General features: G+C 32.1%; 4 protein-coding genes and 1 long non-coding RNA gene across 6 annotated transcripts; 4 read left to right on the top strand and 1 right to left on the bottom strand.

The window, feature by feature from the left end:
- Positions 1-21,174: 21,174 nt before the first annotated feature.
- LOC131599473 (uncharacterized) lies at positions 21,175-22,073 on the top strand. The gene is made up of 2 exons (XM_058871811.1): positions 21,175-21,610; positions 21,719-22,073. Exons 1-2 carry the CDS (start codon positions 21,520-21,522, stop codon positions 21,967-21,969), a joined length of 342 nt encoding a protein of 113 aa, XP_058727794.1. The 5' UTR covers positions 21,175-21,519; the 3' UTR covers positions 21,970-22,073.
- A 1,689-nt stretch (positions 22,074-23,762) lies between these two features.
- On the bottom strand, positions 23,763-25,806 carry LOC131599472 (uncharacterized). Its single transcript, XM_058871810.1, has 7 exons — positions 25,442-25,806; positions 25,019-25,045; positions 24,811-24,931; positions 24,562-24,718; positions 24,432-24,470; positions 24,300-24,339; positions 23,763-24,199 (listed from the first exon to the last, which is right to left on the bottom strand). Exons 1-6 carry the CDS (start codon positions 25,450-25,452, stop codon positions 24,332-24,334), a joined length of 363 nt encoding a protein of 120 aa, XP_058727793.1. The 5' UTR covers positions 25,453-25,806; the 3' UTR covers positions 23,763-24,199; positions 24,300-24,331.
- Positions 25,807-33,595: 7,789 nt separating this feature from the next.
- LOC131599471 (uncharacterized) lies at positions 33,596-35,061 on the top strand. 2 transcript variants are annotated; one of them, XM_058871808.1, is made up of 3 exons: positions 33,596-34,019; positions 34,454-34,579; positions 34,691-35,061. In XM_058871808.1, exons 2-3 carry the CDS (start codon positions 34,489-34,491, stop codon positions 34,951-34,953), a joined length of 354 nt encoding a protein of 117 aa, XP_058727791.1. In that variant the 5' UTR covers positions 33,596-34,019; positions 34,454-34,488; the 3' UTR covers positions 34,954-35,061. The 2 variants fall into 2 exon arrangements, with proteins under 2 accessions (XP_058727791.1, XP_058727792.1); XM_058871809.1 differs by lacking the exon at positions 33,596-34,019 and adding an exon at positions 34,070-34,361.
- A 14,664-nt stretch (positions 35,062-49,725) lies between these two features.
- Positions 49,726-50,402, top strand: LOC131599470 (uncharacterized). Its single transcript, XM_058871807.1, has 2 exons — positions 49,726-49,920; positions 50,032-50,402. The coding sequence occupies exons 1-2, from the start codon at positions 49,830-49,832 to the stop codon at positions 50,292-50,294; spliced, it is 354 nt and encodes a 117-aa protein (XP_058727790.1). The 5' UTR covers positions 49,726-49,829; the 3' UTR covers positions 50,295-50,402.
- A 13,243-nt stretch (positions 50,403-63,645) lies between these two features.
- LOC131599469 (uncharacterized) lies at positions 63,646-64,763 on the top strand. Its single transcript, XR_009282792.1, has 3 exons — positions 63,646-63,747; positions 63,839-63,926; positions 64,280-64,763. It is a non-coding gene; the product is annotated as an uncharacterized LOC131599469 (long non-coding RNA).
- The last annotated feature ends 7,326 nt before the right edge of the window (positions 64,764-72,089 follow it).

Raw genomic sequence — 72,089 nt, 5'->3', positions numbered from 1 at the left:
CCTTTGTACTATTCTAGGTATCTCTTGCTCAATTTGATCTCCTTGTCCTAAAGGTTCGGCCCCCCTCGTGTTCGACCCTTGAGCGGTCGAAAGGTTTGGTTGTGGAGGCGCTCCAAAGAAATCTGCAATTCTGGCCATCTGTCCAGCCAATATTTCATAACTTTGATTCGTGTTATTTATCATGGGAGTAAAAACAGTTCCCATCTGTTGAGTAAGGGCATTCACCATTTCATGATTACTTTCGTCTATTTGTTGTCGAATTGACAACATTGACGTGGTACTCAAAGATGGTAAAGTCTGGTGATTATATCCCATGCTTATGGGTCGACCTCCCAGACTTGATGTGTTTGTATCCATCATGGTGTCAGAATATAATGAAGGATTTGTGTGCAAACCTTGCATCATAGACGTGGGCATTCCAAACTGAGGATTAAATCCTGGTGGAGGTAGCATTCCGTGAAACGGCGGTCGTAATGGATTAAATGGTGACCGTACATTCGTTGGTGATGATACCAATATTGCTGCCGTCGATCCACCAGTATTTGTTGCTCCAACTGGGGACGAATCTGCGGCATTTTGTGGTGTTCCTCCAGTCAGAACACCTCCTTGATTTCCAGAAAGATCAGAATTATTTGTATTAACTTCAGCCATGTTAGTTAATTTCCGACCACTTCTTAATATCATTCATAACTAAAGAAAAATAAAGAACAATCGATGGGTCCCACCAGGTGTGCCAATTTGTTTACCCAGAAAACTAGTAAACAAGCGCTAGTTTCCTTTTTAAAGGTTACTTTGCGGAGTCAACTAGAATACTCCAGGACTGATTGCTTTATTTTGTTATATTATGTGTATCTGATTTATATTAAATGTAAATAGTGACTTTAACGTAAAAGTAAACACTGAAATTAAAGGCTTTAAAGTAAACCAAAGCAATAAAAAGGCAGTAAATGTGCACTGAAAGATAAAATGTAATGTAAAATGATTGCATTAATTGAACTGGTACGCATACGTACATTCCAAAGTTGCACTCGTTACTCATTGCGCAGAGATTTGAGTTTACTTGTGTTTATGTAGAAAATGCAGACCTCTAACTATTCCTATGAAACTTGCTTAAATAGAAAATAAAATAACTACTACTAACGGTCGACTGATTATCAGTCAACACGTGTCTTCGACATGCAAGGTCTTCAATTGTGAGACTTCCACGCGTCCTGTGAGAACTGCTAGAAAACTGCCTGGAACTGCTTCTTAACTTCTACTGCCTCTCGACCTCCAATTTAGTTTCTGCAGCCAAACATCCTTAAGTCTTCGCATCCTTTTGGTCTGGTCCAACGCTGAAACCTCAGACGATCTTCCTAGTCGAACGGCTTCGACTTCTAAGCGTTATTCAGTCGAATCGCTTCGACCCAAATGGTAATGTAGATATTAACTTGAGGCCCAATACCAATTTAGGGCCTTTTTACCAAATTGAGGCCCAATTGCCAATTTTGGGCCTTAGTTGCCCACTTATTAGTAAGTCGAAATCCTAGGGTAACAACAACTTAATTGAGAAATAGACACTATTAAGTCACAACTCACAATGCATGTCAATAAAAGAATTCATCATAGGCCTCAGATAATCATGCTCATGCATATTTAGAAAAGATTCCAAGCACTATTAACTAATCATCATAATTCATAAGCATCAGATAACTAAGATGCAGATCCAAAAGAATTCATCACATACCTCAGATAATAACTATTAACTAATCATCATAATTCATAAGCATCAAATAACAAAGATGCAGATCCAAAAGAATTCATCACAGGCCCCGGATAATAGCTTATCATCATAATTCTTAAGCATCAGATAACAAAGATGCAGATCTAACAGAACTCATCACAGGCCTCAGATAATAGCTAATCATCATAATTCTTAAGCATCAGATAACATAGAAGCAGATCCAACATAGTTCATCATATGCCTCAGATAATAATCATGCATATCAAGATCAAAATTCATCATAGGCTAAAATATTCATACCTTGGATCAAGGACTACACCAATAGAGATCAATGTATTAGGCTCTGACCAATACTTGTCATATTTCAACTTTATTTCATTAGAAAACGCCTGCAGCTGAGGATTATTTGAGATATTTGAAGGGTTATCAAGTAGAACCTTCACTTTGTAAAGCTCAAACAAAAATAGATTAGCAGTAGGGTAAGATGTGCCACTAATAATTGATGTGCCACTAAGAAGAATATTGATATAGAAAAATTGCAAAAAGAAGAAGAATTTTCTCACATGGTTGGAGCTAGTCTGACGGTTTAGTTGAGCACGGTTTTAATTTGCTCGATTGCAGGTTGTATGGAGCTGATGCTGAGACGTTGAAGGTAGTAGCTCTCAGTGTTGTTATCTCGGGTTGATGAAGCTTCGAATTCTCACTGAATTGATGTGCTTTGCCGAATTGTAGGTTGTAGAAGCTTTTGAAATGAAGGAAGTATGAGAAGCGGTTGATTGATAGTCCCGATTCAATTATTCTGAATGATATCAACGGTGGTGCCATCGGTTGTTAAAGACCCTAAATGTTTGAGAAAATATGATTGAGTGTCTTACATGTTAAAGAATAGGCCGTTGTGTCTTTCAGTTATTTTCTTTTTAATTTATCATATTATGTTTTGAACCTTACGTTAAATTCTATTTGGGAATTGTTGTTGATCCATGTTAATGTCAAATATGACATTTATTTTAATGTTTTAATTTGTTTTATGAGTATGTGAAATTTGTTTGGATAAACTTATGTGTTATCCTTTTTTGTTAAAAGAATGATCAATCAATTGAATTTAGTTTATTCTCTTTGATTAATTATTTATTTAATATTGCATAAAGTGACTTGACTTTTTTAATAAAAAAATTTTTAAAGATGTATGTTACAAACTATTGCACGAATCATATAGGCACAATAAATAAATTGGGCTTTGTTGATTCATGAAATTTAACACATATTTATGGTTTACAATAAAAATATAGAAGTAAATATATAAGTTTTTTAGAGAGTAATACTTATAAAAAATTGGACCGACCCAATCAAATTTAAGAATAAGAATATAATTATAATAATTAAAAATGACTGATCAAAAATAAAATTATAAATTAATAAAAAAAATTAATAATAATTATTTTGTCTTTGATCAATCTATTTTTTAATATATTAGAGTTTTATCACAAATAAAAACACATATTGGACACACATATATGCTAAATATTAAAACATAAAATGATTAAGTAATATTAAGTTATGACCAAATTGATAAAGAGTTATTCTTTCTTTTTTCTGAGTATGACCAAATCTATTTTAGTTGAGAGCTTTTCCTATCTAAAACTTACTCCCTCCACATTTATTTTCCAAATTATAAAAGAAAAACATAAACATTTAACATTTTGAAAAATATATTTTGCTTATTCTCATAAAAAGAAATACAAACTGCATTTAATTTATTCTCTCTTAGTCTCTTATCTATAATTAATAACCAATAAACATTGTTTTTACATCTTCCTTTGCAACTTATTTCAAAGAAAATAAAAAAAAAAAAACATTCTTCAAAGGATTATGTTTTAACTTTTTTTTAATAATTATAACTTTTTTATTTTCCCTTATAATTTAGGACAATGGAGTACTCTTTTTTAAGCAATGTGATGTGATTGTACCTAATCAAATGTTTAGAATCATCTAGAGATCCAATGGCAATTGAGATTATACTTTTTGATATAATAAAAACAAAATTTTATTATTATTAATCGTGGTACTGTGATATAATCTTGGTAGTTTTACATTTATGATTTCCATATATTTGAATGCATTTTGAAAATATATTTTAATAATATATTTTAATAATATATTTTAATAAATATTTTTATATACAAAAATTTACTATCGTTTCAGATATTTTAATAAACGATACCTAAACATAAATAATATTTGTCTACGGGAAAAAAAAATTTATTGATCTAAATATTTTTCTATATGAAAAATGGTACTTATGATCCAAAAATTTTAATTCAAAAATGATATACGGGAAAAAATCTATTATTGATTTAAATATTTTTATATAAAAAATTTTACTATTGATTCAGATATTTTAGTAAACGAACCTAAACATAAATAATATTTGTCTACGGGAAATTTTTTTTTATTGATCTAAATATTTTTCTATATGAAAAATGGTACTTATGATTCAAAAATTTTAATTCAAAAATGATATCCGGGAAAAAGTCTATTATTGATTGAAATATTTTTATATAAAAAAATTTAATATTGATTTAGATATTTTTGTAAATGATACTGAACATAAATAATATTTAAATACGGGAAAAATCTATTATTGATCTAAATATTTTTATATACGAAAAATGGAATTTATGATCCAAAAAAAATTTATTCAAAAATGATATACGGGAAAAAATCTATTATTGATCTAAAAAAATTTTATACGTAAATTTACTATTCATTCAAATATTTTTATAAATGATACCTAAACAAAAATGATATACGGGAAAAAATATATTATTGATCTAAATATTTTTTATACGTAAATTTACAATTCATTCAAATATTTTTATAAATGATACCTAAAAAATCTATTATTGATCTAAATATTTTTATATCTGAACATTTATTATTGATCCAGATATATTTATTAACGATACCTAAACATAAATAATATTGTATACGGGAAAAAAATCTATAATTGACCTAAATATTTTTCTATATGAAAAATAGTATTTATGATCCAAAAAAATTTAATTCAAAAATGGTATATGGGAAAAAATCTATTAATGATCTAAATATTTTTATATACAAAAATTTACTATTGATTCAGATATTTTAATAAACGATACCTAAACATAAATAATAATTGTCTACGGGAAAAAAAAATTTATTTATCTAAATATTTTTCTATATGAAAAATGGTACTTATGATCCAAAAATTTTAATTCAAAAATGATATACGGGAAAAAGTCTATTATTGATTTAAATATTTTTATATAAAAAAATTTACTATTGATTCAGATATTTTAGTAAACGAACCTAAACATAAATAATATTTGTCTACGAGAATTTTTTTTTTATTAATCTAAATATTTTTCTATATGAAAAATGGTACTTATGATCCAAAAATTTTAATTCAAAAATGATATACGGGAAAAAGTCTATTATTGATTTAAATATTTTTATATAAAAAAATTTACTATTGATTTAGATATTTTTGTAAATGATACTGAACATAAATAATATTTAAATACGGGAAAAATCTATTATTGATCTAAATATTTTTATATACGAAAAATGGAATTTATGATCCAAAGAAAATTTATTCAAAAATGATATACGGGAAAAAATCTTTTATTGATCTAAATATTTTTTATACGTAAATTTACTATTCATTCAAATATTTTTATAAATGATACCTAAACAAAAATAATATTTGTATATGGAAAAAAATTATTATTGATCTAAATATTTTTATATACGAAAAATGATATTTAGATCCATAAAAAGTTTATTCAAAAATGGTATATGAGATAAAATCTATTATTGATCTAAATATTTTTATATACAAAAATTTACAATTTATCCAAATATTTTTGTAAATGATACATAAACATAAATAATATTTGAATACGGGAAAAAATATATTCTTGTCTACATATTTATATATAAGAAAGATGATATTTATGATTTAAATATTTATGATCCAAGAATAATATAAGAGGAAAAAAAATTATTATTGATCTAATTTTGATATACGAAAAATTTATTGTTGATCTAAATATTTTTTCATTTTAAATATTCTATTTAAAATAAATATATTATGTAAATAAATGCGCGTATCAGACCAGAACCCGTGCGTATGCACGGGTTTGTTACTAGTTGAGATTATACTTTTTGATATAATAAAAAAAATTTATTATTATTAATCGTGGTACTGTGATATAATCTTGGTAGTTTTACATTTATGATTTCCATATATTTGAATGCATTTTAAAAATATATTTTAGTGAAAATGATATTGTGATATCAATATACATGTTGGTTGATAATGCTAGTAAGTAATTAATATAGTAATTACTATAATGTTGGACATGAATTGTATACTATAATAATATTGTCACTTTTAAAATTTTCAAAGAAGTTAAACATTCTAAGGTAAATGTCAGCAAATCAATAATATATAACTGTGTTATGTATGATATTTAAAATTTAAATAACTAAATAAAGCAAAAAAAGGGAAATAGGTTGGCTACGAATTGTATACTATAATAATATTGCACTAAATTAATAATAATTGTGTCATTATGTATAGTATTTAAAATTAAAATAAATAAATAAAGTAAATTGTTTAACAATTATATCTTTTCCAGCCAATTTTTTTTCATGGTCAATTATATGTTGTGTTAGAGGATAGGATCAGTGTTTTAAAAATCAGACCGGACATTAAACTGGTGAGGGTATTGGGTCACTGGTTTATTGGTCGAACCACTGAGTTACTGGTCGAACCGCATGACTAAACCGGATAACTCGGTTCAATAGAACAGTCGTTATGACAAAGTTATATAGGTATAAAACATGTCAAACCAGATGATTTAGTCTCCATAAAATATAATTAGCACTTAAATTTTTTGAAAATATCATATCATAAATAAATCAACAAATTCATAATTTAAATTCAAATTTTAAACATAGATATCACACATAATAAAATAGTACAAAATTATAAAATAGAACTGCAAACAAACTTTAACCGCAACATAATCTACTTAAATAATATATAATTAAATAATTTATAACCAAAATAATTTCATTGTCTACTAAATTTAATTTAAAGGAAGAAAAATTGTTTAAATGTTGGGATCTCCTCCTTCAATATTAAAACCATATGCAACAAAGTCAACTGTCCGCAACATCTTTATTTTTATTTTTTATTTAGGTTCTTTTATTTTTATTTTTATTTTTCATTTAAATAATCAAAATGGCGTCATTTTAATTTTTTAAATAATTTGTTTTGTTAAAATACAATTAAACCACTGGTTCATAAAAACTGTCGGTTTTTCCGAATTTAGCGGTTTACACCAGTTTTGACCGATTTAATGACATATATGATATTAAGTTGCAAAGTTTTACGAGAGAAGAAATAGTCACTAACACTCAATTTACAGTTGTTGAATTTGATACTATGCTCTTCTCTTCCCTTGATTTGAGATGAACCAAGTATGCCAAACTCTTCGAACAAACCTCCAGGTACCGCTACTTGTTTGCACGCACGTTGCGTTCCACAAACCTTTCACTCGGCTGATTTCGATTGCAAGACGTTTGACCCCAAGTCTTTCTTCTTAATCCTCTTGTTACTGTTACTTGATTGAGCAAAGACTTGTTCAAATACCCCCAAATCCTTAAGATCTTAGAGGACAAAACTCCAATGATTTTATTCAAGAAAAAACCCACAAATGTTCAACCCAAATCTGAATCTGAATCTTCAATTTGAACGTTATCAACACAGCTCTACACTTTGATCAAAAAAAATTGTTATGTGTAATTGTTAATGAATACATTAGAGGATGAAGATGACGAGCACAATGTGTATATCTTTCACTTTTTCTTGTTGTGTCCAAATGATAAAAACTTATCAATATATGTGAGTTACCCAATAGTCAATACCAAACAGCATAGCTGAAAACTTGGTGAAAAACAACAAGCGGTCGACCTATGCAAAAGGCCTAGTCGACGCGAGCGAACCCGAGCTTGATAGGTTGATGTTTGAAACAACAATGCGTCGACCACAACAGGGCATGCGTCGACGCAAACTGCAAATACCCAACTTCTAGTATGAGTTTCCAGAAGGGTCGACGCGAGTTGTCTTGGTGCAATGATCTTCTACAATCTGTGAGTCGACCTAACTGAAGCGCTAGTCGATGCAAGCAAAGAAAACTTCCAAAAATGCTTATTTTCAAGGATTTTCATGCCATGCCACCCATTCTACTAGCAAGTTTGTCCATGGAGCCAACCCAGATCAAGAGGTTTTGACATCATTAATACAAGGATAAAGGTACCTTACTCTCACATACTCCTCCTTTTGATGATGACAAAACCTAAGCAACTTTTCTGCTCAATTCATCGAGTATCCTCCCCATGAGTTTATGCATTCCATAGAATACAAAATCTGCAATCTCTTGCTCACTTAATTCTTTATATTCTCTTCTCCCCCTTTGACAACATCAAAAAGAGAAAAGCATAAGGTCAAGAGTAACACAAACATATCAAATAGCATAATTATTATCTACTTTGCAACCTAAAACACCAACAACCATTCACATAAAATGAAGCTAATGCAAAACATATAATAGTAAAATAAAATAGCAAACATTATTAAGTTCATTACATAACCGATGTTCAGAAATAAAAGCAACGAACACAAAGTAAGTTGTTAACAATAATAAATAACCAACACATAACAAAAATAATATGCATAATAATCACAATAATAGTTTTCCTTAATATGCATAATGTTTTTTTAAGAGATATGAGGATGAAACACATATTATTACGAAGAAAACTTACCTACAATTCTTTAGGTGTAGTTTATACTATTTGTCAATGAAAATATGATAAGTGTAACTTAACACCATTTAAGAAGTGAAAATAGGTGAAAATTATATATGGGTAAAAGGAAATTGTACACTTGTTATATTTTCATTGAAAAATAATATAAACCACACCTAAGAAATTGTATCTAAGTATTCTCCTTTTATTTTAAAAATTAATTGATTGCTAGTTAGTTCATTAGAAATTTAAATAGTTTTTGTGAATTGTTTTTTAATCAAGGTGAATTATTTTAAATGGTGGTTTAAAGAATATGGTTTATATAAAAAGCTGATTGATATAATTTTCTCTTCATCTTTTTATTGCTTTTTTTTTTGGTTCAAGACCATTATGGATTTATAAAAGATTTTTTCTGTTTAGATTTAATTTGAACTTCATAAAAGTTCTTAAAAAACATGACATCTACATTGAAAGTTCAACAATCATCCCTATTTTTATTAAGTCAAAACTATTAAGTATTTATGTTTTTGTTTTTGTTATACATCCATCATCTTCAAACTTCTTACTATATTTTCAAAATTGCTCGGATAAAAAAACTATGAAACATTAAAATACATTCATCAATAATAAAAAATATATATGTTAAATAAGAATTATAAAATTTTTATAAACAATGAATTCATTTTAATGTTTTGATTTTTTATATAAGTAAAAGACATGTATTATAATAAAAATGTCTTTCCCAAAACTCGAGGTTAGATACAATACACAACTCCCAAACAGGGCCGGTCCTTTGAATTTAGGTGCCTTGGGCGAATCAAATGAGTGGTGCCCCTATACTTTTTTTTTTAACAATAAATACATAAGGATAAAAAAAATAATTAGATAAAAATACATTTTTATTTGACATTATGCAAAAAGAATACAAGTATGGATCTTTGAATCATTGTTTATACTACATGAAAACATAAACCACTATAAAGAGACTTCTTCTTCTTTTTCTCCCTCTTCTTGATCCGATCTTTTTTCCTATAAAAAAATGGACCAAACTTTTAAAATTCTTTAAATATCATCCTCTAGCATTTTTTGTTGCAAAATCATTAATAATTTATTCATAATCAAGGTTCTTCAAAAATATTTTCAATTAAAATCAACGCAAGACTATTTAAATCTATCTCGAGGTATAGTATATCTCAAATAAGATTTTAATAAATTTTAATTTAGAAAAACTTCTTTCAGCAGATGTAACACTCATAGAAATAGACAATATTATTCTATAAGCTATGCATGCAATAGAAAAACAATTAAAAGTCTTTAAAAAAATCAGTATCATATAGCTTGATTTTGATTCAGTTGTTAAAACTTCTAGAATAACTTTCAATTCGTCATGTTTTAAACAAGTTTCTAGATGTTTATAACATGCTTTCAACTCCCTATCAGATAATGATCTAAGTCTTTCAATACTAAACAAGAATCAAAAATATTTGTATATGTGCTATACTGCTAAAATCTTTTATCAAGTGAGTCAATTGTTTGATCTACAATATATAAGAAATAGTGATTTCGAAAAGACTCTTCAGCAGACTCTAGATTCAGTTGTATGGGTTTAGATGAATTTTCATCAGTGTTGTTTTCTACGAATTTGACGTTTTTGAATAAACACACATTCAATCTCCATTTCATTCTCAATCTTTTCAGTACTAGCCTTAACATTTACAAATCCAGATTCTCTTTTAATATATATAGATGTTAAAAAATATTTTTTTGGTGCCCCTAAAATTATGGGGCCCTGGGCTCCCGCCCCGCGAGCCCGTGCTCAGGGCCACCCCTGCTCCCAAATAAACATCAACCTAGTTGGATATTAACTTACGAGTATTAAACAAAATAATTAAAATCTAGAAGTAATTTTTTTTTGTAATTTTATAAAATTTTACTATTGGTTTCTATAATTTTACTTATAATTTTAAAATATTTTTCTTCAACAGATTAAAAATTAAAATAAATAGAATTTTTTTTGGAAATGCTATTAAATATATCATTGTGAAAAATAAATAATTTTTTTTTAATTTTTGAACTTATATGATTTGATTTTTCTAAAATTTTTTTATTTTGAAAATTCAATACGGAACCTAAAAATGAAAAATCCAAATATAAGAATTTCATTTTTTATTAACAACATTCTAATTGATTCAACAAAAAAGAAATGACACCTCAAGTTCGAATCTATGAATTTAATTTAAATTTTTTTTTTTTGAAAACTTAATATACAACTTCAGTATTGACTAATTGGAACAATTATTATCATGCAGATTAAAATATTACAATATTGCCAACATTATGTGATGTTTGATGTAATGCATCCTAATTTTATGATGAGAGCATTTTTAATGTTTTAATGAGGGAAACTTAAATTAACACGTCTCATTTGTAGGGAAACATGTTACTAAAATGTTTGATGCCATATCCTAATTTCTTACTCTTGTTTGATGCCAACATTATTCAAGTGGAATAACAAAAATGGTCTAACAAAAGTGGTCGTGAACTCATGGCCAGTTTATCCCTTTGAAGAAAATATATTTATGGTATTTAAGACAGCCATGTGATTAGTTCAATCTTCAAAGAGATAAGTCAAGGGTGATATCATGTTCTACCAACTATATTCAATGTCTTGTCTTTTCATAATACTAGAATTTTAAAAATGTTTAATACTACTATATTATAAAATTAGTCAAGAAACATAAAATGAAACTAGTGCTTTAACATAAACAAAGATAAAATTTGATAAATAAAATTAAATAGTTTTTATAAAAAGATTTGAATCGTTCAATATTTTTAAACTACATATATTTATTAAATAATATTTAAAGCAGTTTAATTAATATTTTTGCTACTTTAAGAAGTTCAGGGAAAAAGCTTGGGAGTGACCAAACATTCATTTATGGAAACATGGAATTCGGAGACATGTGAGTTATGAATTAACTTTAACTATTAGTACTACATTTTCTATCAAAGTAATTATTACAATAAAAAAAGTAAACAATATAAAAAAATGAAACGAAAAAGTAATTATTAGAGAAAACTTCTTGTTAATATTAAAGTTGATTGGACTCATTTAAATCATATGAGAAAAAATATTGATTTAAATGTGTTTTAGTTTTTCTAAAATGAAAGTTTGAGTTGTGTATTTTAAAATGATATTTATATATCAATAATTTTTTTTTTTAAATGTCCATTTTTAAATTACTTTTTTTAATGTTTTTATTCTCATCTCATTCTAGTGACATAATAATAATTAATTAAATTTTTTTAATACCATACATAAATAAAAAAATTTCTAAAAACATAATATGAACATTAAATTTATTATGTCACAAAACGTACCCAAAATTGAATGTAGACTAAAACTCGAAAAATGAAAATTAAAAACTAATAAATCAAAAACTGCTACAAGTGGCTCTTAACGCATAATTAATTTCCATTTTAAACAATACTCCCTCCGTTTTTTATTATAAGTCGTTTTAGACTTTTCACACAGATTAAGAAAAATAATAATTGTTGTATGAAAATGAGAAATTAGGAAGGTTTTTACAAAATTATCCTTCATTAATGACATGTGGAAGATAAATTTATATAATTGAAAGGAGAGAGAATAATAAATATTTAAGGATATAATAGGAAAACTAGCATTAATTATTCATTGGAATTGTAAAGCGACTTATATTAAAATACAATTTTTTTTTTCAAAACGACTTATAATAAAAAACGGAGGGAGTATATTTCAGTTTTAATGTGAATATATTTTATTATTAAAGATGAAATTATTATATCTTTTCTGTAAAATAAAAATAACTAAGTTTTAATTTTTTTTATAATTTACATGCATTTAAAATAAAGTATCGTTCAATTTATACTAATAATTTAAAATAAATTATCGTTCAATTTATACTAATAATTTAAAATAAATTATCGTTCAATTTATACTAATATGATAAAGAGAATGTATTTTTACCGTATATACTAATAGCTTAGGGCTATAACAAGGAAGGTATAGATTACCGTAAAATTTTGACTCTCGACTTTGGTGAGTGTAATAAATCATTGCATGTTTAGAATACGGTAAAGCTAAGGAGTTTCAAGCTTACAAACCACTAACATTATTGAACTTTAATTTCAAGTCTCAATTAAACAAAAGGTTCAATTGTATTGGTTGAATTTATATATATATATATATATATATATATATATATATATATATATATATATATATATATATATATATATATATATATATATATATATATATATATATATATATATATATATATATATATACTCCCTCCGTCCCAAATTATAAGAGAAAAAAAACAAAATCACGCTTATTAAGAAAAGTAGTAATACACTCATTTGACTTATGGTTTTCTTGAAATAAAGTGTTTTGGAAAATTTAAAAAAAAATTCTAATTGGTTGTTGGTTATGGAAATGATGAGAGAGAATGTAAGTTAAATGCAATATGCATTTAATATTATCTTGAAAGAAATGAAAAATGATTTTTTCTCTTATATTTTGGGACAAGAAAAATGCATTTTTTTCTCTTATATTTTGGGACGGAGGGAGTATATATATATATATATATATATATATATATATATATATATATATATATATATATATATATATATATGTATATATATATATCATATCAAGTGAGAGCATTTTTAAATGAGAGATGGGAGGAATAAATATCAATCATTGGATTCATCAAGAGAGAGAAATTAATAGTCTCATTAATGTATTAACATTCTCTCTCTTGATGAATCCAATAGTTGATATTTCTTCCTCTCATCTCTCATTTAAAAATACTGTCACTTGATATGCTCCATATATATATATATATATATATATATATATATATATATATATATATATATATATATATATATATATATATATATATATATATATATATATATATATATATATATATATATATATATATATAACCAACAAATCTATATGTGTTCTCTTTTCTATTTTTATTTGTGTCAAATTATTTGTCCTTTTAAAATACCAATGTGATATTTATTATTTTTTTCCACTAACTTAACATTATTTTGTTGTATTTTAATCATATAATTACTCCACTCATTGTTTTAAAAATCGGATTGGGCATCAAACCGGTGAGGGTATTGAGTCATTAGTTTATTGGTCGAACCACTAGGTCACTGGTCAAACCCCATGACTAAACTGGGTTAAACCAAATAACTCAGTTAAATAGACCAATCGTTATAACAAAATTATATAAGTATAAAACCTGTCGAACCAAATGATATTCAGTCTCTACAAAATATAACTAGCACTTAAATATTTTGAAAATATCAAATTATAAATAAATTCACAAGTTCATAATTTAAATTCAAATTCTAAATATAAGTATCTTACATAATAAAATAATACAAAATTACAAAATATAATTGCAAACAAAGTTTAACCGCAACATAATTTAATTGAATAATTTATAATAAAAATAATTTTATTTTCTACTAAATTTAATTCAAGAAAGAAAAATTTATTTCAATGTTAGAATCTCCTTCTTCAATATCAATATCATCGGTAACAAAATCAACCGCGTCTACAACATTTTTTTTAATTTTATTTAATTTCTTTTATTTTTTATTTAATTTTTCAACCACTATTAAAGCAGATTGGTTATCTGACCGGTTTCCGATTCAACCGGTCCGACCGGCCAATCCGATTCGATTTTTAAAACACTGACTCCACTATCTACTATTAATAAGTGTATGTAAGTAATATTTATTTTATCATTGAAATCAATACAATTAATCATTATGTTAAATAATGTGAAATTGTCAAAGAGGACATCTTTGTGACTTAATTTATTTTTCATTAGCACTCTTAATATATTTGTGATACTTGTTCCTACCAGGACCGTGAAAGTTGAGAAATCAACTCAATGGCTTACTTACCAATGTTACTAGACCATGGTTAGCTTATATACTCTATCAGTAGTATAATTTAGAGCTAAACTAGTCCTAAGTTTACAACCCCTCACTTAATCCCTACCCAATGATCCTTCTACCTAGGTCCTCCCTAGATATGGAATATCCTCATCCCACTTCCAATCATCGCAATGATATTATAAAATTCTCCAGTCCTGAGAGCTGTAGCAACGACCTAATATCCACAATCTTATATCTACAAAATAGAAGACACACTTCCATGATGGGGAAACACACTCCTATGTCGCGCAGGAAGTTGCACTTCCCTCCATACTCAGTGTTGACTCTAGAATAAGAACACATACTTGGAGTTATTTAAAAGCTTTCTCTAAGAGTAATACTCAACTCATTACCTAAAGGCTTCTGAGTGAGAACACGACGGCCATCCCACAAACCGGGTGGTTCATCGACAACGGCAACCCTTATAATTTTACATGTTGGTCAACCCCTAAACCTAGGTTACAATACTTATATTTATAATCTATTACCCAATTGGAATTGGGCTTCTAATCACAACAAATATGTTGTTACAAATCTCCAAAAGATTATCCTACAAAATAGATCTTCAATCACATCTTCTTAATTAATCTCCAAAATTAGAAAATCTTCAATCAAACATATTCTGATTTGATTCTTCCATATTCTACTTTGCTCCACATATGCTTGCATAATATTGGTTAGCAATATTCTGCATTGCTATTAATTGTTGAGTCAGATTCAATCAACAACAGTTCTGATTCAGACGCGATGTCAATGGAACATGTTTCAACATCTTCTTTGACAAGTTGCTTCCAGATGTTGAAACACTTCAACACAACATGTTCTTTTGTCAAGTAGATCTTCAACCTATTTTCTCTTCCAAGTATAATTCCTACTTAACTAATTACTGCTATATTAGTTTTACCAAACATAATGCTAATTCAAATAATAGAGAAACAACAATTTCCCCCTTTGACTTATTTTGGCTAAAACTAATTTATACAACCTTTGCATTACAGAAGCTAAAACAAATACGAAGATATTTAAATTAGGTACAACATTAGTAATTTGAGGTCTTTAGATAAGTCACTGTTTTTTTACAATCACTGTATGTGACAGTCTTCAGTCTTCGTCTATGATGTCTCAACCTCATACCAGGACATCTTCTTGGCAGTCCCTACTCCAATTTTCTCTCTTTTAAGGATCCCGCGGATAACACATAGTTTCTCCCCCTTAAAAGATGCTCTCCAGAGATAACATAAATAACCACTTATCCCCATTTTATCCAAAAAAAAAAAGACAAAGGCTATTAAGAGAAAGAACACAATATAACACGGCAATCATTACACCACAGACACCAACTTCACATAGAAGGAGAAAAATCTGAATTCATGGTGCACATGAGGAAGAAAATATCAGATACTCCCTCTTAAACTAAGAACTATGCTATGACTCGAAAAAGACATCCTCTTTTAGAGCATAAGAGGAAACACACCAACAAAAATAAACATTTGAACTATCCATTCACATACACAAAGAAACTAGACCTCTATATTGGATAACTCAGAATACAAGACACAATTTATGTTCAAGACTCAAAACACAAAATAAAATATTTGCAAAAAGAAGGAAAACTGCAAACTGGTACATACTCTAAATATAACAACCTATTCAACATCTCTGCAAAGCAACTGCAAAAATATGACCTCAGAATTAGCAATGTCTGAATACTACCCCTTTCCCTATGTTTGCCACAAGTTGACAAACATAACCAAACTCAAGACCACACCCATATCCAAACGAAGGACATGAGAACACATAAACAAAGACACGTAATGTGAAGAAAAAATAAACACAAAGACTCTAAATACCTGAGAAAAAATAACGCACCTAGACTGTAACCCATTTCTTGGTCAAGAAACTCTACTTAAAAAAAAACGCATCAGTTAAGGCTGTGCATCAGATAGAAGAAGTAAGTTTATCAGAATCGATTTTTCCTGGAAATGACAATTTCCAAAACATGCACGGAAGTCTGAACACGTGATACACACCATCAATACACATTTTAGATGAAACATTTAAGAATAATCCCTGCTGGTTGTCAAGGATAAAACATGTCTTGAGATATGTCCTAACTTTATGTTCAACATTGTCCTACAACTTAAGTATATTAGTCTTTAAAAGACTCTTCCATAAGATTAGAAGCAGTAGTTCACTGTCTTTGCTGGTCTTCAGCCCTCAGGTTCTGCCAAGAAAAATAAATTCTCCCAGACACCACATAATCTCCCAAAGTCCAACTTGAGAGACCTGAGACCAAATGATTAAATCAATCACCTTCATATGATTCAACCATTTATGCCTTGTCAAGCATACTGAAATTTCACGAAATATTTGTCTGACATTATACTTCCCCGACTGTATTACTACAACCTTCATCCATATACAGGTTCATTATCCATCCTGTTATGAACTTCAATGCTTCAGTTGAAGATGAACCTTGAAGCACGAGATTAAGAGTTATAAGAGACTTCATCTTCCCATAGTGTAGGGTAACCACTATTACACATTCCACGTTGGACATCCAGCTGAGTATGACTTCATACTATAAAGTCATCTTGACTTTTACAGACCCGTAATCATTATCTCCTTGAGAGATATATCAAGTACCCTGAGCTGTTCACATAAGCAAGGACACACCTGATTTAGAAATTTTCACATATTCCATATCAAATGTTCTTAGCTTCATTATTGCACAAGTTTCAGACTGCCACTCTGTTCCTTGTTCAAGAAGTAACTAATTCCTGAAAGACATGTTTATTAGATCCCTTATTGGATGTTGCTCTTCTAGCAATTTCTGGATTTAATTGCCATCTTCAGAAGTATTGTCTTTCCCATACACCCTTGTGGATAAGTCTAGAAGTTCCGTATATTGCTCCTGTTATATTCAAAAACACCACTTCTGAGTATAGTGATGAACCTGTTAACAACTAGTAATCATGATGTTCCAACATCATTTAGGACATCAACTTTGAAAGCTGAATCTGGTTGTCAACCACAACCACTGAGAGAAATAAACTATCAATAATTAGTAGCTCTCTTAATAGCTACTCAGGCACATAGAGAAAAATAATTTCTCTATACCTTTCCTGAGCCTTGAGAGTTCAGAATGCAAAAATGCATAAATCTTCAGATAAATACTTCATCTCCCATTCGTATTCACCTTTAGTATTATGCACGACCTCCTACATACATGTAATTTAGGTTGTTTCTTCTTCATGACAGAAGTCATGACAGCCTCCTTTGTCACAATAATTCCAGAACATGTCAGTGGTTCGACCTTGTGCTTTATTCTGGACAAAACTTGCCTTCCTTGTTGAAGAGATAAATTCTTGAGAGGATGTCTTAACATCAGGCTTGACATCTACCTTTAACACATAGATTAAGCAACTATGTTTTCTAGAGGAATTACTATAGTAATCTATGTATAACTCTTGCAGGGGACAATAGACCTTCAACAATTGAGCATGATTAACACCTCAGGAACATATGACCAGACCTCTTGTCTGACATTGAGGTGGTAGGAGCCAAACTTCTTCACCTTAGGAGGATAATCCCTCTAATCAAGTATCTGAGGCAGAAGCATTCAACAGGCGGTAATATTAGCACAAAACCATGACCACCTTAGCTTCTTCAAGGCTCACTAATGCACTTCAGCCCTAGTGCATAGCCAACTGTTCCAATATGTAAGGACACTACATCATTGGACTCTGAACTTGAGAGGGACCTCCCTTGAGTGTACATACCTTGATCTTGAGGTGGTATGTTCAACTCCCTTTCCTCAAGTTGAAATAGAAGAATCAATCCAATGAATTGGATGATACTTCCAAAGTGCATAATCCTATCAACCACTGAGCTTAGGTTGATATGCTTATCATCACCCTTCCTTGGATAATAGTTCTTCTTTGTTCAGAACCAGAGTTCCATGCTCTCATATACTTGACAGATGAATCAAGTTTGAGAAAGAAACCTCCATCCTATTTGCAGAAAAAGCTATCAACCTCAAACCTTTGGATAATGGCTGTCTTAAATCCTTTTCCCTGAATTTTTGGTTCCTTTGGTTAGGAGAACCTAATAGATGTCAGAGATTAAGTATAGAGTTTATACAAGAAGAACCTTGTTGAGGTGTCCTTCAAATACAATAGTATACTAAGCTTCTGCCCTTCTACTTCATTGGATCAAAAATAAACCAATCCAAGAAGAATCCCATATGTTGCTCGTGTCCTGATCAACATATTCATCTAAGACAAGTTTCTAGCATTGAAACTTCTTAAATCCATATGCCTCCTCTTTCAGATCAGGGGTAGGTTCCAAACATATGTGATTAATACACATTTGTTCAGCCCCCAAAGCATCTGTTGTGCAATCTCTTTAACCAGCAAAATTCTGCATAATTTGCTGATATGATGTCTCAACAATTTTAGAACATAATTCAAGGACTACACCAAGAGACCCTTCAACAAAGACCTGTGGTTGGCCTTCCATAGAAGAGAGCAAAAATAAATTGCTTTCTTTCGATCTCCTATCAATGAACTTATTGAAAATGCCTTTATGAGTGGGCTTGAGACAAACCTCGAGTATTTTTGGCTACTTTAATAAGTTAATCGACAAAATCCTGCTACACGTATCACATCATCATGGGATACATCTTCAAAAGATACCCTAAGAGTTTTCCATCAGATGCAACGGAATAAACGAAAAACTCCTCCACCAAGCTTCAGGAACAACATGAGTCACTTTGTGTTGCACCCCAAAATTTGCCCATTTATTTATTCTCCAATTGGTTTTCATATTACATTCATATGCCTACCTCATGTAGGTCATCCATACAATACTTGCATGCATATCATTGTTACTGTTCAAGAAAATTGATAAAGAGGGGCTGAGGTTGAGAAAATTCCTGAGTGAGAAGAATCAGATCTGAGATCTTATTGAAAAGGGTCATTTCCACTGACATACTCCTAAAATCAGGGTTGCATGCTCTCCAAGTCAAAGCTCCGGTTAAAAGATACAAATCTTAGGTTCATTAGGATTTCCATCTTAGGGTTTTTGACCAAAGTCAACCTTGTTGACTTTTTGGTCAAAATTTAATTAGGAGATGACTTTAGGATATGAAAATGTGGTCGCCTTGAAGAAATATCATTCACTTGAGCTTCTCTAGTTGAAAACAGATTGAGAATCGGATCGGAAACGGATTAATCGGGAAATTCACCGGGAATCGGAAAATCATGAAAAAATGACTTTTTGGTCAAAGTCAAAGTCAAGTGTCCAATATTGACTTTTGGTGGAAATTGCTCAAGAAAAGTCAAAGGAATAAATAAAATCAAAGTTTAATCAAAAGTTTCTAAATATGGAAGGTGTTAAAATGTGAAGTCCAAAAAAGGAAAGTGAAAAAACTTAGAAATATTTTGGAGTTTTTTATTTGGCTGAGCAGTCTACTTCAGCAACAATTTACATGTGGCAGATGGAAGAATTTCAAGACAAGCTCAACATCAAAATTATTCAAATCATGGCCCTCTACAAATTTGTAATTGAGAGGTTTTTCATTTGAAGATTGATTGAAAAGATAAAAGGGTTGGAAGTTTGAAGTTTCAAATGGATTCCAATCATGGTGCTAGGCAAAATTCTGGGCACGCGTGACACAATTCATCAAACACTTGGCGTGTTGAATTTGATATTGATTTCAGGGACATAAAAGCATCCATCAAGTTCAAACGTGGTATTAATATCTTCTCCTCCATTCCCTATACACACTGAGCCAAAAATCAAGTCAATAGGGTGGATATTGAATCATATATGAAGCCTCAAAGTCACATCCTGACCAAATCAAGCATTGCCAAATATATGAGCCAGAACTCCAGGGCTTGCGCAGGCATTTTATCAAACACCCTGGCGTTCCATTTTGAACATCAATTTTAAGGGTCTACAAATCTCCATTGGGATCAATCTTGGTATCAAATCATTCCCTGCCATGTTCTCTATTTAATAAGCCATGGATTGTAACCATTGAACATATTTGGGCCGAGATAAGGTGACTCAAAGTCATGCCACGACCAAGTCATGTTTTTGCCAATGTTATGTTCCCAGGTCAGGTCACGCGTGCAATCTCTTTGCAAGGATGGTATAGCAAGTTCATGACCATCTTTCTACTATTACCATGCAATCTCAAGACCATTCTTCCTACACTTATAATCATCACCTCAGAATCTTTCCAACTCCATTGTTCTTCTACTCCATGTGCTTTATATGAAGAGACCAAGGTCAGATCGGATGATGCACCATAGCTCTAGTTATGTGAGTGTAAAGATGGTTATACGGTTATGTGAGTGTAAAGTCAGTTCTTTTTGTCTTGCCCGATATAAGAATCTTGCGCACCACTCATTTCACCTCATTGAGCCATGCAAAATTTGGCACACACAAAGTGAAAAGAAAGCTTACTTAAAATATAAAAACACACACGTGTTTACTAAGTGTGAGAGAAAGGAATCAGCTATTGCAACTACACCACACCCTATGCCATACACACACTTATATAAACTCTAGCCATTCACTCTTAACACACACACACACTCATTGTTCTCAGTTCTCGTTTTTTTCTCTCTACTCTTTCTCTCTTCATTCATCTCCAAAAGTTTGTTACGTTTTGTAACAAACTCTTCCACCATCAATCTTCACTTTCCACCTTCATCCTCTTCCCTCAACTGTGCTTCATCAACCACTCTTCCTTCAACCTTCATACTAGTCAATCATCTCCATCACTCTCCTCCGAAGTCATCACCAACCTCACCACACGGTCACCATCATCATCATCATCATTTCACTTTCGTTACGGTTTGGATTTGATGCAGCTCATTGCTTGAAGCAGCTCGGATTTTCACTCAACAATGGCAATGACACTCAAAAAATTTCCTACAATATTCGTGGTATTTTTGTTTGTCTCCGCCGCCATTGCTATTCTCCCGCCTCCACCACCAGGTAACTAATCCGTATATATCTTTCTTTTTTTTTTATTCTAATTCTGAAAATGGGTTTATTTTGTTCTTAAAAATTCTGAAAGTAATTAAGTTTTATTTTATTTACTAGACCCTTTCTTGACTGCACCACATCAAGCTATGTTTCCTCCGGTCAACAGCGGCCCTAGCAGGGACCTTAAAAAACCTATTCCAAAGTCGATGATTGCTTTGTCAGTCATGGCTGGACTTGCACTTTTCACTATATGTGTGGGAGTGCTCGTTTGTGTGTGTTCCAAATCATCTCCACCACCACTTGCTGCTGCGGATGGGATAGTGCTTGGAACTTGCAGTGCCAATGCAAACACTCAGAGGAATGGATGAAACTTGACTTGGATATTTATATATGTTTTATCATTGTTATAATTATTATTAGAATTCTAAGTTTTTCTATTATCAGCATGTACTAAATATTTATCCATGATGAATTATCGAATGAAGAAATTATTTATTATACTATATTTAGCAGAAATGCATGTCATTAAAAAATTACAATTTTGTTTAAATTTTGCAACATAAATATAAAGAACAATAATACAGCAAAGGTGGACATTGAAGCATGCAATTTATATCGTGGAGAAGTATTTATCATTAACTAGTAAAAAAGATAATTAGCAATAATAATTAACAATAATAGTAGAAAAATGACAACTAAATAAAATTGTGGAAAAGTGATTTAAAAATTAAAAAGGTGGATGTTAAGAAATGATTTATATTCCATGTGGGCCAAATATAGTTGGTGTCAAAGTTGTTTTAAAATAGTTATTGATTAAATTGTAAAACCATAATTACATTTATTTAATTAATTGTGAAAATATAGAATGAAAGTCCAAAATGAGATTTGTGCAGGCCCAACCAAACAATATGCGATGCTTGTAAAATGAGGCCCACCCAACTCTGGTTTTGCATCAGAAGAGACATGAAGTAGAAAAACGTGTACTTAATATTGTAAACCACAATTTCATTTAAGTGGTAAGGAGTTACAACAAATACAAGTCTCAAAAAGAACTTGGAAGTTGTAGCAGAGCAGTAACCATGTTGGAACCAAGGAGATAATTAGACACGCAAGTTAATTGGTTGCAGTATTTTATTTCGTGGCTTGAACTAATAGAATGGAAAAATTAAAAAGGATGAGCAATAAGATTTCAAAAACTTCAGTTAAATAAGAATGTAGTTGAACAAAAGAATACGACATTGTCAGTTCAATATCCCTTAATGTAGCTGTTAACAAAATTGTCAGCTAGTGATCTCCTATTAGCTTGTAACAAAATTTCAATTTCCGTTAATGTTAAATTCTTAACATCATCTTCAATCAGTTTGAGCTCTGAGACACGAAATCAATAGAAATAAATTGATGAGTAATGTATCATACTTGAGTAATGTAACATATGTAATCGGGATCCGTCTCGATTAGGTAGCTGAAGACTGTATAAAGTGGGAATAGACAACAACTTTTTTTCAACTAATGGATAATTCTGTAAAAAGTAAAAAAGAAAACATAGGTTTGTTCGTTCTAACATAGCATAAGTGTGGAAAAATATAAATAAGTAGGTGTAGCTCTTCTGTACCATGTTCACATTGAAGGTAGAGTATGAAATGTGAATTTGAAAAAGACTAAAGGATTTCAAATGGTGAGAAATAAAAAATGACAGATGTGTATGAAAAAATGTTTTTCCCGCTAAGACTTTTATCAATGGGTGGGAAAACTTCCATGAATGTCTAATTTCCAAAACTTGTTTTACCTACTACATGGTGCATACTATTTTGACACTACATGTTTTGCTAATGGTAATACAGGCTCTTTATTTAAATATGAGTGTGTCTTGAAGTTAAACATTAGTTGTATCTAACTTCCAACATATTATATTGTTTTAGTTTAATAGTATTTTCATACAATTCTTAGTTAATATGGTTAATTTGATTTGTTGGTATTTATTAAATGTAATCTCTAGGTAGTTCCAGAATAGCTATGCAATTGGATAAGTTTGTAGAAATGTGAACATGTATAAAATCCAATGACTTATTTGGAACCAATTTGCTGTAAATAATTGATTTTCCAGGTCAATTAAATTTCAGATAAAGTATAGTGTGACAGTGAAATAACATGTAAAATATCATTAAGATCATGTCTAATGGACTGTAATTGCCGTAACAGATGTCATCCACAGTACAAAAAAAGATTTGGCTAACGCCGTTGTTTGAGCATAGCAAAATAGAAGGCATTAATGGAAAACACAAAAATACGAGGCAGTAAGGCCATGAATGTTCAAAAGCAATAAATAACAATAGATATGCTGCTCTATGGCTGAATGATGTGTGGATGAATGTTTTCCAACTTGATGATCTTCTTCAGTTTTGGTGAATAACCTTGTTCTTCACAAAACCTGTTTGATATTGTCTCTTCAGTGGTCAGCTGGGGTGCAATTCTTTTGGGCGCTGCGGAAGGAGTTGCTGGTAGAGGGTTGTGCTCAGCAGAACTCCTGGGGGCATCATTTTTCGACGCTGCACTTAGGGTGGGTGTCTGCAGAATATGTGCCGAGGTCACATCAATGTTCTGCAATAACAAAGAATTATCACAAATGATGATAGATGAGTTTATGAAAGATTGTTCAATGAATTTTATATAACCAAAGAGAAACAGCGAACATTCTTACTTCAAGCGATTGTCAAAGCATCATCCACGCTTTCAGTTATCTACAACATTGACCAAATAAGAATGTCATGAATTGTGGGTATAAAGACAATAAATAGATAAGAATATCATTCTACATAGATTGGATACACACCTGTAACTTGATTGTTGGTGGAGATGATAGAGAGGGTGTCTTTTACAAAAAAAAAATAAGATTAATAAGTTAATTATGTAGTTGGTGAAAATGTAATGGAAGTAATGGATTTCATTATAAGTATCATTACCAATTCTTTTGCTATTGAATCCTCGGTCTGTTTTATCACTGATGGAGACAACTGTAGCATTGTCCCATGAAGGTTGCCATTTGACCTTAAAAGCCATATCAAGCCCGACCAAATCGTCAAGTACTAAAGGGAATTCAAGAGGGTCCGTGATTCCAGCCTATTAATAACATATTTCAAGCAACATTAGAACCTTTAGTTTAAACAGATATATACAAACTAACCTAGGTAACAAAAAAGAAAGAAGTAAACCTCAAGCATGTTGCTGCGCATCTGAGCAGAAGTAAGTTTCAATAGTTGCAAACACTCGCGGTCCCATAGAACAAATGTAGTTTTAACGTCATCGTGGACAACATCGATTAGAATTTTATACCTATTGTTGACGTGACATATTTGGAGTCAATAGTAATATGTATAGAAAAACTTGTAATTAACAAAAAAAAGGGAAACAAAAATGTACCGATAAATTTCACTGTATATCAGTGCCCTGAAATAAAAGGAAATGCAAATCAGTTATGGTCGAATGTCTTTTTCTAGTTTTTAAAATATATAAATAAATCTATGATGAAGAATAAAGATTTCATCAAACATGGCAAATACAGCAAAACGAAAGTTCTGTGCAAGCAATCTTATATGAAATAAACGAATTTGAAATCCTAACTATACGAACCCGTAACTATGAACCTTAAGTATACAAAAATTGCTACCTCAAATCAGAACCGTTCTTAAAAAACGGCAGAAAATGAAACCACAAATTTGAAGTTGTGTGCAAAGCATCTTTAATGAAAGAAACAAATTCATAACTCAAACCATAAACCTTGCGAATAACGGAAGAAAATGAAACCCAAAATCAGAAGTTAAAACCCAATAACAATAAACATACCTCTTTGTCATGCAGAATCATCTCGAAGTGCTCTTTGGCCTTCCACTGTCCATTTGTGATGGATTTTGACTGCAATCTTCCAAAGTTCCTTGGTTTCATTGATGTCCTTCAAATTCTCAAAGGGTCTTGTTATAGCAAAGTTGAGAGGAGAATAAAGTTGGAAGGGATGTTTGTTGTGAAGATGAACGGTTTGCTATGGAGAGAGAAGTAGAACTCTACAACAAATGAGCCAGATGAAAGTTGTGTGGATATGACAAGTGAGGTGCCGTGTTTGAAGCCTCATATCTGCAGAAGAGCAAGGCTTTTTTGAAAAATAATTAGGGTTTTGTGATTTTTTGGGGAAGAGAAGAAAAAGTGGTGGGAGAAACATATACTCATTTGTTTTGAAAAGAAAAGTGAAACGCTGCAGGTAAAGAAAGATGCATTAAAACTATGATTTGTTCGTGCTCCCGCACGATAATTTAATTATGTTTTTATGTAAATAACTAAAAAAAATAATAATTTAAAATTTTTTAATAATAATTATGAATTATTTAATTATTAAATGATTATACAAAGAAAAAAATTTGACCATGAGACGAAAAGAGAGTAAAAAAAATTTCAACATTTGAAAAAATAAATAAAATATGTATTTTGTTGATAGTGAGTAGTGACCCGTAAAATACAGTTTAATAAGATGTAGATTTATTTAATATTGTATAAAATATATTTAGAAACATGTAAATTTAAAATGAATGATTTAATTATAAATGAATAATAATCATAAAAATTAAAATATACTAAATAACCATATAAAAAAGTAGAAAAAGTGGACCAATGAGAAACCAACAATTGGCTTGTGGTTGTTGAAAAATAGAAACATAATATTTTATATTGTTAATTACATAATTACCCTTTTTTTTTTTGTTTGTGTTAGTATAGTATATATTAGCATATTAATTGTACATAGTATATTAGTGTATAGTATACTGTACACAGTAGTTTTGAGTCCATCTACCACACGTTTATGATAGGTCTTATCCACATTTGTATATAAACACCTTGTATCACTTCTATTAAGAAGTAATGAAGAATATGCAAATCTTTTCCATAACCGTTTCTGTTAATATGTTGCTTCCGGTTATTGTGTTCTTCATGGATCCTCATGGTGCATATCTTACCATTAACATGGTATTAGAGCTTCAAAAGCTCTGGTAGCCATCGTTTTGTTTTCTGGTAATCTTTTACTCTTATCACTTCGATTGCAATTTTGTTTCCTCTTCTTTCTTTTTCTCTCGACTCTGCATGATCTTTGTGCTTGCGTTGCTTCTTCTTGCTTGCGATTCGTATACTCTTTCTGGTTCTTTGTTTGATTACATTGGCAAGATTCATATCTTCAATTTCTCTACAATCGATCCTTTTTCTTTCTTCTTTGATGGCGTTCCAGAGCTTCACCGATTTTGCCACAAATTCTTCCAATCCGTCTTACATCCAAATGAAAAATCCATCTCTTATCCTTGTTACTCCTCTTCTTGATGATAAAAATTACACCCTCCATTCTCTTTTATAAGCAAATTTGACTTTTTACATTCATTTAATAAATGATGTATTTAGACTATATATGGACTAGATACATCATTTATTCAATGAATCTAAAAAATAAATTTTGCTTATAATAAGGAATGGAGGGAGTACCATACTTGGGCACGATCTATGCATATCGCCCTTATCTCGAAGAACAAGGAACGGTTCATTGATGTTACACTTCCCAAACCTCCTGTATCAGATGCTCTTTATGCTCCTTGGGTTAGGTGTAACACCATGATTTTGTCATGGATTCATCAATCTATTTCTGAATCTATTGCGAAATCAGTTCTTTGGATCGAAAGCGCGGTTGGAGTGTGGCGAAACTTGCATATTCGATTCTCGCAAGGTGATATCTTCTGCATTTCTGATATTCAAGAAGACCTTTACAGATTTGTCAAGGCAATCTTGATGTTTCCAACTATTTCAAAAAGATGAAGGTGATGTGGGATGAATTAGAGGCTTAAAAGCCTATTGCTGCTTGTGCTTGTGTCATTCCGTGCTCATGTGGTGCTCTTTCCTCCATTCGAAAGTATTAAGAGCAGGACTATGTGATTCGCTTTCTCAAAGGCATGAATGAAAAATTTGCCCAATCCAAAACTCAGATCATGATGATGAGTCCTCTCCTTGATATTGATAAAACATTTGCTCTTGTTATTCAACAAGAAAGAGAGCTCAACACTAATTCAGCTGTTATTTCGACCGATACCAGCTCCGATGAATCTACAGCACTTCATTTGAATGCAGCAGCTGGCAAAAACACTCAAAGACATGGCAATTTCAAAGGTAAAAGCAGTGGCTATGGAGGAGCAAAAGACGGCAACAGAATGTGCACTCATTGTGGACGCACTAATCACACAGTGGAAACCTGCTTTCAGAAACACGGCTATCCACCAGGTTTTCGAGGTAAGGGAAAGTCTACTCAATCTAACACTAAATCTGTTGCCTCCATTGAAACAGGCTAACCTGCATCAGAACAGAGTTCAACTCAATCTATTCATGAATTTACTCAAGAGCAATATCTCAGCCTCATGGAATTGATTCAATATTCTAAAGCCAACCCTAAAGCCAACTCCATCACCTCTTCACCTTTTGTCCTCAACTCTCATTCCCATCCTGATAATGGTAAGCATAATAACTTGTGGATCCTTGATACGGGGGCCACAGATCACATAACATTTGATAAGTCTAATTTCCTTTCCTATAGAAATATCGTGCCTATTCATGTTAGCCTTCCTAATGGTTCACAAGTTATCACATCCATCTCTGGCAGCATTGCTTTATCTCCTTCCCTTATCCTTCACAATGTCTTATACATTCCTAGTTTCAGTTTTAATTTACTCTCTATAGCTAGACTAGCTCAAAGCAATGCGTGTGTTGTCTATTTCACTGACAATTCATGCAAAATTTTGCAGAATCATTCCAAGGAAATGATTGGTACAGCTAGGATTCAAGAGGTCTATATGTGCTGGATTCTTCACATCACAGTAATGCATGCCATTCATCCACACAAGATAATCCCTCTCTTTGGCATCTAAGACCAGGCCATATATTTGCTGTAGGTTTACAATATATGTCTAAAAGTTTTCCTTTTATACCATTTCATTGTAATAACAAGATTCCATGTGATTCTTGCCATTTTAGCAAGCAAAAGAAACTTTCTTTCCCAAATAGCAATACTAAATCTACAACTCCCTTTGAGGTCTTACATGTTGATTTATGGGGCCCGTTTTCTACTATATCTATGCTAGGACAGAAATATTTTTTTACACTTGTTGATGATTTCAGCCGTTATACTTGGGTTATATTTCTGAAAACCAAAGATCAAGTTAGTCAAAGCATAGTTCAATTTCTGGCCTATATCAAAAACCAGTTTAACACTAGCCTAAAATGCTTTAGATCCGATAATGGGACTGAGTTTCTTACGCTTTCCAATTTGTTCTTGTCCAAAGGAATAGTTCATCAAAAATCTTGTGTATACACCCCTCAACAAAATGGGGTGGTTGAGCGAAAACATCAGCATATCCTTAATGTCGCTAGAGCTCTTTACTTTCATTCTAAATTGCCAATTAATATGTGGAATTTTTGTGTCCAACATGTTGTTCACCTTATTAATAGGCTTGTCACCCCTTTGCTCAATTTCAAATGTCCTTATGATTTGCTGTATAAACAACCTCCTTCCTTGATTCATATTAAGGTGTTTGGGTGTTTGAGCTATGCTGCATCTAATCAACCACATAAAACCAAATTTGACCAAAGAGCTAGAAAAACTGTGTTTCTAGGTTTTAAAGATGGCACAAAAGGATATATTTTGTATGATCTTCAAAGTAATAGCATTTTTGTGTCTAGGCATGTCATTTTTTATGAGACCATATTCCCTTTTAATCCTGTTAAACCGTGTGTAAAACCAAACAAAACCTCCCCTGTTATCTAACCTACTCGGGTCTATACTGATTCTGAATTGTCACATCAATACCCTACTTCTACTGATGTGTCTGCATACCTAGATGAAACCAAACTTTCTCCTAGTTTCCAACAACACTCTACTGATAGTGACACATCTGTCACAACTCCCCATCCTGTTATTCCAGGTACAGATTCTTCCCCTTTAAACATCTCTGCTCCCTCTTTAACCCCAGGACCATTAAAGTCACCTTTATCCATTGCCTCACCTAATTCACCAGCCCTCTCTAGTCCTAACTCTAACAGTCCTGCTCATGTGTCTCTAGATAACAGCTCAAATCAACCCACTGATATTCCAAGAAGATCTACTCGCATCTCCAATCCCCCCACTTACCTTACAGATTTTCGTTGTTATCACACCATGAATGATCAATTAATATCTCAATATTCCCATTCACAGCTTTACCCTCTTTCCTCTGTCCTATCATACGACAAATGTTCCTCCTCATACAAGAACTTTTGTTGTTCAATATCTTCTATTTCGGAACCAAACACTTACAAAAAAGCCATTAAACATGACTGTTGGATTGATGCCATGAATACTGAGCTTAAAGCTCTTGCAGAAAATCACACATGGATTGTGGTGGACTTGCCTTCTGGTAAGGTGCCTATTGGTTTTCGTTGGGTGTATAAAGTCAAGCACAGGGCAGATGGTTCCATTGAACGTTATAAAGCCAGGTTGGTGGCCAAGGGTTATACTCAGGTTGAAGGTATCGATTACTTTGATACTTTTTCGCCTGTTGCCAAACTCACCACAGTGAGAGTCCTTTTATCTCTGGCTGCCATAAAAGGCTGGCATTTAGAACAACTTGATGTGAATAATGCGTTTTTACATGGTGATTTATCAGAAGAGGTTTATATGACATTGCCTCCTGGCCTATCTGGGTTTGATTATACTAAGGTCTGTAAATTACAAAAGTCTCTCTATGGCCTTAAGCAAGCCAGTAGACAATGGTATTCAAAACTAGTTGGCTTTCTGATTTCTCTTGGATGCAAACAGTCTCGGGCTGATTATTCATTGTATGTAAAACACGAGGATTCTAATTTCACAACATTACTTGTATACGTTGATGATGTTGTGTTGGCAGGGAACTCTTTAACAGAAATTACAAAAGTCAAGGCTCTCTTGCATCAACAATTCAAAATCAAGGATCTTGGACAGCTTAGATATTTTTTGGGATTAGAATTTGCTCGGTCTAAGGAAGACATTTTTCTGAATCAACGAAAATACACGTTGGAGTTGTTACAAGATGCAAAAATCCTTGCAGCCAAGCCCTCACCAGTGCCATTTGATCCCAACACAAAGCTTTCCCTTACTGAAGGTACTTTGTTAGAAGACCCTTCTTCCTACAAAAGATTGATTGGGAGACTTATCTACTTAACTAACTCAAGGCCGAATATCTCGTATGCTGTCCAACACTTAAGACAATTCATGTCGCAACGTCGTTCTCCACACCTGCAGGCTGCAACTCGTGTGCTTAGGTATCTCAAATCTGTCCCTGCCTCTGGTATATTGTTTTCTGCTTCCAGCCAGTTAAAACTACAGGGTTTTTCTGATTCGGACTAGGCCCGTTGTCCCGACACAAGGAGGTCTATCACTGGTTATTGTGTTTTGTTAGGATCATCCTTGTTGTGCTGGAAATCAAAGAAACAATATATTGTTTCTAGATCATCCACTGAGGCCGAGTATCGTGCTTTGGCATCCCTTACCTGTGAGATCCAATGGCTGCAGTTTTTATTTCGTGATTTCCTTATTGAATTTCATCATCTTGCCTCTGTATTTTGTGACAGCAAATCAACAATATATCTGGCCCATAATCCTACGTTCCACGAGAGGAGTAAGCATATCGAGATCGATTGCCATGTTGTCCGCGAAAGAATTCAATCTAAACTCATACATTTGCTGCCCATTTCTACTCACGACCAACTAGCTGATATATTGACAAAGCCGCTTTATGCTCCAGCGCTTAACAAGTCATTGGGCAAGTTAGGACTTTGGAACATCCATAGTCCAACTTGAGGGGGGTTGTTAGTATATTATATATTAGCATATTAATTGTACATAGTATATTAGTGTATAGTATACTGTACACAGTAGTTTTGAGTCCATCTATCACACGTTTATGATAGGTCTTATCCACATTTGTATATAAACACCTTGTATCACTTCTATTAAGAAGTAATGAAGAATATGCAAATCTTTTCCATAACCGTTTCTGTTAATCTGTTGCTTCCGGTTATTGCGTTCTTCATGGATCCTCATGGTGCATATCTCACCATTAAAAAGGGTCATTTCCAGTGACATACTCCTAAAATCAGGGTTGCATGCTCTCCAAGTCAAAGCTCCGGTTAAAAGATACAAATCTCAGGTTCATCAGGATTTCCATCTTAGGGTTTTTGACCAAAGTCAACCTTGTTGACTTTTTGGTCAAAATTTAATCAGGAGATGACTTTTGGATATGAAAATGTGGTCGCCTTGAAGAAATATCATTCACTTGAGCTTCTCTGGTTGAAAATTGATTGAGAATCAGATCGGAAACGGATTAATCGGGAAATTCATCGGGAATCGGAAAATCATGAAAAATTGACTTTTTGGTCAAAGTCAAAGTCAACTGTCCAATATTGACTTTTTGCTCAAGAAAAGTCAAAGAAATAAATAAAATCAAAGTTTAATCAAAAGTTTATAAATATGGAAGGTGGTTAAAATGTGAAGTCCAAAAAAGGAAAGTGAAAAAACTTAGAAATATTTTGGAGTTTTTTATTTGGCTGAGCAGTCCACTTCAGCAACAATTTACATGTGGCAGATGGAAGAATTTATAGACAAGCTCTACATCAAAAGTATTCAAATCATGGCCCTCTACAAATTTGTAGTTTAGAGTTTTTTCATTTGAAGCTTGATTGAAAAGATAAAAGGGTTGGAAGTTTGAAGTTTCAAATGGATTCCAGTCATGGTGCTAGGCAAAATTCTGGGCACGCCTGACACAATTCCTCAAACACTTGTCGTGCTGAATTTGTGATTGATGTCAGGGACATAAAAGTATCCATCAAGTTCAAACGTGGTATTAATCTCTTGTCCTCCATGCCCTATACACAATGAGCCAAAAATGAAGTCAATAGGGTGGATATTGAATCATATATGAAGCCTCAAAGTCACATCCTGACCAAATCAAGCATTGCCAAATATATGAGCCAGAACTCCAGGGCATGCGCAGGCATTTTGTCAAACAGCTGGCGTTCCATTTTGAACATCAATTTTAAGGGTATACAAATCTCCACTGGGATCAATATTGGTATCAAATCATTACCTGCCATGTCCTCTATTCAATAAGCCATGGATTGTAACCATTTGAACATATTTGGACCGAGATAGGGTGACTCAAAGTCATGCCACGACCAAGTCATGTTTTTGCCAATGTTATGTTCCCAGGTCAGGTCCCGCGTGCAATCTCTTTGCAAGGATGGTATAGCAAGTTCATGACCATCTTTCTACTATTACCATGCAATCTCAAGACCATTCTTCCTACACTTATAATCATCACCTCAGAATCTTTCCAACTCCATTGTTCTTCTACTCCATGTGCTTTATATGAAGAGACCAAGGTCAGATCGGATGATGCACCATAGCTCTAGTTATGTGAGTGTAAAGATGGTTATACGGTTAATGCGAGTCCAGCTGTGGTATACACTAGGGAAGTCAGTTCTTTTTGTCTTGCCCGATACAAGAAGTTTGCGCACCACTCATTTCACCATATTGAGCCATGCAAAATTCTGCACACACAAAGTGAAAAGAAAGCTTACTTAAAATATAAAAACGCGTGTTTACTAAGTGTGAGAGAAAGGAATCAGCTATTGCAACTACACCACACCCTATGCCATACACACACTTATATAAACTCTAGCCATTCACTCTTAACACACACACACACTCATTGTTCTCAGTTCTCGTTTTTTTCTCTCTACTCTCTCTCTCTTCATTCATCTCCAAAAGTTTGTTACGTTTTGTAACAAACTCTTCCACCATCAATCTTCACTTTCCACCTTCATCCTCTTCCCTCAACTGTGCTTCATCAACCACTCTTCCTTCAACCTTCATTGACTAGTATGAAGGTTGAAGGAAGAGTGGTTGATGAAGCACAGTTGAGGGAAGAGGATGAAGGTGGAAAGTGAAGATTGATGGTGGAAGAGTTTGTTACAAAACGTAACAAACTTTTGGAGATGAATGAAGAGAGAAAGAGTAGAGAGAAAAAAACGAGAACTGAGAACAATGAGTGTGTGTGTGTGTGTTAAGAGTGAATGGCTAGAGTTTATATAAGTGTGTGTATGGCATAGGGTGTGGTGTAGTTGCAATAGCTGATTCCTTTCTCACCACACGGTCACCATGATCACCATCATCATCATCATCATTTCACTTTTGCTACGGTTTCGCCATAAAAAAGTCTCAGCATTCAAGTCTCAAAGATCCATATCCACTCTATAGTTGTTCAACATTGATTAGCAAGATTCAAGGAAGCGGTGTAGAGTTTTCTAAATTTCTGCTCCAAGATTCACACAGGTAAGAGCACCAAACTTCTCATTTTACTCCGTTTATAAGTCATTCGCTTGCTTGGTTGTTCGTACGTTCATGTGCGTTATGATTCACGTTTGGTTATTGCTAGTTTCACGAATTTCGTTTCGCCGGGCAAGATGTAGGGCTCTTGTTCTCAGGGATTAATGCATCTTAAGAAGAAATAGGGATTAGATCCAGAATAGGCATTAAAAGAAGAGTCGGAAGATGTTATCTTTATGAGTTTCTGGGCATTCGTGATTTATCGCCGGCGAAGAGTTAGCCGTGGAAGACGACCGGAGCTAGGGCTCTGGCGTCTGTGTTATAATATTGTTCTGTATATGTTAGCGTGTGTGTCAGTGGCTGATTGTTGCTAGAGTTATATTGTGGTCTCCCTCTATAACTTATTTGATTATAATATTATATTGTTGGATTTGATGCAGTCATTGCTTGAAGCAGCTCGGATTTTCACTCAACAATGGCAGTGACACTCAAAACATTTCCTACAATATTTGTGGTATTTTTGTTTGTCTCCGCCGCCATTGCTACTCACCCGCCTCCACCACCAGGTAACTAATTAATCCGTATATATTTTTTTTCTAATTCTGAAAATGTGTTTATTTTGTTCTTTCTAATTCTGAAAAATTCTGAAAGTAATTAAGTTTTATTTTATTTACTAGACCCTTTCTTGACTGCACCTCATCAAGCTATGTTTCCTCCGGTCACAACCGGCCCTAGCCGGGACCTTAAAAAACCTATTCCAGAGTCGCTGATAGCTTTCTCAGTAGTGGCTGGACTTGCACTTTTCGCTATATGTGTGGGAGTGCTCTTTTGTGTGTATTTTAAATCATCTCCACCACCACTTGCTGCTACTGATGAGATAGTGGTTGGAAGTTGCACTGCCAATGCAAACACTCAGAGGAATGGAATGGATGAAACTTGACTTGGATATTTATCATTATTATTAGAATTCTAAGTTTTTCTATTATCACCATGTATTAAATATTTATCCATCATGAATTATCGAATGAAGAAATTATTTATTAAACTATATTTAACAGAAATGCATGTCATTAAAAAATTATAATTTTGTTTAAATTTTGCAACATAAATATAAAGAACAATAATATACGTCAAAGGTGGATGTTGAAGCATATTGTGAAGAACTATTAGTAATTAATAAGGTAAAGATAATCAATCATATCAAAAGTGGAATAAGAAAAGTAGACCAGTGAATCCAGATCATAAAACTACTCTTTTCATTTTTTTGTGTGAAGCATACCATGTACGTTACATGCCCAGTTTAGCCCAATAAAGAAATTAGGAGACATATTTATTACATGCACGTGAATAGTGATTCATATACCAAACTATATTTGAATGATTTGTTTTGTGGTCTTTATTAGGTTTGAATTTCAACCTATCCATTTTTTATTTGTTCCTCGTGTGGGGATAATTTGATTAGATAAAAAAATTAAAATTCTACTTTTGATATGATTGATTATTTTTACGTTAGACTTTGAATTAAATTTCTACATAAATTTACTTGAGAGTTGTCTTTTTTTGTTCAATTTTTACTTTGTACTGAAAACAAATTATTCCTTAAAAACAACATTTATGTGTTATTTAAAGTAGTGAATTATATATGTTGGAATTATTAGTTATTTAACAAAATAATGTTAAAAAAATCATAAATAGAATGTTTGGGCTGATAAAATTAATTTATTAATTAATTATAAAATTTTAACCAAATAAATATTCAATTTTCAACATAAAGCTTCTAAATTAAGCACAAGCACTCCATTTATACATTTCTTAAAATTTTCTATTAACATTACCTTAATTATAATTTAAAATAATTTTTGACAAAGAAATTTATTTATATATATTTTTTTAATTTTACGTGTTTCGTGTCGATACACATACTTATGATTATCTTTACGTTAGACTTTTATTAGACTTTTAATTGTATGTTATTAATTTTAAATAATTTAATTAAATAAATTCAAACCTTTCCATTACTTTTTATTTTATTGTTTTTGAATTAAGGATAATATTAAATTATAAGCGTAATAATTAAAAAAATTAATAATTGATGTTAATATTGTGAAAAGATTTGTCTTTTTAGATGTTTTGGATGATGTCAAAACTATGATTGATTTAACTTTTCTGTATATTGAACGATGTTTCTAAGTATATGTGTGCACTCTTGCATTCACACATACTAAGATTGCTCATCATCTTCAACCTCTATGCATACACACAAACAAAGTACACATAATCATTCATTGTTTGGATGTCATTCAGACTTTGTTGATAAGGTTCAATTTAGGTTGGTTGTAACCTAAGGTTGGATTGAGAATCATAGAGGGTTTCATCATCAAAACTAAAAACATTGATGGTTTTTACTCCAAGATCAAAGTGTGGATTTGGGTATTTCGACAAGATTTACGCAATTAGATTTGATCGAGTGAAGAGCTTTGAAGAATAGATAGTTCTTGCAAAGGAGAATTGTGATACGGTGAATTAATTGGTAATCTTGGGACAACAACAACAACTCACAATTTGGATTCGACCGATTTAAGACCTTGAAGAACTGCGGTTTCTTGCAAAGGAGTAGAGCGAGACGGTGAATCAATTGGTGTTTGTTGGGTGACTTGATCAAACTCAGATAAAGGGAAGAAAAGTGCAATGATCAACATCAAACATAAGATTTGTAGGGTTGGATTGCTTGATATCTCTTGTAAATAATTTTTTGCATAGTAAGATTGATATCTCAATTCGAAATTGGAATTGAGGAAAAACGTAGTCATAGAGAGAACGATCGGTGAATTGCCTGAGCAAACTCCATGTGCCCCCTCTCTCAATCTCTTTATTTCTCTTGCACTTAAATTTTCATTATCTAATTGCTTAACAAATTGAGTGAGCAATTGATTCGTAGAAAAATTCTAGAAATTGTTTTGATAATAGTTGAGTTGTTGATATTCTTGTAATCACTTTGATTGTAAGAGGATTTGGAAAAGAAGTCCTTGACCTCACTACATTGTTTGGAAAGCTTGATTAACATGAGCAAGAACTCAATTGCTTAGAAAAACATGAGAAAAAGCATGAAAAGAAGTTTAAAAAAGAGAAATACAAGGATAAAGAGTTGGAAAAGAAGTCCATTTCTCTAAAGACTTCTAAATCAAGGTCCTCAACAAGTGAGCAAGGTGATCGTGAAACAAACGACAATGAAAAATCAAATGATGAAGAGATGTTTCTCTTTTTGAAAAGATATAATAAATATATTAAACGAAATGGATAAAAATATTTGACAAAAATATTAGCAAGTTATGAAGGCAATCTACATCCTCAAAGGAGAATGAGAACAAGAGAGGAAGATCAAAACCATTGTGTTATAATTGTGGAAAAGCCAACCATTACAAGCCGAAAATCCATTTCTTGACAAGGAAAATGATAAGGGTCAACGCAAAAACTCCAGCAAGTCCAGGAGAGCATATGTGGTATTGGGGAGTGATCGTGATTCCTCAAGTTATGAAGACTCAAGTGATAATGAAGATTCGACTGTCGTTTTCCTCCCAGTACATTACAAGGAAGGGTAGAAAGAGTACTTTAAACATTCAAAATCTACAGAAACTTATGATATTTCAAGGGGTGTTATGAACATCTATATATACTCAAAATTTCAAATTCATTCTTCACCTCTTCCAATAAAAAAAACTCTTAGAAATTTTCAGAATTTCACATTGTTATTCTTCAATCATTTTCAAGATATTTCCTACACACTTTCATATCATCCAAACTAGAAAATACTTGAGCAATCTATTACTTTAAGAATTGTGAAATATTGTCATTGGAAGGGAAGATCAATCAAGTGATTGATACATTGTTCTACTATTCAAACTCTTATACAAAATCGAATACTTGTTGTATTCTTGTTATCCAGGATTGTTGGAAATAAGTTAGACACTTTGAGAGGATTGTTCTCATAAGTGGTCTTAGTGAAAAATCCAAGAGGATTTTTCTTGGTCCAAGAGGATTCTTCTTGGTGTTTGGTTAGGCTTGTACAAGATACCAACAATATTAAAATCTCTTACTACGTAAGGGGACTGAAGTACTCTCGGTTTGTGAGGGGAACCAGGATATATCCTTGTGTCGTTTATTTTTCTGCACTTTACATCTTTTAGTAACATCACCATAAACCAGAAAAATAATCACCTTTACACCATAAAACCGGAAAAATTATAAAGTACCTAATTCACCCCTCCCTCTTAGGCGCACTTTGTACTTACAGTATTTCTTGGGCTTAGAGGTTGCTCACTTGAAACTGGTCATATATATCCTAGAGAAAATATTGCCTTGATCTTCTTCAAGATTCTGGTTTGTTAGGCTCCAAACCAGCTGCCACTCCTCTTGATCCCTCCATCAAGCTTCATCAAGACAATGATAAACCTTATGAAGACATAGCTGTTTACAGAAGGTTGATTGGTCGTTTATTATATCTCAACACCACTCGACCAGATATTACTTTTGCCACTCAGCCAATCCCTCCATGCTCCTACCATGTCTCACTACAATGTTGCGTGTAGAGTGATCAGGTATCTCAAACATAATCCTGGAACAGGTCTCCTCTTTCCTAGAACGTCTGAGATACAACTTCTAGGATATTCCGACTTTGACTGCGCAGGCTGCATAGACTCCTGCAAATCCCTCTCTTGCTATTGTTTTTTCTTGGCTCCTCTTTGATTTCATGGCGTGCCAAGAAACAACAAATCATCTCCCAATCATCGTCTGATGCAGAGTATAGAGCTCTCTCCCCAGCTACTTGCGAGTTACAGTGGCTGTTACATCTGTTTCGTGATTTACAGGTTACATCCATTCGTCAACCAGTCCTATATTGCGACAGCCAGAGCGCGATTCACATAGCCTCTAATCATGTATTTCATGAACGAACTAAACATTTGGACATTGATTGTCATTTAGTGAGGGAAAAACTGCAACAAGGAATATTGAGATTGCTGCCCATTACTTCTCAGGAACAGTTAGCTGATTTTCTGACCAAGGCATTGGCAGCTCCTAAGTTTAATAGTTTTGTTTCCAAACTTGACATGATAGACAACTACCATGCTCAGCTTGCGGGAGGCTATTAAGATAAACGGTTGAGATTACTTTACTCCAATAGCATAGATAATAGCACATGTATAAATACTATTGGATACTCATTTAGTAAATTATCCAAATATGAATGAAGTCTAAGCCATTCCTTTGTGATCTTTCTCTCTTTCAATTCTTTACTTTTCTTTACATATCTGTAACAAACTTTATCTTCATCTTCTCAAATGGTGAAAATATATATTTTTTGTTCCATAAATGGTTGGGATATAAATCATTCAAGGGTTTATATCCAGCTCTTTTGGAAAAATGAAAAAGAGGAATATAGGAAAATACAAGAAGAATTGAGAGAGTTATGTACTTGATTTTATTACGAAAGTGTGTGAGGAACCACTTTGGATCCTCTCCTTCATTTTTGTCTCCTTCCCTCTTCATCCTCTCTATCTCTCTTAATTTCATTCTCTCTCTTGATTAAATTTTGTTTTTTTATTGATGAGTGAGAGTGAGATTAAGAGAGAGATAGAGAGAATGGATAGGGAATGAGAGAAAAATGAAGGAGAGAATCCAAGTCCGGATTTAAACATATATATATATATATATATATATATATATATATATATATATATATATATATATATATATATATATATATATATATATATATATATATATATATATATATAGTAAGTAGGAACCCACTTAAACACTTTGTTCCACAATATAGTATTCTTACTAAAATGTATTTTTTGAACTAAGCTCATCTCTCCACCTTTTACAATTTCTTTTTAATTAAACTAATTAATATTTAAAACGATAAAAAAATTTATCCATCTGAAAATTTTGATTAAAAACGATAAATTACTATTAGATAATTGCCCATTTTGACATTTTCAACTCAGTTTAATTAAAATTTTCACCTTCGACATTTTCAACTCTCCATTTTGACTTTTTTGAACATAATTTTATGAATTTAATTTTTTTTTTCGAAAAGGCAAAATTAGATTGAAACAGCAGCATAAGATATGCTGGAGAGTTAATTACAGAATATGAAAACCAGAAGCAAAATAAGCTCATTATTTTACACATCCTTGCCCCATTATGAATCTAAGACCAGCCATTATCACCCATAAAGCCAGGCCCCTAATCACTACATATAAAAGAAAGACAACCAGGTTCTGCTATAGCAGGATAAAGGCCTCAATCAGGAGCTTAATTGTTGTAGCTGAAGAAGCAACACCAGCACCATCTGCTAAGCGAAGTTGACAGTAACGAAGGCAAGGTAAATGCTTGTACAGTGGCGCCACCGAAACAGAAAAGAACATTGCAACATTAGTGTCCCTGCAGCAGAGTCAACTGAATAACTAGAGACGAGAGACATGTCCTATGATGACTCTTGGATTCAAGAACCACTGGGATAGGTTGAGAGATTCTGCTTTGTGTTTAATGCTCAGCCAGTTCCAGGAAAGTCTTTGGACTTCTTCAAATAATTGCTCAACCGAAGTGTTTTTGTTCTTGAATATTGTATTGTTACGAGCTTTCCATATACTCCAAATGCAAGCGAACCATATTACTCTGACTCGGTTAATAGCTCTGCTGCCTCCATCCAGAATAGCTCCGAATTGTTCGAAATGATCCCAACAATCCTTAGGGAGCACCGCCTGCAGCCTGAACCACCTTATGACATAGTCCCATAAACCTGCAAAATACGGACACTCAAAGAACAAATGTGATGCTGATTCATCGTGACCGCAGCCAGCCACACACTGGCGGTTATCCTGAATTATTATGCCTCTTCTAAGGAGATTATCTTTAGTTGGGAGTCTATTATGAAATAGCCTCCACACTAGGCAGGATACTTTTGATGGAATCATTTTGTGCCACACTATGGACCATGATCTAGACGGCTCTATCCTATCTACCCCTCTCAGCGCCTTATAAGATTCCTTCACAGAATATACTGCTTGATCGCGGTCTCCTATATTGTTATGCAGTGTCAATATAAAACTTTTTACACTATCAATGCATCACAATCACTTAAGTACATTATTTTAAAAAAATTAAGATAAAAATTAAACACTTATAATATATTAACGTTTGCGATTTACTGATGGTATAAAATTTCTTTACACTGTCAATGTATTCCAATTAAATTTTATATTTATTATAATTTTATGTTAATTTAAAATTGTTTGTTGTAAAGCACAATTTCTTTGCTTTTAGTTCATTATATTAACTTTTATTTTTATTGATTTAGAAAAGAAAAAGTTTTTAAATGACGATATGATAAACGACATATACATATCAATTTTATGTACATTATAACTTGTCAATATTAAATATTAACATTAAATGGGGTTGTATTCTTTTTCATAAAATTATGGTGTCATGGTTATGTTTCCGTCCAATTCAGTAATGAAACAAATTGCACGTGAATCTCATATCAAATTTTCTTTCTTTTTCCTTTAATAGCAGTACCAAATACTAGAAAGTGAATATATACATAGGGGTGGGAATAGGCCAGGCCGGCCTACAGGGGCCTATGGCCCAGCCTACATAGGCCTAGGTCAGGTCAGGCCTATTTAATAAAAAGGCAAGGCTTAGGCTTTTTTAAAAGCCTATTTTATTAAATAGTTCAGGCTTAGGCTTTTAATAAAGCCTATGAAGCCTTATAGGCCGGCCTATATTTTCATATATATTAGAAATATGCTAAATAAGTTGGTCCATGTATACATATATATTAGAAAAAAAGGCTAAATAGGCTACCCTATATATATATATATATATATATATATATATATATATATATATATATATATATATATATATATATATATATATATATATATATATATATATATATAACAAAGACTAAATAGGTCCCCGTTTATATATGCAAATATAGGCCGACCTATAAGGCTTCTTAAGTAATATGAATAAATTGAAAACTTTAATGAGATTCAGGATTTTTAAATAGGCTTTCAGGCCAGGCCAGACTTTTAAAAAGGCCAGGCCAGGCCTAAAAACTGAGCCTATGATAGGCCTTAGGCCAGGCTTAGGCCTTTTAAATTTATCGTAGGCCAGACTCAGGCCTTCTAAAACCTAGCCTAGCCTAGCCTATTTCCACCCCTATATATACATCATCAATTTTATGTATGTTGGATAACAGTAACATGTGTATTGATGAGTGTTACCTAGGGGTGGACAAGGAACCGACAACCGACCCAGTCCGCAAAAACCGAAAAAATAAAACCGAAAACCACAGTTTCAAACGGGCCAGCGGTTTGTCGGGCTCAACAGTGCGGCCTATGGCGGATTATAATGGGCGGTTCGGTTGATGGAGAAACAACCGGCGGTATCCGTACCCGCCCGATTCAGTTGATTATATTTTCCAATACGCAGTCGTTTTGTCTCTAGGTATGTTTCAATCCCCATTTCTCCCACATATACGATGAAAAACCCTAGCGGCTAACACAACTCCGCTGGTAAGAGAAATGAATTTGTTGACCTCTGTATGACCTCTTTCACAATCTGTAAGAACTTGCTTATCTCCCAACTCATATTCTTTATCTCCCAACTCTCGACGAGTGTACTGTATATGCAACTATCACTAATATTTTTTTCTCTGTTTTATTGGCGACGCTGTTCTGTTTTAATCACTGTAATTGATTATACACATTCATCTTGACTTGTTTTTAGTTTCCCCTCTTTTGATGCATTCATGGTAATGAATGTTTAAATTTACGATCTTTCTAATTTGTTATTGTGTTTGATAGACTTTGTTTCGTTTCGTTTTGTTTTTTTTTTAATTTTATTTCTTTGCTCTATCTCACTATGATTGTGCGCTAGAATTTTGTTAGGATCACAGAAGACCGTTACTTGAGCAAATACCCATTTTGTTCTAACCTTACATGCGGACATTGGAGCTCAACATAACCATAAACTTTTTAAATAATTGCAGCTTCTGCAGTAGAATTGTGAAGGTTGTTTTGGTTCTGTTTATAATGTAAATAATCTTCTTTATCATCGATTTTAATATGTTCTACTGTAACATTGTCAATTTTGAATCATTTAAGCATATCTTTACATTTCACAACTAGTTGCACTAGTTGCGGTATTTCTCTGGACATATAATGTGTTCTATAAAAAGGAAAAAGAAAAGTTATTAAGTTCAGTTTGGGTGATGGTTTTAGGGTATATTGAGCAATAGGATGACAATTGCAGTGAAGAGATTGTCAAAGTATTCTGACAAGGCATAGAAGAGTTTAAAAATGAAGTTGTTTTGATTTCAAACCTCCAACATAGAAATCTTGTGAGGAACATAGGTTGCTGCATTCAAGGAGAAGAAAAGATGTTAACCTATGAGTATTTGCCTAACAAAAGCTTAGATTTTTCATTTTTGGTATGTGTTTATTTTCACCTTTGTTGTATTTGTTTGTAATTTTAGGAGAGGAGGTTAAGGATGCTATTTTGTGCATTCTCTGTTATATATTATGTTGTTTTATTATCATGTCCATATTATATTTAGAGTCTCTAAAAGGAGGCAAATTTGTATATTAAATTTTATTATGTATTCAAAAAAATAAAATGGAATGTTTAAGTTTCAGTAGATGAAATAGGAAACAAGTAAAATGGAGATAAATTTTTGTTATAGAGGTGGTCTAGTTCAAACAATTACTAAATTATAAAATTTGTATATTGTAAAAAAATTGGGAAAAGGCCGAATATATTCCTGGGCTTGAAAATTCAATTATCTTAACAACCCGAACAAACCGTCCGCATCAACCCGGACCCGTCTAGACCCAATCCGTTCAAACCGATTTAAGAGTTGGGCGGAAATGGGCCTTACACAATCATCCGCGGGTTGAGTTGGGTGGCACTTTTGGGCCCGAACCCGCCCAACCCGGCCCGTTGTCCACCCCTAGTGTTACCAATGAAGATTATAGATTAAGAATATCAATCAAATCTAAGAACCTAAGGAAGGAAAAATGTAAAACAAATTTAAAACATAACTTTTCTTGATTTCAATTGTCAACTATAAATACTAGGGTTTTAGATAGCTAAAAGGGCATGGGCCTAAATAAACATAACAAGGAAATAAAACTTATAATAAAAGTGAAACATGGTCTACTAAATGTAGTAGTCTTTAAGCCAAACTGGGCTTTTCTTTTTCCTATTGGGCCGTCTGATTCTGTTTGTAACAATGAGACGCACATGCATTGATACGTGTACTATACCACGTTGAAGTTCAATGTGACAGGGTGAACAATAAATAAAATTGTAGAAATTAATATATATATATATATATATATATATATTTGCGAAGTAATTTATCTTGTAGTTTATTGAAAATAAATTAGCGAAGTAATTTACAGGTTCCAAAACATTACAAAAAATAAAAAACACATGTTTTAATTAAAAATTAAAATTATATATACATTATTTAGTGGCAATCGAAGAGTCGAAAGACCTTTTGACATTAAGCAAATAAGAGCTTCAAAATTCTCTTGAGGATGAACAAAGGATGGATGAAAGAGGAAACGATAAAGCTAAAGCGGAGATTGCGTTGCAAGTACGATTCAACGAGAAGAATAAAAAATCAATGGGAAAATGGCCTTCAAAAGAAAAGGCAAATTTCCATAATTTTGGTGGAAAATATTCACAAAATACAAAGGATTCGATAGGACAAAGAGGTGACAGCAGCCCCAAATGTAGTGGTCAAGGAAACTACACCAGGAGAATTGACAAGATTAATGTGAAGTGTTACAATTGTCATAGACTTAGTCATTTCACAAGAGATTGTAATGCATATTCAAGGAAAAATCAAAGTGATGAAGCTAAGGTTGTTCGAAAGGAGGTGGATGATGATAACAAACGACAATAATAGTAACGGCTGCAAGTTGCTGGATAGTTGTTGCAGCTGTTTGAAAAATGTTGCAGAAACGCGTTCGGAGCAAAACACGATGGTAACAGTTTGAGATGGAGTCCAAGGCAATGATGCGTAGTACTTGGATTTTGTTTGTTCAACACATGTGACATGTAGAAAGGACTGATTTTTCAAAATCAATCATGCCACGAAGAATAAGGTAAAATTTGCGGATGATACCACTTTAGCGGCCGACGAGGTCGGTGATATTTTGATCATGAGAAGAAGTAGTGGACATTCCTTGATCAATTATGTTCTATACATTCCAGGAATCAAATGTAATTTCTTAAGCCTTGGCCAATTGCTTGAGAAAAATTACATGATTCACATGAAAAACAAGATTTTATGCGTTTTGGACCGAAATAGGGTTTTAGTCCTTAAAGGGTCTACGGCTGCCAATAGGACTTTCAAGATAGAGTTCAAGGTGATGGATCATAGGTGTCTTGCTACAGTATTAATTCGAGAAGAGTGGTTGTGGCACTACCATCTTGGACATCTCAATTTTCGAATATTTATCAATTTTTATATATGATGAATTAGATGAGGAAATGAATGATCCATCTTCTGAAAATGACGCTTATACTAAGGTGTTTGGTAAATAGCACCCAAGATATGTACGCGGCATGAGGTTTAGTGTTTTACCTAGTAAGTTTGCAAGCTCAAGTAAGTCTTCACTTGGTGGTGCTTCCTTGTTTAAGATTCAAAGCTTGAAATTTGAACTTCAAGCAAGTAATGCAAGTGTTATAGCCTTAAAAGAAGAGGTAGCAAATAATCCAAGAGTCCGAGCTTTGGAAGAACAAATGGCTCTTCTCATGCAAAAATCCTAGAACATTGATCTATTGTTACTATTGACTTCTCAGAACTCGCAACCATATGTGATTAAGAAAAATTTAAAATATCTTTAACTACGTGATTACGAAGAATTCAAAAATTTTCTAATCACATGATTAAGATTAAGAAGAATTCAAGATTACTTTAACCACTTAAGAGTGTCAAAGAAATCATCAAAGGAGCTTCATTTCCACCTTTAACTCGTTCCATCAATGCACCGCCTTGACCTCCAAATCTCACCAACAAACACATAGTTATTCATACAGAGATACAAAATATTTTAAGGATCATTCTTATTTATCCAACTCAAAAAGTTAGATAAAATTATCTACTCTGTAAAATGTCTTGAAAACAACAAATTTTTTTACTATTTTATAATTAATTAAATATGTTAAAATTAAATTGTATCATATGGTTGGATGAAGATACACTATTCAATATTTTGTGATAGATAGATAAGTTGTCTCCATCTTTTGAATTTGAGTATAAAAACAAGATGAATTAAGGGTCGTTTTGCTTCTCTCACCTCCTCCTTAAGATAAATTGATTTTCTTCATCCCACACTCATTATTTGCCATTGAGGTTGAAAATTCAATCTTAACTCCACCCGCATATGTTTATACTACATATATAAAATTAAAATACAATATTAACAATTTATATATAAAATTATAATTATAAAACAATAACTAAATAAAATGTTATATAAGTTTTATTTTCTATTTAAATAAGAGTACAGTATATAATTAGATATTATATATATAAAAGGAAATAATATAATGTTGTGATAATTTTTTTCCGATGTTGTGGTGGTTTTGATTGTTGTTAGAGTTATATTGTGGTCTCCCTCTATACCTTATTTCACAACCAACAACTAAAACTATAAAATCTCATATGCTGTTTCAATAAAAAACAAAATCTCATAATCAACAATCAATTTCAACCACTATTTTTCCCAACAAAAAAATCTAATAAATCTATTAGAGTTAGAACCGTATGTCTTGTCGGGAAAATGGTAATGTAGATTAGCGGGGTTGCTGCTTTTATAGAAACATGTAATTTTGAAACATAAGAATTATGAATTAACTTTACAGCATTGCTATATAGTAGGATGCTTTATTTGACGAAGCCAGCGAAGCCATATGTCTCATCTCGTCCATTTATTTCATTGTATATTGATTACAAATTTAAAAATATAAAAAAAATGAAAACATTAAAAAACGAATTTAAATGAATACACTTGATCGTGCGTGTGGTTTAAATGAATTTGTATTCGTACCAAGTATCATTTTCCTTAACATTAAAAAATGAGAACAATATAAAAGAAACGGTTAGTTGGGTCGCTGTTTTTATAGAAACGTGGAATTTTGAGACATGTGAATTGTGAATTGTGACGGTGTAAAGTATTTTTACATTGGCAACCAATGAGAGACATGCATTAGAATAAATCACATTTTTAATTTTAAAAAACTAAATTTATATGACAAATTAAAGCATTTTGATTGATTGTATGTGTAAAACTTATTTATACTGACAGTGTACTATCTTTAAACTCATTATGAATTTACTTTAAGCATGTATGAGTAGCGTACTATATTTTCTATTAAAGTAATTATTACAATAAAAAAGAAAACATACTATATTTTCTATTAAAGTAATTATTACAATAAAAAAGAAAACAGTAAAAAAAGTGAAACGTAAAGAGTTGTAATAGTACTAGGTAGGATTTTTTTACTTCTAAACTATACAAACCAAAATTATATACCACATTGCCGCATCATAAAAAGGAATTATCACAATGTCACACTTTTCCTCAATTTTCTTTTAATTTTATTTTAAATATTTATTTTTTAAATTATATATTTTCTTTAATTAATTTTATAAATTATAGTTTTTTCGATTTAATTATTATTTAAAATTGTTGTCATAATATATATACTATCTTTATCTATTTTGATTAAATCATTTCCATTCAAAAGTTAAGCAATTAATAATTTATTTTACGATTTAAAAAAATAAATAGAAAATTGTATTTAGAAATAATTTATAATTTTTTAAGAATTTAAAAATTATTATTTTTAATGCAATTTTTTAATATATATATATATATATATATATATATATATATATATATATATATATATATATATATATATATATATATAATGTTATAAAGATAATATATATTATTATCTAAAATTTAGAAAAATAAAATAATAATATGTATATCCGAAAAAATCTCTAACAATATTTTTAGAGTGTCTTCGGATATGCATATTCGAATTAAGTAAAATTTTAAATTTTTTTAGTATTTTTGGATATGAATACCTGCAGATATTTTGAAGTTTTCAGGGATGCTTTTCATCTTATGAAAATATATAAAAAAAGTTTCTATTATAAAATAAAAAAGTTATTTAATTTTTCAAAAAAAGAAAAGAAAAAAAAGACACTGTACATTGTCGGCCACCCGCGGCCAAACCCCAACTGGTGAAATTTGCTTTCCCTTTCTTGTCCAATAGGTGGACATACTTTAAGGGAAAATGTGCAATTTTTTTTCATTATGTGACAATATGATATATAATTTTTGTTTGTGTGTGATAATATGGTATATAATTTTAGTTTGTGTGGCATATAAGTAAAAAAAATCTACTAAGTTGTAAATATCGTAATCGTAACAATCATGAGTTTAAAGAAAACTTCTCTTTATGTGTCAAACAAAACCTTCTTCTTGTTAATATTAAAGTTGATTGGACTCTTTTAAATCATATTTGAGAAAAAAATATTGATTTCAATGTATTTTAGTTTTTTTTAAATGAAAGTCTAACTTGTGTATTTTAAAAAGATTTATATGTTATTATTATTATTATTATTATTATTATTATTATTATTATTAAAATAGTAAATTACTATTTTATAATTGGCCATTTAATCCCAACATCTTAAATACACATTTTGACATTTTCAACTCAGTTTGATGGTAATTATCATGGAATATTTTGATTCTAATGTCATAGATCTCTATTTTTAGAAGTGAGGGGATCGTTTGGTTGGCAGTGGTTTGGATTCTTTAAATGATAAGAAACGGTATTATTTTTAGAAGTGATACTTGGAATATATTTTGGATATCGTTTGAGAGATAAAAGCATTGATTTGGAAATGAGGTTTCATAAGAAAAATTAACCAACCCAATTATAATTTTTATGAGTTTAACAAAAATTCTTTGTTTTATTTATCATAGATCGCAATTGGTGTATAATTTTTCTCAAGCCTCTTTTGTATCAAATTTTTAGAGAACTTGGATTCGCATATTAATATATATATATATATATATATATATATATATATATATATATATATATATATATATATATTTCAGTTTTAAACAATATAAATAAACAAGTTATTAAAGATGAAGCTATTATATCTTTTCTGTAAAATAAAAATTTTAAAGTTAGAGATCAATTTCAAAGTTTTTTTGTCGCTAATTAGACAAAAAAAATTAACTTTTAAAATATTTTATTTTTTTCTTTTTGTCTAATTATAGATCAATTTTCAAAGTTTTTTTATCACTATTTAAAAAAAAAACTAAAATGAAACATTTTAAAAATTAAGGAATTAAAAAATCAATTCTCAAGGGAGTAAAATGTATATATTGCCTAAAATAATACTATTTATTAAGAAATTTAATTTTACAATTACATTTCCTCACCCAATTTTGTAAGCAAAAGTATAAGTGCAGAGTTGGTCACGTGTTAATATAAGTCCACAGTCCCATAGAGAAAACTTGCGATTTTTATATAAATACAATAAGGAGCCACAATCACAATACAGTTTCAATATATCTTCTTCTTCTTTCCCGTATGTTCACATCTCCATCAATCTAACCAAATTTCCACAAAATAACTGCCTACTAACAACTCAAAAATTTCCACAGCTCGGATTTTCACTCAACAATGGCAGTGATACTCAAAACATTTCCTATAATGTTTGTGGTATTTTTGTTTGTCTCCGCCGCCATTGCTACTCTCCCGCCTCCACCACCAGGTAACTAATTAATCCGTATATATTTTTTTTCTAATTCTGAAAATGTGTTTATTTTGTTCTTTCTAATTCTGAAAAATTCTGAAAGTAATTAAGTTTTATTTTATTTACTAGACCCTTTCTTGACTGCACCGCATCAAGCTATGTTTCCTCCGGTCACAACCGGCCCTAGCCGGGACCTTAAAAAACCTATTCCAGAGTCGCTGATAGCTTTCTCAGTAGTGGCTGGACTTGCACTTTTCGCTATATGTGTGGGAGTGCTCTTTTGTGTGTATTTTAAATCATCTCCACCACCACTTGCTGCTACTGATGGGATAGTGGTTGGAAGTTGCACTGCTAATGCAAACACTCAGAGGAATGGAATGGATGAAACTTGACTTGGATATTTATCATTATTATTAGAATTCTAAGTTTTTCTATTATCACCATGTATTAAATATTTATCCATCATGAATTATCGAATGAAGAAATTATTTATTAAACTATATTTAACAGAAATGCATGTCATTAAAAAATTATAATTTTGTTTAAATTTTGCAACATAAATATAAAGAACAATAATATACGTCAAAGGTGGATGTTGAAGCATATTGTGAAGAACTATTAGTAATTAATAAGGTAAAGATAATCAATCATATCAAAAGTGGAATAAGAAAAGTAGACCAGTGAATCCAGATCATAAAACTACTCTTTTCATTTTTTTGTGTGAAGCATACCATGTACGTTACATGCCCAGTTTAGCCCAATAAAGAAATTTAGTAGACATATTTATTACATGCACGTGAATAGTGATTCATATACCAAACTATATTTGAATAATTTGTTTTGTGGTCTTTATTAGGTTTGAATTTCAACCTATCCATTTTTTATTTGTTCCTCGTGTGGGGATAATTTGATTAGATAAAAAAATTAAAATTCTACTTTTGATATGATTGATTATTTTTACGTTAGACTTTTAATTAAATTTCTACATAAATTTACTTGAGAGTTGTCCTTTTTTATTCAATTTTTACTTTGTACTGAAAACAAATTATTCCTTAAAAACAACATTTATGTGTTGTTTAAAGTAGTGAATTCTATATGTTTGAATTATTAGTTATTTAACAAAATAATGTTAAAAAATTATAAATAGAATGTTTGGGCTGATAAAATTAATTTATTAATTAATTATAAAATTTTAACCAAATAAATATTCAATTTTCAACATAAAGCTTCTAAATTAAGCACAAGCACTCCATTTATATGTTTCTTAAAATTTTCTATTAACATTACCTTAACTATAATTTAAAATAATTTTTGACAAAGAAATTTATTTATATATATTTTTTTTAATTTTACGTGTTTCGTGTCGATACACATACTTATGATTATCTTTACGTTAGACTTTTATTAGACTTTTAATTGTATGTTATTAATTTTAAATAATTTAATTAAATAAATTCAAACCTTTCCATTACTTTTTATTTTATTGTTTTTGAATTAAGGATAATATTAAATTATAAGCGTAATAATTAAAAAAATTAATAATTGATGTTAATATTGTGAAAAGATTTGTCTTTTTAGATGTTTTGGATGATGTCAAAACTATGATTGATTTAACTTTTCTGTATATTGAACGATGTTTCTAAGTATATGTGTGCACTCTTGCATTCACACATACTAAGATTGCTCATCATCTTCAACCTCTATGCATACACACAAACAAAGTACACATAATCATTCATTGTTTGGATGTCATTCAGACTTTGTTGATAAGGTTCAATTTAGGTTGGTTGTAACCTAAGGTTGGATTGAGAATCATAGAGGGTTTCATCATCAAAACTAAAAACATTGATGGTTTTTACTCCAAGATCAAAGTGTGGATTTGGGTATTTCGACAAGATTTACGCAATTAGATTTGATCGAGTGAAGAGCTTTGAAGAATAGATAGTTCTTGCAAAGGAGAATCGTGATACGGTGAATTAATTGGTAATCTTGGGACAACAACAACAACAACAACTCACAATTTGGATTTGACCGATTTAAGACCTTGAAGAACTGCGGTTTCTTGCAAAGGAGTAGAGCGAGACGGTGAATCAATTGGTGTTTGTTGGGTGACTTGATCAAACTCAGATAAAGGGAAGAAAAGTGCAATGATCAACATCAAACATAATATTTGTAGGGTTGGATTGCTTGATATCTCTTGTAAATAATTTTTTGCATAGTAAGATTGATATCTCAATTCGAAATTGGAATTGGGGAAAAACGTAGTCATAGAGAGAACGATCGGTGAATTGCCTGAGCAAACTCCATGTGCCCCCTCTCTCTATCTCTTTATTTCTCTTGCACTTAAATTTTCATTATCTAATTGCTTAACAAATTGAGTGAGCAATTGATTCGTAGAAAAATTCTAGAAATTGTTTTGATAATAGTTGAGTTGTTGATATTCTTGTAATCACTTTGATTGTAAGAGGATTTGGAAAAGAAGTCCTTGACCTCACTACATTGTTTGGAAAGCTTGATTAACATGAGCAAGAACTCAATTGCTTAGAAAAACATGAGAAAAAGCATGAAAAGAAGTTTAAAAAAGAGAAATACAAGGATAAAGAGTTGGAAAAGAAGTCCATTTCTCTACAGACTTCTAAATCAAGGTCCTCAACAAGTGAGCAAGGTGATCGTGAAACAAACGACAATGAAAAATCAAATGATGAAGAGATGTTTCTCTTTTTGAAAAGATATAATAAATATATTAAACGAAATGGGATAAAAATATTTGACAAAAATATTAGCAAGTTATGAAGGCAATCTACATCCTCAAAGGAGGATGAGAACAAGAGAGGAAGATCAAAACCATTGTGTTATAATTGTGGAAAAGCCAACCATTACAAGCCGGAAATCCATTTCTTGACAAGGAAAATGATAAGGGTCAACGCAAAAACTCCAGCAAGTCCAGGAGAGCATATGTGGTATTGGGGAGTGATTGTGATTCCTCAAGTTATGAAGACTCAAGTGATAATGAAGATTCGACTGTCGTTTTCCTCCCAGTACATTACAAGGAAGGGGAGAAAGTGTACTTTAAACATTCAAAATATGATGAAGTGTGCATATCCCCTCATTAAAACGAAAAGAAGAAAAAGGTGGTTAAGCCATCAAGACATGAAGAGGTATGTCTTTCAACTCATTATCAAGAAAGGAAGAAAAAGAATGTAAGTCCTTCAAAACAAGAACATGTTAATAGATTGTCGCATTTTAAATTATTTAAAGCTTTTGGAAATATACGTAAGGAAGCGCTAGAGGAATTAAAAAATTTAGCTTCGAACAAAAAGATCTTCTCTCATTTGGAAGCTAAGATTGAAGAAACTGAAAAGCAAATGAAAGATCTAACGCAATCTATGGTAGAAGTTCAACAAACCTTCCTCCATCCAATGAGTTTAGTGTGATAATGGTCGAGGTAGACATGCTTTTCAAGTATGCCAATTTAACTCCCTTAAGATCTGATTTCACTAGCATTAAGGTTGTTGAGGCTAAGGGTGTGCATGGTTGGTAATTTTTAGAAATCAAATAATAACAATTTTTAAACCATTTAAATGGTTTGAGTTTATAATCATAACCACATTTCAATCAAATTTGGTAATAAAACCGGTTATAAATTTGATTATGATTATATAACTGGCTTTTAAATTAAAAAAATCAATTTTAAAAATATTTTTTATTTTAAAAATTAAAATATATGGATTAATTTTGGATTTTGGATAATAACCGGATTATAACTGAATCTAAAAATAATTTATTCAGTTAATAACCATTTAATTATATCCGGATTATATAGATAGGTAACCAACCATTAATAAATAAACTAGTTAATAGCCATTTCATTATATCTGAATATTTAAATTTAGATTTGGTTATGGTTTTGGGTCTCACAACCGGATATTTTGCACACCCCTAACTGAGGCGTTCTTACACACTGTAATCAAGATGTGTGGATTTTCCAAAAGCTTAATGTCTGATAAGGATAAGGTTTTTTACCAGTGCTTTTTGGAAGCATCTTCTCAAAGCTAGTGGAACTACATTGGCAATGAGCTCGACCTATCATCTCCACCACCACTTACTGCTGCTGATGGAACTGATGCCGATGGAACAGTGGTTGGAGTTCCAGTGCCATTGCAAAGAATCAGAGGAATGGATGAAACTTGACTTGGATATATATATATATGTTTTATCATTGTTATAGTTATTATTAGAATTCTAAGTTTTTCTATTATCAGCATGTACTAAATATTTATCCATGATGAATTACCGAACGAAGAAATTATTTATTAAACTATATTTAGCAGAAATGCATGTCATTAAAAGTTATATTTTGTTTAAATTTTGCAACATATAAATAAAAATAGTCGCTAAAGGTGGATGTTGGAACATGTAATTTATATTGTGGAGAACTATTTTTCATTAATTAATAATGTAATTTAGTTTTTTATCATCAAAAAAATAAAAATGATTATAATATATAAATTAATTTTTTTTTATAAAAGTTATATTCATGACAACTATTTGTAGTAAAAGAATAAAATTAGTGGTTTTTTTTAATAGCCAACATCAATATTAAAATAATAATAATAATAATAATAATAATAATAATAATAATAATATATTAACTATAATTTTTTACACATAATTAAATTTTTAACCCTTATATAAAAATAATTGTTTGCCACTATTCAATTAGTAAGTTTTAATTTTTATATTTTAATTAAAAATTAGAATCATTATAATAGGTATATTACAATTTATTATAAAAATATATAGGGACAAATGAGAATAAAAAATCGATTAATTATTTTTAATATTGTTGAAGTAAAAATAAAAATAATTATAATAAAATTAATATAATTTGAATACTCTTCAATTATTTTTTTCATTAATGAGAAAATCTAAATATAATTTGAATATCTTCAAAACAAAAAATCTATATAACTAGTAGAAGACCCGTGCGTCCGCACGGGTTATTTAAATTTTAAGATGAATAATGTATTATAAACGCAAAACAAAAAATTTTAAAAATTTAATAAGTAATCTTAATTTAAGATTAACAAACATAAAAATGCAATAGTCCTTCGTATCTTAGGTAATTCGATAAGGCTATGTTGTTGATGATATACAATTGTTATTATAAAATCATTAATAACTAAAAATATTTAAATAGCAATATTTTATCAAATCACCAACGTGATAAATTTATAAATATTTTGTTGATTAAAATATAAAAAAGGTATTGTGGTGATAATGACCCGTAAAAATAGTGAGTTTCAATAATAAAAACTATAAACATTGTCATATATTAACTCTATTACCTAAGGATTTGCTATATAACTTAAAACTTAAAACTTTAGCATCATTAATTGAATCAAAGGATAAAAAGTATATTGTAGTGATAATGACCCGTGAAAATAGTGAATTTTATTTATTTTCAGAAATTTTCAGAAATGATAAGTAAATTTTATTTATTTTTTAAGTTAGTTTCTCATTCATGTAAAATATACATTTGATTTTTTGTTCATATATACACTACAAAAATGCGTCTGAATTGCAGGATTTTTTAAACCGATTTGTGAGGGTTTTTGTTTGTTGTTTTTAAACCAATTTCCACATATAATTATGCATACATTTTTAGCCTTGTAGTTCCTAAATTTTTATGTGAGTCTTATGGCACCCAGGTTTTGAAACATACAAACTCACGCCTTAACCAAGGGAAATTGAAACAAAACCGGCTACATTCTATAAATTAAAAGAAAATAGTTTATATACCTTAGTTCACCTACTTTTGTATTCATGATAATTGTTCCTTAAATATGATAGATACCATATTCATGATTTTCTTCCTTAAACAATAACAGACTTCATATAGATTGAAGAAATGAACTCACCAAATCATTATATAGCGATCCACTATTTTCAATTGCATAGGTGTATCATGGAACCTTTGTGCTTTGTCGGGCTTTTGAGCTTGTGTCGAGAGCGGTTCTTTGGGCTTTTGAGCTTCTGTCGGGCCTTAGGATTAACTACTATAAAAGTAAGTTGATTGGTATTAATTCTAATTTTTATTTTTTGGAAGCAGTGTCTCATTTTTTTTCTTGCAAATTGGAAGATAGCAACTTTTATTTTCTTGGAATTCCTATTGGTTTCAATCCGAGAAAAGAAGCAACATGGATTCCTCTTGTGTCTAAGATAAAGAACCGGTTAGAAGGGTGGACGAACCGCTTCCTTAATTTGGGTGGAAGGATAACTCTTTTAAAGTCCGTGCTTAGTTCTTTGGCCATTTTCACCTTGTCTTTCTATAAAATTCCGAAAAAGGTGGCTAAGAAGATCACTAGTATTCAAAGCAAATTCCTTTGGGGAGGAGTAGAGGAAAGAAGAAGAATTCATTGGGTTAAGTGGGAGGATGTCACTTTACCGTTGAATAAAGGGGGATTAGGAGTTAAAAATATTGTTTTATTTAATTTGGCACTTCTTAACAAGTGGAGATGGCGGATAATTCAAAGGCAAGAGTCGTTGTTGTTTATAGTCTTGAATTCTCGGTATGGAGAGATTTCTTCAACTATGTTTGTTGGTAGTGGAGGGAATAGAATTTCGTCGAATTGTTCGGTTTGGTGGAAGGATGTTGTTAAAAGTATATATTCTACTTCCTTTGATCCGATTGAGTATTTTTGTAGGTTTTCGATTCATAACGGTTTCTCCACTTCTTTTTGGGAGGCAAGGTGGTTATACGATCGTTCTTTAAAAGAGTTGTTTCCGGATTTATACGGTATATCTCGGTTAAAATGTGTATCGGTGGCGGCCATGGGTGGTTGGAAGGAAGGAGAGTGGATATGGGGAGATTTTGGTGTGTCCGATGTCGACACGGAACAAAGTGGTATGGTGGAGGTATTTGCGGATTTTAAGGGAAGGTTGGAGGGATTTAGAGGATGGAAGGACGGTAAGGATTCCGTGGTGTGGAGCGACTCCGAGGATTCGGTCTTTTCGGTAGCTTCTTGTTATAAATTTTATTATAATTTCCGTTTGCCTTTTGGTCCTCCTAATAGGTTTGATGATGCTTTTGAGTTGTTATGGAAATTAGAGGTTCCCTTCAAATTCAAAATCAAGGCGTTCGGTTGGAGATTATTTCTCAATAGGCTACCGGTGAAAGATTTGTTGGAGATCCGAGGTATTCACTTTCCTTTGGATGAATTAAAGTGCTCTTTTTGTGGTTATAGTGTGGAAAATAGTAATCATATTTTTTAGTTGCTTGGTGGTGAAAAATATATGGAGAGAGATAGATAGGTGGGTTGGTAAAGGGGATATGGTAGTTGAAGAGTGCTTGTCGAGTTTTATGGATTGGCACTCATTTTTTGATAGTAAAAAGGTAAAAGTTAGGAAGTTGGGTGTGGTTTGGCTTGCCATCACTTGGAGTATTTGGTTGGTTAGGAATGGTAGTTGCTTTCGGAAGGAAGATTGGAATGTGAATAATACCGTTTGGAATATCAAGCACTTGGTGTGGAGGTGGTCTTTTTGTGGGAAAATTACACACCCCAATTACTCTTTCTACGAATTCGTCAAGGATCCTCTGTTTTTATTTTTGTTGTAGATATAATTGGTTTGTAATTTTTGTTTTTTGTCGGGCTTTCCCGATTCTCTGTGTATCCGGGTTGGAGAACCCTTAGTTCTCCGGTTTAATATATCTTGCTTACACAAATATATATATATATATATATATATATATATATATATATATATATATATATATATATATATATATATATATATATATATATATATATATATATATATATATATATATATATATATATATATATATATATATATATATATATATATATATATATATATATATATATCCAAATAGAAATAATAAGTCTCAATGTCTACAATAGTATACTTGCTAAGAGATGCAATGAAATATATAGAAAAAAAAATACAATGAAGATAGTTACTTATCTTTCAATAGATCAATATAGTCTATCTATGTGAGTAAACCAAAACTTTTTGTTTGATACAAACTTTACAAATCAAATACTGAATCGTGTAATTTAACATGAATACTGCAAACATTGGATGAATTTTGTAGTAATAAGTATAAATCTTAAGTATGATATTTACTTTTAAAAGGATAATTTATAATATACATTATTTGTCTAATAAAGCATAAATTTTTACTTGTCCTCAATTTTGAAGACTTGAAAACTTTAAAAAATTTCAATCCAACCGACATTTATCAGTCTAAAACTCCAAAAGATATCATAAAAACCAGCCAATGGAAACCATTGTCAGATATGGCATGGGAAAGAGATCCAAAATAAGAAACTAATGTGAATTCAAATCTTTTTCCTTCTTTTACTTAAACACAAAAGTGGATAGTGTAGATTCCCTCCTCATTATATACTATGATCACCTATGATATGCATGAACTCTATTAGAACAATATCATCACTCAAAACCACCAAAATCCCCTAACCGTCCATAATCAATACATACTATTATTAAGAGAAATGGAAAAATCTAAACCTATCAAAACATACATAATGAACAGTTATTTACTGACAAATTATAGAAAGAGACATGTAAAGCACAAAACCTAAAAAGCATCTAAAGGATTAGGAGGTCCAGAAAATAAGCAAGGACAACAACTTGGATGGTTTTGCCTAGCAATTTCACATGGTCTCAACCACTCAGAAACAACCTACATAGAAAACAACATGAATATTTTAAACCACAAAATTTCATGCTAAACACAATCTTACCAAAATTATTAATAAAAATTTAGAATCAATAATTATAACAATGAAAAATCAGTTACTTGTCTCTTACACTCTAGCATGGCTCCATCAATTCCAACATGGCGGAAACTCGGGCAACACAACCATGTGCAAGTTTGTTTAGATACATTAATGGGTTTATCCTATTATTTAGACCAGACAAATATTGGCCAAAAAGAATATGTCAATATTAATAAGAGCAAACCCTATAAGAAAAATCACACAAAAATGGGCATCAGACATATCCCACGGGTTTCTAACGGCTTTCAACATAGCATAATAATATGGGAGCCATATCTTTCATCCTACAAAAAAAATCATAAGAATTGAAAAACAGTCAAACAATGATCGCCTATGCAAAACTAATTAAATAGTTCAAATAGACTCGATCATCAATGTCCACAAACAATTCAGTTCATAGTCATATGGGAGCATGAGGATAAGTACTGGAAACATGTTGATATAGAAAAAAAATTGCAGAGTAACGTGACATGGAACTTGGTTACCTTCTTAGCTACACACTCACCGTGTCAAAGCACTTGTATGTTTTGTCACCGGAAATTTTGATAATATGTCTAAAAACATGATTCTAAATCAGGACTCTGCACCAGCCAATATAATTCTTACCAAAATGTATATAATATATTAACATTAAACATCAAAGAATGAAAATAACCAATTCAGAGTATATAGGAGTCTGAAACTCACTGGATTGATAAATGATTGAAATAACTTATGGAGAATACAATTCTTAGTTCCTATCTAAAGGTACTGTAATTACTGAGTAAACATTATAAAAGATTAGTGATAATGATACATAATTATCCCTGAAATATCGTTATTTTGGATATGTACCGACTTTTCTCTGAACCTCACAATAGGTTGTTACCCAGCATGTTCGCAGGGAGAGTTTACACTTTGCAGATTTGTTGCAACATAATGTTCGTTTTGAATTATCAAGAAGCAATTTGAAATTTGATATCATGATGAAAGAATGAGCAGTGCGAGAACATGTCTTGAAGTCGAGTGACTCCTTCTACGCCAGTTGCAAGGATTAGTTATTCTACACTCCATTTGTATAGCATTTGTCTTGAAACAGACATTGAAATGTTGCACCAGATATACACCCAAGTGATTATCATAGGATACCAAACATATAATATATGTGAATGCCAGGTACAGATACAAGTACAGGAACAAAAGGCATATAATGCGTTTAAGATAAAGGTGATATTTCTGCAAGTGTCTCGCCATGTTTTCTCTTGTTAACCCATCAACACTCGTGAGCTGCATTATCGTCTTCGGAACATCATTTTTGATTCCGAGGTGCGCCATAGGTTTGCAATCAAAGGCTGTGAGTGCACCTTAGATTCAAATCGGGGATGGCAGATTGTTGAACACACCTAATATGGATACTAAATTTTTAATGAGTAATTTAAGGGATATCAGTGTCATAAATAAACACACCTGTTTTTCATTTGATCACCCTGCATATATAAAAACTTTTCCACTTAGCATACAAAAGTCACCCAAACAAAATACAACCAAAACCAACACCAGTATAGATCTAATAAATATATAATGTTGTCCAAAAATGAAGCTCAAGAATACTAACAAACTCACAGCATTCAAATCACTGATCGAAAAAGCAACCTTTGTTACAGCAAAATCAGAATGTTAAAAAGTGAACTACAAACTGTGTTATAAAAATAAAGAGACGCATGGTTATAGTGTAGTGTACCTTATCAAAGGCAAATGATGCCAAGTGATCCCATATCTCTTGTGGATTTGATAAGAGTTCCATTGAACCACAATCGCTTGCATTTAGAAAATGTACATTTGGTGGTAGCTTAGGCAATGATTGCAGGTTTTGGCAACTCTTCAACTCAAGTCTTTCTAATTTTGATGTGCACAACTCTTTTTGCTTAGGCTATGCTGGTCAATATTGTTATTTCTCTAGTAAAGACATACTTGTCATATTTGTGGTACTTCTCTAGTAAAGCAAGCAGGTGCTTATCACGTAAACACTCGTCCAAGACCTATAAATGTATGAGGAATTATTAATATTTGTTAAAACCATAAACAAAATTACATATCAAAATATAGATTTGACAACATTCACACCTTAACTATTTGCATGACATCATGATTGGCATATAAATCCTCTGAGCAACAAACGATTACAAATCATCAATACTGAGTTTAATTAATCCTTATCGGTCAGTGTTTTTAGATTTAAAGTAAATTCTGATTAATGTGATTAAACCACATCAAACAACAACAACAACAGTGATCTGATCTTTGTGATTAAACCACATCAAACAACAATAACAGTGAATCAACCGCAAATTGCATTAACACCGACTTTGACGCATAAGCTCTAACATAGAACATACCTGCAATAAAGCGGGAGAACGTTAGATGCAAGGGCATTTAAGATCCATTCTACAATATGCATATTGTATCTAACAGTGTTAAAAACACTATTACAAAAATTTACTTTATCTAACAATTTAAAGACACCTTTTAGAAACTCTATGGTTGCACTACTCAGCCCCACACTCTCTGCAAAATGATTTCAAACAAAGTAAAGTTTTGTAGATCAGTACTTTCTAGCTTATTAGGAATGGTAAAGACTGCAATTCACACATAATCCATCTGAATATATTTAGCATACTATAGTAGTTCAAAAATGATTGAAAAACATGGTTAATTCACCTGTGCTTCGAGGTAAATATGACCTACCACAAACCCAACACACAACAACAACTTAAGGGCAACACATAATAGCAACATAACCACGACACAGATCTGCAACACAGAACAACAATAGCATCATTATCAAAAAAACGAAAAGCATTTAAGATTTTCACCAGCTTCATTACCAGAAAAACACAAGACAAAGACACCATTACATGCTTACACAAAAATAGGCATGACAAACAAAACCAAACACACAACAACAATAGCATCATTACTCAAATTGCTTCACGATCATGGTTGAAGGAATCATTTTATTATCGGAAACTTTTATCAAGCTCACCTTTACACTACCTCTCCGCCTCTAATAATGAAAGATTGGTTCAACAACAACAATAAAGAGCGGAAATCGAAATTGAAATCACAAGAACCAGAAGAATCGAAGAACCAGAAAGATTGTCTCAGTAGAAATAAAACAGTCAAGAGATCGAAATCACAAGAACCAGAAGCTGAATTTTGATGTCGGCAGATTTAGGGTTTGAATCAGATAAGGAGAGAAGTGAAGATGAAGAAGAAAGGGAATGACCATTGGATTTAGGGTTTGAATAGTTGAAGGAAGAGAGAAAGCGGGTGAGAGAAGAAAGAATGGGAGAGAACCAGTATGCACGCTCTCTCCTTTGTGAGAGAGAAAGAGAGCATGGGAAATGGAATTATTTTTTTGAAAAGGCTATTGGATTTTGAATGGTTGGAGGGAAAAATCCAATGGATAATAGTAGGAATCATAGATAATAATATTTCTAAAGGAGTTCTTTGGCAACTTTGCCATTTGTCACAAATCTAGCATGCTTACTATTTTAAAAGTTTCTATAATTAATTAAATTACTATTAATAGATTGTTATTATTTATACTTAATTTTAAATTTTGAATTTGAATTCTCAATTATTTATTATCAAATTATGAAATTTAATTTTCATAAATATATGATTTCTTGATAGATGTAATACACATATACACATATTTATTTATTTTAGTTAATTTTGACAAAATAATAATTATAATAAAATTATTATTGGGTATACACATTTTCAATTTATTATTTTAAGTTAATAATAAATGTTGATAATAATATTAATCAATTAATCAGCTAAAATATTTCTAATTTATTTTAAGTTATTTATACATTTAATTTATCAATAATGAATATTATTAATAATATTAATCAACTAATATAATTATCAACAAACGAAAGATAGCTGGATAATTATCAACTAATATAATTATCTTACATTTTCCAATTTATTTTAAATACTGTTAATTTAAATTTTAGTTTTCCAATTTATATTACACCGATTTATATAACTATTCTTGGGCCTTGAAAATAGATATGCTTTTGCCTAATTATAACATGAGACCATGTGTTTCTTTGGCTTTGCAGAATACAAATAAATTGGAATCTTTTCTTTGTTGAGAATTCCAATCGACCTAATACATTCCACGCTTTTATACTTATAGCGGCTACCTTCAAGCATCATTGTAAATTGTAGGGGTGATCGCGGTGCGGTTTGGGCGGTTTTGACGAAAAAAATCATCCGAACCGCAAGAGAAAAAATCGTGCGGTTTGGTTTGGTTCGGTTGGCTTTTAAAAAAAATCTGAACCAAACCAAACCAACCTAATGCGGTTTGGTTCGGTGCGGTTGGTTCGGTTTTTTAAAAATATTTTATTGAACCATTCATATACATATAGATGATAACATAACTTTGTATTGAGACATTCATACACTATTAAATAACAACAAAACCCGTCATATTTTGACAATAACTTTCTATTTAATATGTAAAAATTAAATTAGACAAAAGTGGAATAATAAACATAAAATAATAGTATATAACAATATAAAAATTATTAGAATGAAACAAAAAAATAGAAGATACGAGAGATTAGTGAAGGTGAAAAAGAAAAAACAAAAGATTTGAGAGATTAGAGAAGAAGATGTGCGATAAAAACGAAACTGAAATAGGGAACATTTGTCTAAAAATGAGAAGGTGAAAAAGAAAGAATACAAGAGAGTATAGATTATAGAAAAAGAGGGAAGATGTATGTGGCAAAGAAGACGCGATAATGCTATTAGAGATTTGAGAAGATCGGAACTAAAATCATGTGTAAAGATGAGAAAATTGTTCGAATCGATCCCAATTCAACGATCCTAAATAATTGAATATTGATTTTAATGTTTTTTTTGTAGGTATAAGGAAATCAAATGGGATCCGAAACAATTGATTGGATATGGTGGAATGTCGTCTTCGTATTCAGCTACTGTTATTGCTGTTACTACGGCGGTTGGACTTTGTTTATTTTTTCGTTTTCAATATTTCATTCTTCCTCTTTTAGGTTCTCTGATTATGATGGATCATTGTTGTATTTTTAAAGATCTGAAGATGGAGCAAGAAACCAGTGTCTAATACTGGGGCAATTTTATTCTTTTGACTGTCATGGTTCCGTTGAAACATGTGCATATGTGAGTGCTATAAAAATATGGTTGGTGTCAAACTTAAAATTGCTATAGTTAGTGTGTATATACAATGAATATGTGTATGTGCTAGAAGCATGAACACATATAATACCTGTAAAAGTCAGGTTTTTACTGTCTATATAAGTTTTTGGTTTTTGCTTTCTTAGAATATAGTGTTGTTAATATTTAATGATTGTGATGGTTGCATCATATTAGAAATCCTAACATGCATGCATATGACCTCAATTTGCATACTTTAGACTTTTTTGAAGATTTCAAATGTCATTTTTCACTTATACATGCAACAGAAAGAGATAATAACATGGAGGATTATTTTGTGAACTATAATGTCAATGCAGGATTTAGGTATGAAGTCTGTTGGTGTGAAAGTGGCTAAAGAATATGGATCAATAAAGGTAGTGTAAGCTTACCATTGGTTTCTATATGATAAATATTTGTATGTTCATTTATTGTTATTTGTATTTCGCTCAGGTTGATGAATACTCTCAAACACAGGTTCCTTATATTTTTATCACCGAGTTGTCTTTGGCTATTTTAACAGTATGTGCAGCCCTGAAAGAACAAATGCTTTTGATGAATGAAAAAAGACTCCTTTCAGTCTTATCTGCCATCACTGAACTCATTGATGCCCTTTCAGATCAACGCTCAAATTCACACACTGGATTATCACTTCAAATTCAATGATTTGATTAATTGAAATAAGTTTATTCCTTTTTAACCTTTCGAGTTTTGATTTACCCTTTTGCTTCATTTCACTATATGATCGAGTTTTACTTCTATTTACAGTTACTAGGAAGTTGAGAAGTTGATGTTTAAGTCTCTCTGGTGATGGGTGTGTTAGAACAAGATTTGTTCTTATCAATTATCTTAGTTTTGATGATAACAATAATATGAATTTTGCTTAAAATAATATGGTACTCTAATCCAATGCAATTTCCCTTTCAGGAAATATATAAAGAGTACGCATAATTCAGCGCTCAGAAGTTGTGTCTCAAATGGTTCAGCATGCAACATCAGAACATGGTCTGGCAAGACATCAGAAGATGGTCGAAGCAGAATCAGAACATGGGTCTATGAAAGCATCAGAAGAACATGAGATCAGAAGCACTGAAGATCAGAAGATGGTATCACGCTCAGAAGCACTTCAAGGTCAGAAGATCAGAAGATGCTATGCACCAAGCTGTTTGACTCTGATGATATTCAAACGTCGTATTCACAAACATCAGATCATAAGGAAGTACACGTGGCAGACTACGCTGACTGACAAAAGGAACGTTAAAGCTACTAAAGGCTACGTCAGTAGACACAGCGTGAACAAGGCTCGAGGTAGTTGACAAAAGCGTATAACATTAAATGCAAAGCTGTACGGAACACGCAAAGCATTAAATGCATTCAACGGTCATCTTCTCAACGCCTATAAATATGAAGTTCTGATGAGAAGCAAGGTTAACGATCCTGAACAAAGACAATTCAAATTAACTTGCTGAAACGCTGTTCAAATCAAAACTCAGAATCTTCATCTTCATCAACTCACTACATTGCTGTTGTAATATCTTAGTGAGACTAAGCTTAAACGATTAAGAGAAATATCACAGTTGTGATTATCGCTTTTAAGAAGCATTTGTAAACTCTTAGAATTACACTAAGTTGTAAGGAACTAGAGTGATCGTGTGATCAGTATACTCTAGGAAGTCTTAGCAGTTGGCTGAGCAGTTTGTAACTAGAGTGATCAGGTTGATCAGAATACTCTAGAGGAAGTCTTAGGAGTGAACTAAGCCTAGAGTGATCGTGTTGATCAGTAGACTCTAGAAAAGTCTTAGAGGGTATCTAAGCAGTTGTTCCTGGAGTGATCAAGTTGTGATCAGAAGACTCTGGAAGACTTAGTTGCGGACTAAGTGGAAAACCATTGTAATCCGTGCGATTAGTAGATTAAATCCTCAGTTGAGGTAAATCATCTCTGCGGGGGTGGACTGGAGTAGCTTCGTTAACAGCGAACCAGGATAAAAATAATTGTGCAATTTATTTTTATCGTCCAAGATTTAAAGTTACACTTATTCAATCCCCCCCTTTCTAAGTGTTTTTCTATCCTTCAATTGGCATCAGAGCGCCGGTTCTAAGGTGCAAGCACTTAACCGTGTTTAGAAAAGATTCAGGAAGAGAAAAACGCTTCATTTAAAAGATGGTTGATGAAAGTGAAAGGACTACACCTACACCTGCATCTACATCTGGCTCTGCTGAGCAATACAACGGTAACAATGGTTATACTAGACCGCCGGTATTTGATGGTGAAAACTTTGAATACTGGAAAGGTAAACTGGAAAGTTACTTTCTGGGTCTAGATGGTGATCTATGGGATCTTCTGATGGATGGTTACAAACATCCCGTAAATGCCAGAGGCGTAAAGCTGTCAAGGCAAGAAATGAATGATGATCAGAAGAAGCTTTTCAGGAATCATCATAAATGCAGAACTGTTTTGCTGAATGCTATCTCTCATGCTGAGTATGAGAAGATATCTAACAGGGAAACGGCCTATGACATATATGAGTCCTTGAAAATGACTCATGAGGGAAATGCTCAAGTCAAGGAGACTAAAGCTCTAGCCTTAATCCAGAAGTATGAAGCCTTCAAGATGGAGGATGATGAAGACATTGAAAAGATGTTTTCGAGATTTCAAACTCTGACTGCTGGATTGAGAGTTCTTGACAAAGGATACACCAAGGCTGATCACGTAAAGAAGATCATCAGAAGCTTACCCAGAAGATGGGGTCCGATGGTGACTGCATTCAAGATTGCGAAGAATCTGAATGAAGTTTCTCTGGAAGAGCTTATCAGTGCCTTGAGAAGCCATGAGATTGAGCTGGACGCAAATGAGCCTCAAAAGAAAGGTAAGTCTATTGCATTAAAATCCAATATCAAGAAATGCACTAACGCTTTTCAGGCCAAAGAAGAAGATCCTGAAGAATCAGAATCTGAAGAAGAAGATGAACTGTCCATGATTTCCAGAAGGCTAAATCAACTCTGGAAGACCAAGCAAAGGAAGTTCAGAGGCTTCAGAAGTTCAAGGAAATTTGAACGTGGAGAATCTTCTGATGAAAGAAGATTTGACAAAAAGAAGGTCATGTGCTATGAATGCAATGAGCCTGGACACTACAAGAATGAATGTCCAAATCTTCAGAAGGAAAGTCCCAAGAAAAAGTTTCATAAGAAGAAAGGTCTTATGGCAACCTGGGATGAGTCAGAAGATGATTCAGAAGATGAGCAGGCCAACTGTGCGCTGATGGCGACAGAAGATGACGGATCAGAATCTACATCAGAATCAAATTCTGAAGAGGTATTTTCTGAACTTACTAGAGATGAGCTAGTTTCCGGTCTAACTGAACTTCTGGAACTCAAGTCTCAGATTAGTCTCAAATACAAAAAGCTGAAAAAGCAATTTGAATTTGAAACAAAGAAGCTTGAGTTGGAGAATTCTGAATTAAAAGAAAAACTTTTAAAATTATCCAATAATGTTGGATCTCCTTCTGATTCAGAAAAATCCACTCCCAGTCTAAACCATATTCTGAAAGAATATGATTTAAGTTTCAGGAAGTTCTTATCTAGGAGTATTGGCAGAAGTCAGCTAGCTTCTATGATATATGCCGTATCTGGAAACAAAAGAGTTGGCATTGGGTATGAGGGTGAAACCCCATACAAACTTGAACCTGTTGATGAGATGAAAATCACATACAAGCCATTGTATGATCAGTTCAAGTATGGCCACTCACATGATATTAGGCACACTTCACATGCACAAAGTTTTCACATTACACACACTAAGAAGCATGTGACACAACCTAGGAAATATCATGAAACTCACATTAAGAATTATCATGCTGTTCCTCCTATTGCTTACAATGTTAAATCCAAGTTCAATCAGAACTTGAGAAAATCTAACAAGAAAGGACCCAAGAAAATGTGGGTACCTAAGGATAAGATTATTCCTATTGCAGATATCCTTGACTGCAAAAAGGACAAGGCACAACATGTCATGGTACCTGGACTCTGGATGCTCGCGACACATGACAGGAAGAAGGTCTATGTTCCAAGACCTGGTGCTTAAGTCTGGAGGAGAAGTCAAGTTCGGAGGAGATCAGAAGGGCAAGATAATTGGCTCTGGAACTATAAAGTCTGGTAACTCACTCTCCATTTCTAATGTACTTCTTGTAGAAGGATTAACACATAACCTCTTATCTATCAGTCAATTAAGTGACAATGGTTATGATATAATCTTCAATCAAGAGTCTTGCAAGGCTGTAAATCAGAAGGATGGCTCAATCCTATTTACAGGCAAGAGGAAGAACAACATTTATAAGACAGATCTGCAAGATCTTATGAGTCAGAAGGTGACTTGTCTTATGTCTGTTTCTGAAGAGCAGTGGGTCTGGCACAGAAGATTAGGTCATGCTAGTTTGAGAAAGATTTCTCAGATTAACAAACTGAATCTGGTCAGAGGACTCCCTAATCTGAAATTCAAATCAGATGCTCTTTGTGAAGCATGTCAGAAGGGCAAGTTCTCCAAACCTGCATTCAAGTCTAAGAATGTTGTTTCTACCTCAAGGCCATTAGAACTCTTGCACATTGATCTGTTTGGACCAGTCAAAACAGCATCTGTCAGAGGAAAGAAATATGGATTAGTCATCGTAGATGATTATAGCCGCTGGACATGGGTAAAATTCTTAAAACATAAGGATGAGACTCATTCAGTGTTCTTTGATTTCTGCATTCAGATTCAATCTGAAAAAGAGTGTAAAATCATAAAGGTCAGAAGTGATCATGGTGGTGAATTTGAGAACAGATCCTTTGAAGAGTTCTTCAAAGAAAATGGTATTGCCCATGATTTCTCTTGTCCTAGAACTCCACAGCAAAATGGGGTTGTAGAACGAAAGAATAGGACTCTGCAAGAAATGGCCAGAACCATGATCAATGAAACCAATATGGCTAAGCATTTCTGGGCAGAAGCAATAAACACTGCATGCTATATTCAGAATAGAATCTCTATCAGACCTATTCTAAATAAGACTCCCTATGAATTGTGGAAGAATAGAAAGCCCAACATTTCATATTTCCATCCTTTTGGATGTGTATGCTTTATTCTGAACACTAAAGATCATCTTGGTAAGTTTGATTCCAAAGCTCAAAAGTGTTTCCTTCTTGGATATTCTGAACGCTCAAAAGGCTACAGAGTATACAATACTGAAACATTGGTTGTAGAAGAATCAATCAATATCAGGTTTGATGATAAGCTTGGTTCTGAAAAACCAAAGCAGTTTGATAATTTTGCAGGTTATGATATTGACATATCAGAAGTTGTTGAGCCAAGAAGCAACGCATCAGAAGCAGAGCTTCTCAGAAGCAAAGAATCTGAAGATCAAGTATCAGCTTCTCTGGAGGATCTAAGTATTTCTGAAGAACCATCTGTCAGAAGATCATCCAGACTCATCTCTGGTCATTCAGAAGATGTCATTCTTGGAAAGAAGGATGATCCAATCAGAACAAGAGCATTCCTTAGGAACAATGCAGACTGTCAATTAGGTCTTGTATCTTTGATCGAGCCAACTTCTGTTGATCATGCTCTAGAAGATCCAGACTGGATAATTGCTATGCAAGAAGAACTAAATCAGTTCACAAGGAATGATGTTTGGGATCTTGTTCCTAGACCAGATGGATTCAATATAATTGGTACAAAATGGGTCTTCAGAAACAAGCTCAGTGAGAAAGGTGAAGTGGAGTTTGCTAAGTCTATGCAGGCTGAGTTTGAAATGAGCATGATGGGAGAACTCAAGTATTTCCTTGGAATACAAATAAATCAAACATCAGAAGGAACATTTGTTCACCAAACCAAGTATGTGAAGGAACTTCTGAAGAAGTTTAATCTTCTGGACTGCAAAGAAGCCAAAACTCCTATGCATCCAACATGCATCCTAGGTAAGGATGAGGTAAGTAAAAAGGTAGATCAGAAGTTATACAGAGGTATGATTGGATCTCTTCTATATCTGACTGCTTCTAGACCTGACATTCTGTTCAGTGTTTGTTTGTGTGCTAGATTCCAATCAGATCCTAGAGAATCTCATTTAACTGCTGTTAAGAGAATTCTAAGGTATCTGAAAGGTACTACTAATGTTGGCTTAGTTTACAGAAAATCTAAAGAATACAACTTAGTAGGATTCTGCGATGCTGATTATGCTGGAGACAGAATTGAAAGAAAAAGTACTTCAGGAAGTTGCCAATTTCTTGGAAGTCACTTAATCTCCTGGTACAGCAAGAAGCAAGCAACCATTGCTCTATCAACAACAGAAGCAGAATATGTCGCAGCTGCTGGTTGTAGTACACAGATGCTCTGGATGAAGAGTCAGCTAGAAGATTATCAGATATTTGAGAGTAACATTCCTATATTCTGTGATAATACTTCTGCTATATGTTTATCTAAGAATCCTATTCTTCATTCAAAAGCTAAACATATTGAGATAAAACATCATTTCATAAGGGACTATGTTCAGAAGGGTGTTATATCTTTAAACTTTGTTGATACAGACCATCAATGGGCTGATATCTTTACAAAACCCCTGGCTGAAGATAGGTTTAAGTTCATTCTGAAGAACATCAGTATGGATTTATGCCCAGAATGAGAAGATGAGAAGATCTCATGTATGAGTATCTTCTGAAATGAATGTGGAACATTTTCTTTTAATCAGAAGTTCTGAATGAATTCTTTTAGAAATTATGATTCGGTTATTACTAACGTTTCATTGTCTAAGTTGATTCAGAACCTCTTTTAAAGCAAAACAGCTGTTACGTTTTATCTCGGGATGGTAAACCTGTCGTTACTATTCATGGATAAACGTGCGTGCAGTTGAAGGGACACCGACCATAGGTAACTGTGCTAGTCACCTCATTTGTCTTTATTATCTCTCCTCACGTCACGTAACATTAAATGCTAGTCATCATTCGTTTCATTTTATTTCCTTTTAAATTCTCTTCAAAATGGTTTTTGGTTTTCTATCTCCTTGCATTCCTCATAAAGTTTGTCTCTCCCTCTCTTCATATCAAACCCTACCTGTTCATTTTTCTGCAAACCCATCATGAACTCTTCATCAAGCCCAGGAAATAATGAAAATGATAAAAACAACAAACGAAAAGCTGTTGAAACATCACCTTCCAAACCCAAAAAGATCAAAATCACCTATGATCCTCTCAAGGTGAATCCATTCGAAGCAATGTTGTCTGGAAACTATTCTAGACGTGTGTTTCATCCTCCTGGTGAAAGCCCTCCATCATCTCCATCTTCTTCCTCATCTTTCGACCTTCAAGACTCAGCTTCCTCTAATCTTTCCTCTCCCTTAATCTCTTCTGAAGACATCTCTTCATCGTCACCCGCTGAGGATGTTGTCTCTGGTAAAGGTGGTGGAAGATCTGCTTCAGGACCAAGTCTCCCTGATCCCTCGCCTGAAAGCCCTAGAAGCAGTCAATGAGGCGTTTCACTCCTTCATGGCATGCTGGCACAGACGTTGTCTTAGCTAGGGTCCTAGGATTTGGTCTTAGTCGTTTTATTTTTCTTTGTTGCACATCTTCTTGTAATCCTCTTTTGCTTATCAATGAAAAACGTTCTTTGTCGTTTTATGCATCTGAATCTTTTTAAATATTCTTTTTGATGTTATGACAAAAAGGGGGAGAAAGATAAATGATAAATGATTTGATTAAATCTATCAGTTGCTGAGTAAAGGCTCCCACACATTCACTAACAAGAACTGCAAAAACACTTAAACCATATAGAACTTGCAGTTCTTGTTAGTGAATGTGTGGGAGCCTTTACTCAGCAACTGATAGATTTAATCAAATCATTTATCATTTATCTTTCTCCCCCTTTTTATCATGAAGTGATGTTGGTAGACATTCAAAGTTCTGAAGCTATCCGAGGGAAGCAGAAATCAGAAGATGTGAATGTCCTAAAAGATCCAGAAAATTCAAGTTCTGAAGCTGTCCTGAATGGAAGCAGAAATCAGAAGCTGTGAATGTTCTGAAGATCAAAGAAATTCAAGTTCTAAAGCTGTCCTGAATGGAAGCAGAAGTCAGAAGCTGTGAGTGTTCTGAAGATCTAAAGAAATTCAAGTT

The sequence above is a fragment of the Vicia villosa genome, linkage group LG4 (genome assembly GCF_029867415.1).
Source record: "Vicia villosa cultivar HV-30 ecotype Madison, WI linkage group LG4, Vvil1.0, whole genome shotgun sequence".
NCBI classification, from domain to species: domain Eukaryota; kingdom Viridiplantae; phylum Streptophyta; class Magnoliopsida; order Fabales; family Fabaceae; genus Vicia; species Vicia villosa.
The sequence above is the reverse complement of the archived record's forward strand: the minus strand, read 5'-3'. Positions and strand labels throughout refer to the sequence as shown.

Coding starts and splice junctions, on each gene's coding strand:
- LOC131599472 (XM_058871810.1), bottom strand. Junction 24,932..25,018: donor ATATACAGTGAAATTTATCG/GTACATTTTTGT, acceptor CGTCAACAATAG/GTATAAAATTCTAATCGATG. Junction 24,719..24,810: donor TGCGCAGCAACATGCTTGAG/GTTTACTTCTTT, acceptor TGTTATTAATAG/GCTGGAATCACGGACCCTCT.
- LOC131599471 (XM_058871808.1), top strand. CDS start 34,489: ATGGCAGTGACACTCAAAACATTTCCTACAATATTTGTGGTATTTTTG. Junction 34,580..34,690: donor TCACCCGCCTCCACCACCAG/GTAACTAATTAA, acceptor TTTATTTACTAG/ACCCTTTCTTGACTGCACCT.
- LOC131599473 (XM_058871811.1), top strand. CDS start 21,520: ATGGCAATGACACTCAAAAAATTTCCTACAATATTCGTGGTATTTTTG. Junction 21,611..21,718: donor TCTCCCGCCTCCACCACCAG/GTAACTAATCCG, acceptor TTTATTTACTAG/ACCCTTTCTTGACTGCACCA.
- LOC131599470 (XM_058871807.1), top strand. CDS start 49,830: ATGGCAGTGATACTCAAAACATTTCCTATAATGTTTGTGGTATTTTTG. Junction 49,921..50,031: donor TCTCCCGCCTCCACCACCAG/GTAACTAATTAA, acceptor TTTATTTACTAG/ACCCTTTCTTGACTGCACCG.